This window comes from Schistocerca gregaria, chromosome 7 (assembly GCF_023897955.1).
Source record: "Schistocerca gregaria isolate iqSchGreg1 chromosome 7, iqSchGreg1.2, whole genome shotgun sequence".
NCBI lineage: Eukaryota > Metazoa > Arthropoda > Insecta > Orthoptera > Acrididae > Schistocerca > Schistocerca gregaria.
In genome coordinates, this window is record NC_064926.1 from 170405208 (window position 1) to 170477296 (window position 72089).

The window sequence follows — 72089 nt, forward strand, 5'->3', positions numbered from 1 at the left end:
TGAGGTGATGGAGGAGAGTACTTTGTTAATTATTGTTTGAGTACTCTGTAGAAATTTCGGGAATTCCTTTCCTTGAAATAATTTTCAATGTCTTGCTATTTTTTTGTCTTCGTGTGGTTTAAGGACTTTTCGTATTGCTTTTGTCACTTTTTTGCTGGTATCTTTGATTTTTGTTGCACAGCCAATTTTGTCATGCCTATGAAGATTCCATTATTATCACAACAGATTATTTTGCTGTGTCAATGTTTGAATTCTCAACGTCTTTTCTGTTTCTATACCACCGTAGCCGCCATCAAAATCATCCCATTTTTTTTTTCATTCCGATTTTCCTCACGCTCGAAATAGATACTAAAAATGAAAACTAAATTATTTCATTTCTTCTTGGAAAAATGTCTTAGAATTAGTTTGCGTTCTACCTGTAAAGTTCGTCTGCTAATATTTGACAGTGTATCCGAAAATGAATTCGCTTTTTGACCTACAAATGCACTCTGGAGGTACTTTTGAGTTTAAAAATAATGGTTATCTAGATCGTGAATGTTTGGTCTTAATAGTCGTTATGAGTCCACGGAACGTGCAATCTGATTTTTAAAATGTGTCTTGATGTTCTCTCCAAAATCAAAATTTTCCGAATCAGTACGCTTTCCTGATCTCGTGGCAGGGGATGCCAGGTGGCAGGTGACTATGAGGAAAACACTGAACAATCAACGATTGGAAAAAATTCTACCAGTGTGTGCGTGTGTGTCAGAAGGCTGAAAGTTGCAAGAAAAGTAGATAATTTGAAAATCAAAACGCAAAGAAGCAGTTTATAGTCTACGTATGTTGGATGGGGAGCTACTCAAGTGAAATAGAAAAAAGAAAAGGGTTTCCAGACACACGAATATAAAGAATATCAATAGCAGCAGAAAACAATGTAATGTGAGTTGGATTCTTCATGAATAGAAAGGGAGAACTGACGGCAAACCAACACAAACAAAAAAAAATTTGGTGTGTATGCCTACATGACAAGCAGAAGATGAAGAACATGTAATTCACTGTATACAGGAAGATCATGGAAGACTGGAACGCTATAGTAGGGAAAGGAATATGAAACGGAGTTGCAGAAGAATATGGACTCGGTAGGAGGAATGAGAAACGAGAAAACCTAATCGGGATCTGCGATTAATTTCTGCCTGTGATAGCGAATATGCTGTTCCAAAATCACGAGAAGAGGAGATCTACTTAGAAATGGCATGAATACATGGAACGCTTCCAGTTACATTACAACATGGTCGAACAGAAAATCTAAAATCAGGTATTTAATTATATGACGTACCCAGGTGCGAAGGGCACAGACTCAGATCACAATTTAGTAACCATAAGGATTATTCGGCAATTTAAGAGAATCGTACAGAAAATCAACATGAAAAAAAAAATCGTATACTGACGTAATGAGAAAAGATGAGTTGCGCTTAAAGGCCTCTAAAGCTATACATGCTGCGATAATGAATACCGCAATACACACTTCAGCTATCGATCTCTCCATAAAATGCAGTCACGTAAGTCGAACAGATAAACGTTAGTACAAGAAAAATGATTGCGAAGAAACCTTGGATATCTGAAGAAACACTTAACATGTTCGATGAAACAATAAAGTAAAAAATACGTTCAGGAGAAAAAAAGGAATATATAGCAATAAAATTAACTTATGAGTGAAATAAATAGAAAGGGCGTGGAAATCAAGGTGCAAGGACTGTAGGAAAAATTTGAAGAAAATTATATGTAACTGGTAGTCGGAGAGACTTGAAATGTAGAAACAGTCCTCTATGAAATTAAAACCAAAGACATTAACGCGAAGAGAAATTTCGCTGTAAAACCCGGAGAATAGAGCTGTTAAAAAGTGTACACTGCTAGTCTGTGTGAGGGGGTGGAAATACATGAAGACATGAAAGACCATTTTGATACAGTAATGGACATTAACAGAGATTTCCAAATCAAAAGGTGGAAGGCATAGACCACAAATTTTCTGTATTCCTAAAATTACTGGGGGACATGACAACGAAACAACTACTCAAATTGGTAGTACATTCTATGAGTCTGGAGACATGTTATAGCCTTCCGGAAAAATTTCCCACACTCTTCCCAAGATATCAAGGGCTGATACGTGCGAGAACTTTCACACAATCAGAATAGCTTATGCACCCATGTTACTGGCAAGACTAATATTCAAGTGAATGGTTCAGAAAGTTGAGGATCTGCTGGATCTCAATCAGTCCGTTTTCAGGAAAGATTCAACAACCTAGGAACCAGGTGTGACGTTGCGCTTAATAATGGAAGCAAAAGTGGAGTACAATAAAGAAATGTTCGTAGGAAGAAAACATTGGACAGTGGAAAATGATTCAAGATGTTTCAAATTCTGCGAAAAACAGCAGTTGGATATAGGGAAAGACGGGAAATATACAATATCCGTAACAATTAAGCTTAAAAAATAAGAATGGAAGGTGAAGGAAGAAGTGCTCGGGTAAGAAAAGGTATGTTACAGGAATGTAGACTTTCACACTTACTGTTCGATCAGTATCCAGTAAGCAGTTATGCAAATGAAAGGAAGATTAAGCAGTAGAGCTAAAACTGAGGGGGAACGATATCGTGATAAAATTCACTGCTGATATTGTTATCCATAGTGAAAATGAGCACACACTTTGAATTGAGAGTCTACCGAAATAGTCAAAAGGAATAAGGAATACCGAAAATGGGATTAGTGAGAAATTTAACATCAAATCTGGGGAACATGAAACAGACGAGGTGAAGGAATTCTGCTACCTTTGATGTGATGTATCACATGAGGGAAAAAGCAAGAACGTCCTAAAAAAGCGGACTAGCACACGTAAAGAGACCATTATTTGCCAAAAGAAGTCTGCTAGTAACGTACAGCGGTCTCGATTTGAGGGTGAAATTTCTGAGGCTGTACGTTTGGAACACAGTGGGAGCGAATCATTCACAGTACGCAAACCGGAAAAGAAGAGGACTGATACGTTTGAGAGGCGGTGCTATGGAAGGGCATTCGTAATATGTTACACGTATAAGGTAGTAACTGAGGAGATTCCCTGGAGTGTCGAAGTGACTAGAAACATTAGGAAAAAACCTACGAAAAGAAGGGACATGATGATAGTGTGTGTCTTAAGACATCAAAGAATAACCGGAACATGAAACAGGTGAAACAGTAGGGGAAAGCAGTGATTGAAATGTGGCCACCAAACAACTAAGGACTTTGTATTTGTTGTAAGACAGATTTCCTAAAAGTATTGTGGAGTATATGTCATATACCTTTCTATGGCGATAAGCTTTAAGTAAACTGTTTGCTCAACATTTATAAGCGCTTGACAAAGAGCAGCGCTGATTTAATTGATACGAAAGGTAATGGTGACATTGATGTTTCTTCTTGCGTGGTACGTTTTCCATAGACTGTAAATGATTGATAATCTACATCGCGACATCTGATCTATATAAAATATTCATCATAATCAAAGAAATGTGTGGATTGTAAGACTTCAATTAAAAATTTTAAATTGAAACATAGATATGTTTCTGGTTCTTACTGAACGATCTTCCTGTTATAATGACATGACAATGAAATTTATCGAGTTGCTGTAGTAATACTGGTTTTATAAGCTACAACTTCAAATGCATCTACATTTATTACGCTTAGTAAATCAAGTTTAGATAACAGTCGTTTATAATTTTGTGCCATGGTCAAATAAACCAAAAGTAATTGCTGAAGGATGTGATTAAGTCTTTCCTTTGCGACGAATTTCTTCGAATCTGATTTTCCATGTTACTTCGGTACTATACTTTGAATTCCTGGTATACTGGAGAACTGGCTTGCTACTTAACTTGAACAGTGCTGTTCCGAAGACAATTGCCATTGAGTAATCGCAGGACGGTTATTTCTTTTGTTGCAGGTTTAGAAAAATTGAGATTATTGTGCAGAAAACTTAATACACCCGCAAACCATGTGAAATGTCACAGGTCAGGGAAAGGAAAACGAACAGAACGCAAGCAACGAAAAATATTTTGATTAATTAAGAGGCAGAGATATGTTTCGACGTCAGTCTCAAATTCCATCTGATGTCTGTCAGTTATAAACTTCCAATACACTCCAACCTTCAAAGCTACTACAGAATAACAGTAAAAAATATATTAATCCTACTGACGCGAAAAGCCTCTCCTGATACTGACACAAAATTATTAAATAAATTAATTTTACTGAATATACAGAAGATAATCATAATCTAGGATTCAAAACATAGTGCCAGGGCAGGGTACATCAAGAGTATCACAATGACATACACCAGCAAGGAAAGAATATATTAATTAAAAATATGTTAACAAACGAATGTTAAAATAATCCACATATTCCTTTCCACTATCATAACTCAGACAACTTCTAAAATTTCCAACTATAGCATGTCACGTTTCATGCATTGTGTTTCTTATAACTAGGAGCCATAAAAACACAGGCACATTATATTTCACAAAGACTAAGTAATGATCTACACTGCTGTCCCAAATTAGAGCAACAAACGGAAATGTTGCAAGGTTCCTTTTATTGCGACACAAAACAGCCGATAGTAAATGAGAATCAGTGTACAGAATACAGAACGTAAAGAGTTGCAATATGCATAACGGTAGACAAAAATGTTCTTTGTTTTTCTCAAGTTTGCGGATTTGCACACACATTCTGATAACTGGTTAGTGTGCTCAAAAGGGCTGTGACTACCTCTGACAGCAATACAGGGGCTGACAAGGTGTCCTATGAACAGTTTCATCAATCTCCTGTTTATGGTATATCGCTCAATCTTCCTGCAGAACTGCTTGCCCGTCTTGAAGGGTGATTGGTGGATGCTGATGTGATGCAGCCCGTCTCCCTCGTGCTTCCCAGACATGCTATGTAAGATTTAAATCGAGAGAGGGAGCAGGCCACGCCATACGTGCAGTACATTCCGTTTCGAAGAAGACGCAAACCACCCGTGCTTTTTGAGGTCGAGCAATATAGACCATCAATATAGTCCTCGCAACGACAGCACTTGTGGTCCCAAGATCCCGTCGTCTCCGCGCGGGATCAGACAAGAGGTCTGAGGCGCTGCAGTCATGGACTTTGCGGCTGTTCCCTGCGGAGGTTTGAGTCCTTCTTCGGGCATGGGTGTGAGTGTTTGTCCCTAGGAAAATTAAGGTTAAGTAATGCGTAAGCTTAGGGACTGATGACCTTAGCAATTAAGTCCCATAAGATTTCGCCCACATTTTAACATTTTTTTGATCTCGTCGCTACACCTGACAGCAGTTAAACCTTGCCACTTCACCTGTCCAATTTCATGAAGAAGTGTACGAGTTGTCAACATTATACCTTCCCACATCACTAGGGATCCTCCTCGGTATCGGTCACATTCCACAATGTATGCTTCTCAAAATCGTGCTCGAATGTCCCTCCAGATGCGAATCCATCGATAATCACTCTCGAGACCAAATTGAGACTACTCTGTGAAAAGAACAGTGGAGCACTGTTCGACTGTCCAGGTAGCATTTTGACAACTCCATTGTAGACATTCCCTCCTGCAAAGACGCATCCGAGATACATACACAGCAAGGCTCCGACAATAATTGCCCGTCTTCCGAAGCCTTCTTTATACCGTTTGCCTCCATACACCAAATCCATTGGATACTGCGAGTTCAGATGCCAGTTGCCCTGCAGTACTGAGGTGGTACCGTCGTGCCCTTTTAGTCAAATAACGTTCCTCTCTGTCGCTGATGTCACACGTGGTCGGACCAGCACTGGTCTTCGGGATCCAATTTCGGTCTTTATAAGCTATCGCCATACCCGAGAGACAACCAAATGATTCACAATAAGCCATAGGGTCACATTAATTTGCGAGTGTCCTCCTTCCATCCTTCCTATGGCCCTCCACCGCACAGAGTCTGGTAGGCGACTTCTCTGGGCCATACTGCACCGCCTGTGACTCTGTACAGAGCGACCGTGGATGTGGGGCCACCCGGCAAACACAAAACCATTCGATAGGTGCCCAGAAGTCATTGTTGGCGTGAGTGTACTTTGGCTGGAATGCTGTCTTCCCTTCATAACATGGTCGTACGGATATCTGTTGTCAGTTTGTATGATTACCTCGTAAATTACGTTCAGGACGGAAAAACAACGGTTTGTTGCTTTAATTTTGGGCACCAGTGTAATGGGTTCCTGAAACGTGTCTTCGAATATAATTAAAAGACCTGTGCTTCTGATGCGATCCTTAGTGCTGCTTAGCTACTGAATAAAAAGCAGCAGCAATGTCGACCGACGAATTTTGTTATGAGAAGTCACCCTCTATTTGGCAATGGCATTATCCAAGGAGGGCGAATAAGCGGGAAAAGATTTCATAAAACCTTATTGACCGAAAAAGTGGAAGATCTGCAACGATCATTAGCTGGAAGGTGAATAAAGCGTGGATACAAGCGCATCAAAGGCACATAACGTGTATCAACAAGAAATGTGGCAAGGGACGCTGGATTAATCCGCACTCGGAAAACCGGACGGGGTCTACATCCGAATAAATGTTTGCAAGCCGTTATCTAGTGTGTGACGAACAGTACTTGGTATCAGTATTATCAACTTCCTTTCCTATTCGTGTACGTATTAAGTGAGAAAGAAACAGTTAATTAAACACCGTTGTACGCGAACTAATCTCTCATCTTTTCCTCGTGATCTCTACGCAAGCTATACATTGGTGGCTTAATGACAGTCGCACAGACGGTAAGCCAAGAAGCAAGCGACCAAGGCAAACATATTGAGCAACCAAAGAAAGGAGGAAGGTCTAGGGGGCGAAGCGGGGAATGTTAGAAGTCGGAGTATCATGAAATAAAAATACAGTCGCCGAAACTATGTCTAGTGCCGTGAGTGACGTGAAATTGAACGTCACTGAAAGTGCCTTGTCAGACGAGTACTGTATTTTGTTAAAAGCATCCTAAAATGCTATAATGGGCGGTGATTAGTTTTGGATAGGAAGCAGGTCAAAGAAACAGTTACTATGAATGGTTCATCCATAGGATGACTTTCACCACAGGCGACATCAGACCTTCACCTCACATGTGGCAGGCGATTACACGACGATTTCACTTGCATAAGATGGACAGACATTTCGGTTTGTGAAAATGATTGGAACGCTGTAGATTTGTTAGAAGAGGAGGTTATGAAAATACGGGGGTTCTGGAATTGGAATGAGAGAAGGGAAAGCCCTACTGAATTCTGCAACAGGTTTCAGCTGATAATATTTAAATCAAACAAGGAAAAATGAATTACGCAGCATCGTCAATGAGATTAACAACACAAACGTAATATCAAGGTCAGAGAACCTGATGTAGAAAATTAGAAGCATTTACATTGTCTTGTAAGCGAAATAACGTAAGGTAGAGGAAGCAAGAAGGGCACAAGACGCAGACTGCTATAGGATGGGAGAGCTTCCTCGTTAAAATAAGGTTGCGCATATTATGCTTTTGTGTGACATTTCAAGCTTTAGCGACGGATATGTCCAATATACGGCTCTCGAGTCTGCCGTTGGATGGCTTCTAGTGTATTCCACAACGCCATCTCGAGGCAACTGCTCGACATCGCCTTGTAGTGGCTCCTTGTTACCGCTGGAAAATAGCATGTGCGGTTGCCAGCAGTAGCAAACAACCCCCACCTACCGATGTCAAGCAGTTGCCTCGAGGAAACGTGATCTGGCCGTAGACTCGAGAGCCGTATATTGATCGTACTTTCGCCTTTTGAGGATGTACATCTGTAAGACTACAGTGTTTGCTACTTAATCGCGGCCTTACGACAATCGTAAAAGTGAACCAAAGCCACAAATAGTTGGTATTACAAAATTATGGCTAAAAATTAAGTAGCCTGATAAGACAATCAATAAGGAGGATCACCATAAAAAAACGAGTAAGGGAAAACAGCGGCTACATAAAAATAAAGACGTTTGTCCCGACATTAGGAAACAACATTCAGGATACTGGGGAGACAAATTGCTTGAAAAGACGACGACTCGAGTGTATACAACATATACGAGGGCTATTCGGAAGGTAAGGTCCGATTGGGTGCGAAATGGTAACCATAGTGAAATTCCGATTAACCTTCCCACAGATATGTTGGGCACTGCCTCTAGTGTGCATGCAGATCTGTTGCTTCGCTCTTTTCAGTTCAGAGCTCACAGTGAACACGTAAAGATGCTTCCCACCAAGTACGAGGGCCTAGTGTGAGATTTCGCCTGATGTCATGCAGCCCACATAACATTATTGTCATACGTTTCCTTCTGCATGAAAATTCTCGGCCGCACTCTAAAGGGCAAAGAAGATGCTCCGGTAGCGTTTTCGACGGGAAGTGTTTGAACACCCACTATAGAGACCGTAATTGACTCTACCTCAGTTTCATCTCTGCTGACATCATCTTCTTGCTATGACGATAACGTTGTGGCACAGACAACGAGCTGTAGGCCAGCGTAGAGAGTTGGTAGGAATCACAGGGGGCTTGTTTCTATGACAAGGTTATTGGAAAGTTGGAACATTGGCTATGTAGAGAAGTAGCTGGAAGGTACAGCTAGCTGATGTAAATAAAACTTTTTCATTTTTGCAGAGATTTAGATTTTGTGACCGATCGGATCTTACTTTCTGAATAGACCTCGTAGTTGAGGACACTGTGTGTAAGCGATGTTTCCAGATGAAGTCGAGGAAATAGTCGTCGATCGCATGAAACCTAGGCAAATGACTGATGACCCTTATCTCCCTAGTGTTAAATGATGGACGTAACTCACCTTCTACTGTTGTGTGCAAAGTTTGACAGAGCAAAAATTTATTCCGAGAAATCGACAGAAAACTTTGAGAATAACTGTAGCGAGTCTATGCGGTGCCACCGGTTGAGAGACCGACTAAATGGTTTTAAATGTTATATGTCTACAGCAGTTCCTGTAATAGCAATAGCGCTACAGGGAACTAACTATCTTGTCGACGAAACTTTAGAAAAGATCGGGTCTGTATGTAGTCAGAATGTTTAAAATGTTTCTTTCGCATATTGGTTACCTGAAGAGTTGTACGAAGCAGATATCAGACAGTCGTCCATTTTTAGTTCGCAAGACTATTTACCTTGACAACCGATAATGTATGCATAGTATTTATTGTCGACACTGGACAGGTTAAAGACTCGTAACCTTTATCGTATCATAGATGCATTTTTGTGATTTCGACTGTAAGATAACTCAGAATGACTCCATGATGAACAATATTACAACAGTACGAAGCTTGCAACATGTAGCTAATTGACAGACAAATGATATTTCTGAAATGAAGTAAATTTTGACAGGTAATTAGTCAGTTAAGGATTTCAACAAGACCTTTTCCAATGGAAAAATATAAATCCTGAACAAAATTGTCGTTAACGTCATTCCTCAGTAAGAAATTCAAAACGTGTTTGACTAAACGATACGATGGATAGATTCCCATTGCAATTCGTCAGGGTTTCGCGAAGACACTAAACCTGAATATTTTATAAACTTAGCTACTTCAAACATCTCCTTGTTTGTGTAACTCATTTTCTCAGTTTCCTTCCGGCGCTTCTAACGTAAAATTTTTCATAAATGACCGGGTCGTTTCATTTTCTTTTCGGCGGTCAAGTTAAGAACAAGTAGAGGAGGCTGTCAGTGAACCCAGCACCAAATCATGTAAGCTTCACCGATTTTGAAATTTATGTACACATTTTTTCTTCTGAACACAGTTACATAAATGTTCCAAGAATAAATTATTATATAAAATAATAGCAGAGAAAATTTTCTTTGATGAAACGTGGTTTCCCATGCACTGCTGACTCTTCAGCTACCTTTTGTAATTCCAATTTTCGTAACATCAAATCTCTTAAAGACAGCGTTAGAGAGTACAAGCTCAGCATAAGGAGCAGGGGTACGAAATCTTTTAAAAACAACCATGTGGATATTCCGCTGACAAAAATTCTCAATTAGTGTGACGAAACCAGTGTTCAAATACGCACCTCGAGGACACGAGTCCACTGCTTCGTCAGTTCGGCACCTGACTCTTCGTTAGATAAGCTCTCTGTCTAATTCCTCATGAATGATTCATCTCTTACCGCAGTGGAAAGGAGTGAAACAGCGGAAGTACTGAGATTTCCCAAAATAATGAAACTTATTGGCAGTCATTAGAACTCCTAGATGTCCTTGATACTATGACAGGTGAGGTGAAACATTTGTTTTTAATTAAGTTTATCTGCACGTCTTTTCCAAGGAAGACAACGATTATGCAATTTTTCTTCCTTTACGAGTACAACTCGGAAATTGTTCTGTGTGGGAAGACATACAGGCACACATCGGTTGGGAAAAAACATATTGCAGTGAGGTATTACGAACGCGAGGCGATCCAAAAGAGACTGCTACTGCTGGAAAGATGTAGTTTCTATCACAGGGCAACTGATTGTAGCATTTTAGTTATTGTAGATTATAAGTAAATCGAGAAACAAATTACTATAGTGGGGCAAATGTTCAGCTTGAAGACGGATACACACTCTATGATGGCAAACTGTAATCAATGATACATACCACCACCCCAGCCTCATCAATGCTTTAACATTCGTCTACTGACCGTGCTCCGGTACGCACAATTTTAGTTAATCATCGGGCGAAATTTTGCCGATAGAACTAGATTCAAGGAGTGACAGGAGGTCTTACATAAGGCTATTAGTAAAGCTTCTGTAACACATCACATCAGTGCCCAGTCTAAAACTTTTGCCTTCGTCTGTCATAGCAGCACGAAGCGCAGCGCCAATTGGTCTTGTAAAACGCCGAAAGGGAAGCCCTCTATTGGTTAAAGAAAGGTGATGGAACGAGGGTATTATGGATTCTTGGCAGTAGAGCTAATAGAAAAAGTTAGAAAAAAATTCGCATCGTACGAGCATGCCACAATGGAACACTTCAAGCACTAGCAGAAGGAACATGAGTTCCTCCGTGACATCAAGATGAGTCTAAGACATTTCACCTGTCGAGCTAAATGACACAGTGCCTTATCAGTCATGGACCATACGCGCTTTATCTGTACAAATGATAGTTGCTCCAGGGGCAGTGCCCGCTGTTGGGAGCACACGATCTGGGGTTAGGCACTTTACAAAGATGAAGCGAGTAGTTGTCGTCAGGAACTGAAGGCTCTGAATCTTAACGTCATGCTGAGGAACAAGTCGACCCAGCGCGTTTTCGGACCACATTACAGCCGTGCCAGCCAGGAAAGCAAGGAAGGACTTCACGAGAACATGAAACACACACCAGCATGCTGTTATCGGTGCTAATCAACGTTCCTAGGGATGGACAAGAGGGAAGTGAGGTCGGCGACTACTGAGGAAAACGGCCTGCAAGAATGTCCATCGCGTTAGTGCAAGTTACTGCGGGAACTTAGGTTCTAAGAAGTTATATACAATCGTGAAATAGTCTAGCAGTGAGGAAATACTGCCGATATGCTGCCGTAAGCCCTATGAATCCAAGGGGCAGTGACTGTCGGCCGGCCAGGTGACGGTGGGTATAGCACAGCAAAAAAATCTTCTAAATATTAGGTTACTAATTCCACTGCGAAACAGGGAAGTAACTAATGAACAGACAAATGTTTAGAAGTTTCAGTCATTGTTGTTGTTGTTGTTGTTGTTGTTGTTGTTGTTGTTGTTGTGGTCTTCAGTCCTGAGACTGGTTTCATGCAGGTCTCCATGCAACCCTATCTTGTGCAAGCTTCTTCATCTCCCAGTGCCTACTGCAACCTACATCCTTCTGAATCTGTTTAGTGTATTCATCTCTCAGTCCTGAGACTGGTTTGATGCAGCCCTCCATGCTACCCTACCTGTGCATGCTTCTTCATCTCCCAGTACCTACTGCAACCTACATCCTTCTGAATCTGCTTGGTGTATTCATCTCTTGGTCGCCCTCTATGATTTTTAGCCTCCACGCTGCCCTCCAATACTAAATTGATGATCCCTTGATGCCTCAGAACATGTCCTACCAACCGATCCCTTCTTCAAGTCAAGTTGTGCCACACACTTCTCTTCTCCCGAGTCCTATTCAATACCTCCTCATTAGTTATGTGATCTATCCATCTAATCTTCAGCATTCTTCTCTAGCACCACATTTCGAAAGCTTCTATTCTCTTCTTGTCCCAACTGTTTATCGTCCATGTTTCACTTCCATACATGGCTAGACTCCATACAAGTACTTTCAGAAACGACTTCCTGACACTTAAATCTATACTCGATGTTAACGAACTTCTCTTCTCCAGAAACGCTTTCCTTGCCATTGGCAGTCTACATTTTATATCCTCCCTACTTCGACCATCATCAGTTATTTTGCTCCCCAAATAGCAAAACTCCTTTACTACTTCAAGCGTCTTAGTTCGTAATCTAATTCCCTCAGCATCACCCGAATGAAATCGATTATATTCTATTAATCTCGTTTTGCTATTGTTGATGTTCATGTTATATCCTAGTAGTAGTAGTAGTAAGTAGTAGTAGTAGCAGTAGTAGTGTATTAGAAGGAACAATAGGAACGATATTTGGATAAATCATTAAGGGATCAGTAATAGGGTTATACGTAGAAAAAAAAATTGTTGTTCTTCGTTTTCTTTTTTTGTTCTAGTGTGTGATTCTATTTTTGCAGTATTGTTATTGTATTAGAATGTTGTGGACCATTTTCAATTTTCAAGCAGTAACTTCGATGTCCATACTTTTTGATGCATACAAACATATGAGTTGAGTGATCTATATTAACTTTAAGGTTATAGGGTGCAATTGTAATTTCACACGTGTTAGATTCTGGCCGACAGTTACTCGTATGGTATGGAAGACCTGCTGTCAAAGACATATTGTGATGGCCTTTCCTGAGTAAATGGTCGTCGTCAGGAGCAGTGGGACCCCTGCCAGACGAGCAAAGGAGATCCTTTCAGGAGGTATAAGACGGTCAGTAGCCCTGGCTAGACCTCCCTCCCCCCCCCCCCCCCTTCGCCACCTACGCCGTTCTCCTAGTGCAGCGGCCAAGGAAGGGGGTACTCAACTCAGCGTAGTCGATATCCTAGTCACGTGCGTGTGCCACAGACTTCACGTTTTATAGCCGATGCCAGTTCAAGAGAGTCTTGGGCTGGGTGACATCTAGCCCACCAATTCCTCACAGCTATACAATTGGAGGCTGCAACGGAAGACAGACAATGTAGATGTAGATATAGAACATCTCAGGGATACCAGGGACACTATGGATCTCTCAGTACATATTCGAAATCCAAAACAGCAAGAATAATCACGTACGAACGAAACTGAAAGATGAAAAAGGAAACATCACGAAACTGATTTCTTATTTCAGGGGGAAAAAAGGCACTCTTGTGATGTATCAGACACAGAAATCTATACCACCAGAACATTTCGGCCAAATTCTTACAGTACGCTGGTATGGTATTCTGAGAAGACAGCTTTCAACATTCCGCGCGCATTAGTTGTTTGTCGCTTGCTCCGCCCCACCGCAGCCGCCTAATGTCCGCCGTCGGAGTACCATACAGTAAGAACGGGTTAGTGAACTGCTGTTCTGACATTGCTAACACGCATTGTTCATTCCGACAAAGTGCGCGGCTCCTAACCAATTATGGTGTGCTAGCTCTCTCTGCTACGAACAATTTTGTGCTGCGATTCACAAATACATTTTAAACCAATGAAACGAATCAGTGGGTCCCTAAAGAAGTAGTTTATCGCTGTTGAATTATTAATATAGCGATTGTTCATTGTTCTTTGAATTACGGTTGGTACTGTTAAGGTGAAATACATTAACGGGAGATGCGCTGTTCTTCAACAAGTTTGGCATGATTAAATTGTACATAAAAAATCTTTAACTTCATTTCGTAATGATTCTTCAGTTGAATAGGTTCATTCATTTTGATTTTTATGCGAACGTATAGCTGCAGAATACTAAACGAGATTATTGTTAAAATAATGTTGAATGAAATGCGTGTCAGGTTCAAATATTAGTACTCATATTACTAAATTATGCGTAAAATAATGCACTTAAAATACGAGATGAAGTTAGTGATTCTAAATGACAAATACTGTACTACGTAATACTGTTCATAACTGGATGATAAGTCATCCATTTCAATCCGATTTGGCTGCAATGATAGCTACGTGCACCAAACGAAACGTGACAACTCCAGTGAAGTTCAGAGGATGGCAGCTTACGGTGTTGCGAAGTACTTTCCAGATGGGTCTATTCCTGACCTGTGAAGCAGAAATATTGTCTCGCGGCGCCGCCCTACTTACGCTTCAGCGACACTACTCTGAGTAGTGCTGTGACGGCCGTCAGGAGCTCAAGACGACGGACCAGCCTGAGCCGTCCCATTCAGCTGTTGCAGCTTAGAGTCTCTGCTCCGCCCCACCACTGGATTTCGCTGTCATTCCGCAATGCGCGGACACCGGCGCTGAAATAATTGGTTCTCATCTAGCAACGCTCTAGTGCCTACATTTCTACACAAGTACCACTTTTGCGCGCATCAAAAACACTCTGCGAAGCGAATCATGTCAGTATTCATTTCATACTCTAGCGTATTAAACAGTGCTGTGTTTTCCAGATGAATCTATGATGCTTGACAGACGCAGATCCAGACTGAATCGCACGCAGCTTTAATTGTCGTGATCAGACTCGATCCTTGCACATAGGGAGGGCATTGCTATTATAATTGTATGCATTACTTGTATTAAAATTCTCATGTTTCTGATACACAAGGTAAATTCACTTATTTTATTTACGGCTGATGTGAAGAGGGCTCGGGTATTTACAAAACGGCTTTGTAACCAAGTGTGCTTGGAAAACCACTCACTCCTGCATAAACATTACTTGTAAAATGCTTACGTGGCATCTCTCAGCATCAAACGAATTAGTTTAACGTTTTAGTCATGTATTTATTTTCGGGCCTTGAGAAATACATATACAATAATTGTCTTCCTAGGTGTAACACTACATGCCGGCCGAAGTGGCCGAGCGGTTCTAAGCGCTTCAGTCTGGAACTGCGCGACCGCTACGGTCGCAGGTTCGAACCCGCCTCGGGCATGGATGTGTGTGATGTCCTTAAGTTACTTAAGTTTAAGTAGTTCTAAGTTCTAGGGGACTGATGACCTAAGATGGTAAGTCCCATAGTGCTCAAAGCCATTTCAACCTTTTGTAACACTACACCACGTGTACCAACAGCAGGTAGAAACATGTTAATGCACTGTAAAGCAATGTTTTATAAAAAAAAAACCTATTATGTTACCGCTTGCAATCTGTTAATGGATTTTGCATAGCATAAGTAGTTAAATTTGAGTTGCCATTCACTTTTTAGGATACTACTCACGTTTGCTGAAAAAAAAACTAATGAATATAGCAGTAAGTAATTATTTGAATTGCTCGGCTTCAAACATTCATGGTGAAACGTTACATACTCTTTCCATTTTCTTATTTTCAATTTGAAAGAAAACGTTTCTAAGTTGGTGCAACTTAAAATTGTAGTCTAAATTTAACCTTTCCCAAAAATGTTGAGATACCAGTGAAAAACACTGATTACAAAGAATTGGTTCCCATTTCTCTAAAGAGTACAATGTTAGAAACATTTAATAACGTAGTTGGAAATCATTATTGCATATTTTTATTTGTAAATGTGGGCAGTCCTAAGGCATCGACCAGCGCAGAGCCACAAAATGAGATCAAGAAAACGCAGACCCGCGCTCCAAAGCAAAGAGTGGGCAGTGCCACAATTCCAGAAAGGCAGAGTTCAACAACTCCTGCCACCGCTCACTTAACCAGCAGGCTATCGCCTGTCAGTCCGAGTTCACTCGCGGATTTCGAGAGCACCATTACTGAATAATAATAAGACGATATTTTGCCTGAGTTCTGCGGATAGTAATAGCCTGTAAAAGTAATTGCCGGGAGGAGGCACAGGAATCACCTCAAACCACCTTTTCTCTCCTGTCGACGAGCAGAGCATCTCAGTGGCCACAAGCAATACATTTCCTTGAGTCAGAGCCAAATCGACTCTCTCCGAATGCTGAAACAATATGCTTAGTGTATGCTGCGCTCTCATGTACACTGCATGGATGATGAATCCAGTTACATTAATTTCCTCAGATTCCAATGGTACATTTTAAGAACAGTAACTTCAGATGGGCCTACGTTGCCAGATTTGAACTGGCAGTTCAGTAAATATAAAACCGTAATATCTCACAGTAAATAGGATGAAGAAAAAGGGAAGTACATTGAGGTCGGCCTACGATTCTTCATCCATAATCTAGACAAAACTTTTTCTACCAAAATTGAATCAGATGTATTTTGAAAACAAATGTATAGATCGAGGATATGGCAAAAGTGTCACATCGTGCAGCGCATCAGAATGCACAGAGGAACTTGTATCACCTCATACTACCCTACCAGCCGCATTGCTGGAACATCAAATGGACATCCACTATCGAACTATGGTTTGAGTAACTGTAAATTTCCTTTTTTTATTTTTTAGACTGTCCGTTCCCTAGATTTCGTAATTCATGAGCAGGACGAAAATGGTTCAAATGGCTCTAACCACTATGGGACTCAACATCTTAGGTCACCAGTCCCTCAGTCTTGGAACTACTTAAACCTAACTAACTTAAGGACATGACAAACATACTTGCCCGAGGCAGGATTCGAACCTGCGACCGCAGCAGCAGCGTGGTTCCTGACTGAAGTACCTAGAACCGCTTGGCCACAGCAGCCGGCTGGCCTGGACGTCATTTTGTAACAGAGAATAGCATCTCATATGACAGTGAGATCCACTAACCTGCATGCATGAGTGTACTAACCTCGCAGTGTAGGATTAAATCTTTTTGCGCATTTTAAGTAGTTTTAGGACAGGAACAGCTCTCCCGAACTCTACAGCAACTGTTTTCTTCTAATGGCCTGTGATACCACCTGTGAACATCTTCCCCATTGCATAGCGATCCGTTCTACCCTTGCCCCTGCTGTTCAACCACCTTTCTGCTTGTGGTGCGGTAAGGCTCTTCTTCTCTTTTACTGGGTACAATCTTGGTATTGTCTTAATGCATTACTGATTTACAGCTTGGCTTGTCCCGTTTTATCCAGATTTAATATTAATATATTGTGCTACTCCCTTCGTTTTATAAAAGGATTACAGCTTTTAACGCACGTTTTCCTTATTACATGACGTTAATGCTGAGTTGTGTCTCTAAGGCAGTTACCTCTAGCCGATGACCAATTAAGAAGAATCTTTGTTAGGACTCCACAAGCACAGTTATATTACAATACTTTACACCAGAGGTTCCCAAACTGGCGGGGAGGGGGGGGGGGGGGGGACTGATGATGTTGCGAGGAGGGCACTGGTGGAGTTAGTAGTATAAACCTAATATTTCTTTTTAATATCAATATTTTAATCAACCCCCCCCAATGAACCATGCACCTTGCCGTTGGTGGGGAGGCTTGCGTGCCTCAGCGATACAGATGGCCGTACCGTAGGTGCAACCACAACGGAGGGGTATCTGTTGAGAGGCCAGACAAACGTGTGGTTCCTGAAGAGGGGCAGCAGCCTTTTCAGTAGTTGCAGGGGCAACAGTCTGGATGATTGACTGATCTGGCCTTGCAACATCAACCAAAACGGCCTTGCTGTGCTGGTACTGCGAACGGCTGAAAGCAAGGGGAAACTACAGCCGTGATTTTTCCCGAGGACATGCAGCTTTACTGTATGATTAAATGATGATGGCATCCTCTTGGGTAAAATATTCCGGAGGTAAAATAGTCCCCCATTCGGATCTCCGGGCGGGGACTACTCAGGAGGATGTCGTTATCAGGAGAAAGAAAACTGGCGTTCTACGGATCGGAGCGTGGAATGTCAGATCCCTTAATCGGGCAGGTAGGTTAGAAAATTTAAAAAGGGAAATGGATAGGTTAAAGTTAGATATAGTGGGAATTAGTGAAGTTCGGTTTCAGGAGGAACAAGACTTCTGGTCAGGTGACTACAGGGTTATAAACACAAAATCAAATAGGGTTAATGCAGGAGTAGGTTTAATAATGAATAGGAAAATAGGAATGCGGGTAAGCTAATACAAACAGCATAGTGAACGCATTATTGTGGCCAAGATAGATACGAAGCCCACACCTACTACAGTAGTACAAGTTTATATGCCAACTAGCTCTGCAGATGATGAAGAAATTGAAGAAATGTACGATGAAATAAAAGAAATTGTTCAGATAGTGAAGGGAGACGAAAATTTAATAGTAATGGGTGACTGGAATTCGGCAGTAGGAAAAGGGACAGAAGGAAACATAGTAGGTGAATATGGATTGGGGCTAAGAAATGAAAGAGGAAGCCGCCTAGTAGAATTTTGCACAGAGCACAACTTAGTCATAGCTAACACTTGGTTTAAGAATCATGAAAGAAGGTTGTATACGTGGAAGAACCCTGGAGATACTAAAAGGTATCAAATAGATTATATAATGGTAAGACAGAGATTTAGGAACCAGGTTTTAAGTTGTAAGACATTTCCAGGGGCAGATGTGGACTCGGACCACAATCTATTGGTTATGACCTGTAGATTAAAACTGAAGAAACTGCAAAAATGTGGGAAATGAAGGAGATGGGACCTGGATAAACTGAAAGAACCAGAGGGTGTACAGAGTTTCAGGGAGAGCATAAGGGGTCAATTGACAGGAATAGGGGACAGAGATACCGTAGAAGAAGAATGGGTAGCTCTGAGGGATGAAGTAGTGAAGGCAGCAGAGGATAAAGTAGGTAAAAAGACGAGGGCTGCTAGAAATCCTTGGGTAACAGAAAAAAATATTGAATTTAATTGATGAAAGGAGAAAATATAAAAATGCAGTAAATGAAGCAGGCAAAAAGGAATACAGACGTCTCAAAAATGAGATCGACAGGAAGTGCAAAATGGCTAAACAGGGATGGCTAGAGGACAAATGTAAGGATGTAGAAGCTTATCTCACTAGGGGTAAGATAGATACTGCCTACAGGAAAATTAAAGAGACCTTTGGAGAGAAGAGAACCACGTGTATGAATATCAAGAGCTCAGATGGCAACCCAGTTCTAAGCAAAGAAGGGAAGGCAGAAAGGTGGAAGGAGTATATAGAAGGTTTATACAAGGGTGATGTACTTGAGGACAATATTATGGCAATGGAAGAGGATGTAGATGAAGACGAAATGGGAGATACGATACTGCGTGAAGAGTTTGACAGAGCACTGAAAGACCTGAGTCGAAAGAAGGCCCCCGGAGTAGACAACATTCCATTAGAACTACTGACGGCCTTGGGAGAGCCAGTCATGACAAAACTCTACCAGCTGGTAAGCAAGATGTATGAGACAAGCGAAATACCCTCAGACTTCAAGAAGAATATAATAATTCCAATCCCAAAGAAAGCAGGTGCTGACAGATGTGAAAATTACCGAACTATCAGTTTAATAAGTCACAGCTGCAAAATACTAACGCGAATTTCTTTACAGACGAATGGAAAAACTGGTAGATGCGGACCTCGGGGAGGATCAGTTTGGATTCCGTCGAAATGTTGGAACACGTGAGACAATACTGACCTTACGACTTATCTTAGAAGAAAGATTAAGGAAAGGCAAACCTACGTTTCTAGCATTTGTAGACTTAGAGAAAGCTTTTGACAATGTTGACTGGAATACTCTTTTTCAAATTCTAAAGGTGGCAGGGGTAAAATACAGGGAGCGAAAGGCTATTTACAATTTGTACAGAAACCAGATGGCAGTCATAAAAGTCGAGGGGCATGAAAGGGAAGCAATGGTTGGGAAAGGAGTGAGACAGGGTTGTAGCCTCTCCCCGATGTTATTCAATCTGTATATTGAGCAAGCAGTAAAGGAAGGTACTGGGGGATGAAGCAGCTTGCACAGGATAGAGTAGCATGGAGAGCTGCATCAAACCAGTCTCAGGACTGAAGACAACAACAACAACATTTTAATCAAAATGAATGTGCAGGTATTAATGATAGATTATGGTGCTAAATGCAGTCGTTTGGTGTCCCACTTACTGCAATCCTATCTCAATAGCCTATCCTAGAACATACAGCTTTTGAAGATCACGTTTAGAATGTCACACACAGAAACTCTCAAAATTACGAAGGAGATTTGTGTTAATTCTAATATACCCGATTTGTAAACAACTTATTTCTGACAATTGGAAAACAGAAAAGTCAGGTATTAACTATTCCGTACATTTGTACACATGAACTGAACATGTTATAACTTTTAGCCGTAGTAGGCTATTTTCATCATAGTAATAATCACTTCTACTGGGTAACTGGAAAAATGCCATTTTATTACCCTGTCAACCCGCGGATCCCCATTTGATGCGATTACATAGACTTTAACAGACTGTATACGCTTCAAATGAACTGGCGGGATCGTAATTAGGAAGCCAGGGTTATGCCCTTTGTCACCTGAAAAATGTGCACGACGTGATCAGCCTTTTTTGAAATACGGCATAATTTCGTTTGATGTTAGTGTACATTCTTTGCTGCGACAATGGTTTCTTTTGGTACGAGTACAGAGATAACTGCTTGGCACTGTGCACAGTGTCCAGCGATGTGTGAGGTGTATCCATGACCTTACGTAATTACTGTGAAATTTGACAAACAATTCATGTTATCTCAAAAGTTATAACGTTTCGTTTATAAGTAACGAAAGATAGGGGAACGAAAACGATTTTCGCATAAGACCCCAGCTGCACTGCTCAGAACAGCACCGAAAAACAGGTAGCAAATTATTAGGGTGCCTGTGGGCTGTTTCCGCCCTAATCCGGGAAAAGCCGTTTCTCCCAGCAAGAGCCCTGCTCGGCCACCAGGTCGCAGACAGACAGTGAACTGACTACCTGCGCTGCGGCTGGGCTTCCCCGTTCTTCGCCCCACTCCTCACAGGCAGTCATCTGAGGTGCCGACAGATGACAGTAGCTTTCCTTTATTTTAGTTGGTTGCAGTTGTTGACACATCTGATGTATAGGATTGTGCTGAAATCGCAATGAATCTTTCACAGTTGTGCCTCAGTAAAATCAGTGTTAGTGCGACATTATACTGTTAACTTCTTGTTTTCTTCTTACTTCACCATGAGTGTCGTGAAAAACATAAATATAATGATGATTGTATCAAATATGGTTTTGCTTCTATACAAAAACATGGTGTTGACCAGCTGCAAATATGTTATTTGCTATGAGGTATTGAGCAATGACTCCATGAGACCTCGTCTGGAACGTCATTTGTGGGAAAAGCATATTGCATTGAAAGAGAAGCCAAAGGAATTTTTTGATGCAAAATGTGATAATTTGTAGCGGATGAAGTTGTGCACTGCTGGATCCTTCGCTCAGACATCATAAAAGGTACTGGAAGCCTCGTATGAACTATCGCTCCTTATTTCAAAGACCAAGAAAAGTCATATTATTGGAGAGATACCAGTCAAAACCTGTTTGTTGAAGGCTGCTGATATTGTTCTTGGGTCAGAAAGTAAACAAAAACTTTAAGAAATACCGCTTTGTGACAATCCTGTGAAACGTCAGATTGCTGATATGGCCGAAGATATACAAAATCAATTAGTTACGGCCCTCAAACAATCGCCGTTTATCGCAATACAGTTAGACGTGGTTACCGACGTTGCGAGTTGTTGCCAACTGCTAGCTTTCGTTCGCTATATTGAAAATGAAGCAGTTAAAGAATGGTTGATATTTTTACAAAGTTAAAGACAAGCTCAAAAGCAATTCATATAACGGCAACCGTCTCTGAATTCTTTTGTAAAAATGTGTAATCATGGCAGAAACTGATAGGCGTATGCACCGACGGCGCCCCATCAATGCTTGGATGTCGCTCAGGATTCGTGCAGATGGTCAGAGAAAAAAGCCCTAGTGTTACTGCTATCCACTGTGTCATACACCGTCAAGACACTTCCAAAGGAACTCAATGATCTCTTGAAATTGTGCATCTAAATCGTGAATCATATTGAAAAGAGTGCGTTAAATTCCAGGTTATTTATGGCTCTTTATGAAGACTTGGGAGCAGAGTATAAAACGCTTTTATTTCGTACAGAAGTACGCTGGCTCTGAAAAGGAAATGTACTAGGAAGACTATCTGAACTTCGAGATGAAGTGATGGAGTTTTTGGAAAATAATAAACAAACTGAATTGCATGTGGAATTTAGAAAGCCCGGTGTTCATGTTGCGTTGGCTTATCTGTCAGATATTTTCGAATCTTTAAACGCATTGTATTTGAAATTACAATGTGGAGAGTGAAACATAATTTTTCATCAGCGTGCCATCAAAGGGTTTTCCGATAAGTAACAACTATAGAAAAGTAAAATTTTTGCCTGCAATTATTTCTGCTTTCCCAGATTGTTTGGAATCCTGGAAGAAGCCCGATTTCACAACGATTTTAGGGACACTGATACTAAGAGTAAAATATCGAACCATTTGCAGCACCTCATCCCTGAATTTGAACATACTAACCTAACAGTTGTGCTGATAAGATTTATTATAGGTTAGCGACGGATTCATTTCACGTTGACGTGGATGTGTTGCCAGACAGACTACAAGAGGAAGTCTTGGAAATTAATAATGATTCTGCAGCCAAGTATGACTTTGAGAAGATGGATAAGCCTTTATTCTGGGTGAAATAAAACGGTGTATCCCATTACAGCAGAACAAGCACTGAAATTGTACTTACCATTTTCAAGCACTTATTAGTACATTTTCAGCGGTAGTGGCTATAAAAAAAAAGTAAGCTTAGTAGCAAACTTAGTATTGCCAATGTTTTACGTTGCGCAGTTTCTACTATTCAGCCGAGAATTCAAAATCTTGTAAAAAATATGCAAGCTCATCCTTCACATTGATTTATTTGTATCTTTCCTGTGATATGTGTGTGGAAAATATTTTTATAATAAATACGTCACATTATAAGGGAACTTGTTATTTTTCTCCTAACTATCCTCACATGCAGGTAATACTGTAAAATTATAATAAAACTATTTCGAAGAAACAATATGAAATAAACACTGTGAATCTGATTTAAATATAAATACTGCGTGTGACCCTTATGGATTCTGATGTTCCGTGTGTAATGTTATGTCAACTAATAACAGTATTTCTTCTGGATGAAGACACGGCGAAAGTTTATCCTAGATACGGCAAGCGAAGAGTAGTCCTAAAATCATATACTGGTGACTGTCATCTTTGATATAAATGCAAACCTATGCGCAATAACAATGGTGAGCTCTATAGGCGTACAAATCAGTGATGTTCGTTAACGCCGTGACTGACTATTTTTGATAATGAGTGAAAGTAATAAGCTACACTCAACTTAAAATAATGGCCCGCATCCACTAATCTGCAAAGGTCGCAAATATTTTCCCTTGTTTACCAAGGACTTTCTTTACTTTAGGACTGGATTATAATCACTAGACTAGACTGATGACGTAATAACTGCGACTCGATGCATTAACAGTGCACCATGTCACATGATGTCACCATCACAAATTTTTCAGTAGCGTCTTGATAATTAATGAAAATCTCTCTACTTTTTTTAGGGGGGGGAGGCACGGAAGTTTTCTTTTCGGCAGAAAGGGGGCGTGACAAACCAAAGTATGGGAACCTCTGCTTTACACTATCGCCTTGTTCTCTACGTATTTTTTAACGATCTTTTGTATAAGAATTTTTCCTTATTAATTGTACAGATCATCTGATGATGCGTCCTCTATAGTAGCGACGTTGAGTAAAAAGTATCCCACAGCCACTTCGGATTATTTATTTCAATATGTGGACGTTTAGTTGTGGTGATCTGCAGTTTAAAATAACTTTTTGGTTTCGTCGCACAAAATATAATTAAATTATAACTGCCATGCAAAACTACTAAAACATAATCATTTTCGCTGTAGTAACTTCGTTAATAAATCAGTCACTCACTACCTCAAAGCAGTATTCCGTTTTTTGTTCATAGCTAAACTGCCAGATATCTGAATAATTTTCGCTTGATACGTGGTGAGGGCACACTGAGTACTTTACGGTCAAACCTTTAAAGATAAAAGGAAAGCAAGCACTTGCACTGTAAAAATTATCTCACAAAATGGGTTCCACTCTTTCTGCGCAGTGATTTTTATTTTTACACGCAGATTAAAATTTCACGATAAAACTTTAAAATGCTCCCAACTTGCTAAAGATTAATAGAGTAATTGCTCTGAGGGAAAATTCCATAAAAACACATTCCGCATCTGTCTGGCCTTTCTGTTTTCACAGGAGTGAACAAATAACTGTGGTTCACATCGACTCTTATGGAAGAGAGAACAGTCTTTTTGAATTTTAATTAACTATATCGATTCTGAAAAATCAGTGGTGTCTCCACGGAAGTATCTATCGCAAAATTTGCGTGGTGCTCTTCGAATTTGTGTTTCGTTTGCCTCTGCAACAAATACCATCCGGAATTCTGTTCTAACACCTTAAGCAATGCAACTGATAGAGAGTAAGACATCTATCTATTCAGCAACATACGGAATACACACTCGAACAACGTTTGCGGTTAAGATTGATTTACTAATAAAATTCCTTCGGTTACAAGGTCTATTTTTGAATAATACTGTATAATATATACTATTTAACGATACTGTGTACGATGAAATGGATAAAAATAATAAAAAAGTACACAAGAAGATAAGATTCGACCCTGTAACGTCAGCGAGATAGCTGTAAAACTTAGCCTATATGCTGCTCAAGCTTAGTCGAATCATTACCGAGGTTATAGACAACGAAGTTACTTATAAGACTTCAACATAGATTATGTCGGAAATAAGGGGGCCATTGCAAGGAAAACCCCTAGCCAGGAACCCAGAAAAGATCCGTCCACAACATACCTAAAACTTATCAAAATCCGTGATTAGCAGGTACGATGATCCCCTTTTAAGACAGTCCCACATTCGATTCAGCTTAAATGAAATCATGGCACCCGACAGTTCAAAAGTGCAGCGTAAACGGCTGTAGGCGTAAACAACTGTGGTCCATAGAGCTACCAATAGGTGTTCAAGTGGTTCAAATGGATCTGAGCACTATGGGACTTAACTTCTGAGGCCATCAGTCCCCTAGAACTTAGGACTACTTCAACCTAAGTAACCTAATGACATCACACACATCCATGACCGAGGCAGGATTCGAACCTGTGACCGTAACGGTCGCCCGGTTCCAGACTGTAGCGCCTAGAACCGCTCGGCCACCACTGCCGGCTGATTAGATGTTGCCATAGAGACTGTACCTAAACATTTGTATGTTATGGATATTTTTGTACGGCGGTTTAATAATTTCAAAGGTTTTTTTCACAAGTACATCGCAATGAAATTTTTTCGATGTTGTACTACAAACACAGTTCCTTTTTCTTTCAATTTCTAATTGAAAACTGACATAATAAATACCCGGGTTTGTCAACTAGTTTGGCAATAAAATCAATAGCGCAGTTCCCACATTCACTACAACAGGAACGTGGCACGTCCAGGGAAGTGTTGTTATTATTTAGAATTTGTGTTAAATGGCTTCCAGTTAGTGTCCGTGTGGTGTAGTGTAACTACGCGTATGACTCAATGATTTTTGTTTGAAATATGACCATGTGCAGACTTCGTCACCTACGTCATTTACAAAACCCTCTAAAAAATTACTTAAATTCTTTTAAAGTTCTCTATAAAAAGTTCTTGAACGAGACTCTAATTAAAGCACCTTCAGTTGAGTCGTTTGTGCAGAAGTACGTCACTCAGTCCATCTGGTTTGCGCAAACTTTTGAAATTTAGATGTCGTTAGTTTCTTCTTGGAAATTATATTCTTACAAGTTATCTTATTTTTCCCATATCAAAATCAGACTATAAAACCTTTAAGATTTTAAAATTGAAATCAATCTCTTCAGAAAATTAATATCTTGGAAAAATTCAGTAATAATTATCCTCAATGTAACTCTTCATAAATAATTCTCGAACACGTATTTAAGCTTTAGAGCATACATTGTATTATTGTCTTCGTATGTGATACATACAGATATCAACATCAGACTCGACAAAACAGAATTGAATAAGATACAACATGAACTAAACATTCTGTGACGTTATTACAATGGAAAATTACAAATTTTTATTTATTTGAATGTTGGAGGTTCGACGCAACACCCCGGTCACAGGATCTTCTGCTGCTCTTTGGCCGATGACCCGCGACGTCTAGTGGCCAGCCATTTTCTTTCTGTTTCCGCGAGTTGCGCTGCTCTCTCCAAACACGAAACATACAAAACAAAAATACAAAACTTGATATATTTTACAGACATAACAAATACATGAACAAAACACTAAATTAAACTTATATTTACCTGCAAACGAAGCTGATCCTTGTGGATAGGTGAAGCTTTAATTTCGCGTCCCATTACAATGGCCAGCACAGTGTCGAAAAGACGACGCGACTTTGTGTTTGAGGTGACTTCCGTGTCAGTAATGACGATACGAATGTAAGGACCACAAAACACCAAGACCCCGCGCGGAGGCAATCTCCCTCACGGTTGGGAATCGACCCAGAGCCTTTTCGGCTAGCAATCTGCAAGCTAACACTGCAGAACCGAGTCGGTTGTCCAAACATGAACAAAAATATATTTAAAATTCGACTGCGAGAAAAACACAACAAAGGAAATGCTTTTATACCTATAAAGCCATATGATTCTGCATACGTAACAGACTAACGGTTTGGTAATTTTGTGGGAGGGACTAGTCTTTGCCCGACTTCCTGAACATTAGGAACTCGGCCGCCTTCCAAAAGTCAGGGAAGGGATAAATTTAAAACAGTTTTGGAATCTGATATAAGAAATAATTAAAAAATAACTTTTCCTTAAATTTAAAATATGAGATGCCAGAGTAGCTTAGGATATTTTCAAAAGGTGGGCACAAAGTAACTTCCCCTCCCCTTGCAACTGCGAAGATTACTCACAAACGAATATGATTATACTGTAACATGTGATTAATATAACGTGATACTGAAACAGGTAGTTATAGCAAAAGATAATTCCACAGCTACGTGTCACGAACCTTTTTAAAAGATGAGAGGCCTCTGATTCCTCGCAAATGGCTAAAATTTGTGTTCCTTTGTTGAATTGTCGCTTAAAACGAAGGGTATCACGCCCATAAAGGCACTGACTGCTCTCTTAACAGAACGCAAACCATAGTGAGTTAAAATATGGCATACTGATACAATGACGCCACATACGTCGCATTCAGAAGTCCCTTGATGCCGAAGAATGAAAACAACGGGTTAAGGGGCGCAATGCCGTTTACGACTATGAGTTTAAATAGAAGCTCGTTTTGTGTAGGTGAATGTATGGTGCAGTTGATTGGTAAATTAAACTACACAAAAGCTATTTTTATTCGTTTTCTGTTTATCTGTTCCAACATGACACTGACTGTACAGCTCGCTACCTGTATAATTCACCGCAGGTGCATCTCAAATGATGTCACTGATTTCACACCGCTAAGATCCAAAACCTCTTCATCGTGTCTCTGAGGAGAAAATAGTTACAGAAATAACCGGTGTCAAGTTACACATATGTGATTGAATTAATTATTCTCCAGAAATGTAGAGCGGTCATGAATTAGCAGAAATCCCTTTATTTCACCTCAGATACACTGCCTAAAATAAAATAAAGAACATTAAGCACCTAAAATTTATACTAGGATATCGATGTAATTTCGTACATACAGCTGGATGGTTTTTAAATAATTACAGCTGCAATTTTCGGTGAGAAGTAGAACGGCCCCCAGACTGCATTCTAGATGTTGGCATAAGTGTTGTTCCCATGCCTGGATGGAGTATAAGGGCAGTGAACAGCGCCAGATGTTGAGTGATCACTGTGAATGACCCAAAGATGTCGCGCACTCGGTTGAGACAGTGTCATCAGCATCTGATGGTTAGGAAGGGGCCTCATTATGGATCATGTTCGGCCGGCTGGTCGTATCCTTCCAAATTCAGTTTTGTGGGATATTCGGTTATGACAGTCGCTCTAGGTTGGACGGCATGTAAATATGAGATTCCGGATCACTATGACCTACCGCCACGAGTGAGGATCACAGTACAATTCCCCAAGGAGAGTGTAATTCCACAACATGTGCACCGGCCATCCGGGAACAAGTTGCGGGCTCCACGCAACATTGTATGTCAACCGTCACCGCTGGTCGGAGATTAGCAGCGACTGGACTATGGACCTACCGCCCAGGGCAAAGGCTGCCGCTAAAAACACAACAGAAACGACTGTGCGTGGAGAGGTGCCATGACCGGGAATGATAGACTGCTGCTGAACGGCTAACAATGCGTTCGGCCAGGTGGTGTGCAACGTCACGCTTATAAGTGGACTAAGGCTGCCTAGTTCTTAGTAATTTTCACTCGATTTTGCAGTCACTGAAGAAACATCAAATACCTCTCAACCCATGAAGTTTCATTTCGTTTGCACTTCCCCTTCTCGGAGTTTCACTTTTTAACGGGTAGTAATCATTGTAGAGTAACCATTGTCAGAAGAGGATCTACGAGATGCATTTATACGTGTTTTTCACACGTATAACGAAACATGGGTTTGTACAATATCACTTCGGCGCTGACGAACGCCCTTTGATGAGACGAAGTGAAACTGAATTGCAGCCAGCAGTTGGAATCTGTTGCACTTAAAGTAGAAATGGAGCCATCTGTAATGTATACAAATCGTTTACCCAGCCCAAAACGCATGAAACAGAATTCTGAGAAAATATCTAATGGTAACGTATTTTGCAAACTCCTAGTCAAACTCCCAGGGACGGAAAAGTATAAAAAACAACACTAGACATGAAATTGGGGAGAGGGACTAACTAGTATATCCTTTATTTACTTCTATGTCATGATCGTAAAGCAAAGTCACACAATGATCATCACCGTCATATTATGAGAATTTCTGTTTCATAATATTTTGTTACAACAGCTATTTTCATGTTCAGGATCCAACCAAAAGATATATTCATTGTGAAAAAATATTGACGTATCCAAAGGACACCGAAAAACATCTTTGGAAATGCGATTGTCAAAATACGAAACATGACCTCTTCCATTATGTGTGCTAGTTCAAATCCACCGAATCCTTCACGTCACGTTGAAAAAAAAAAAACCACTGGTAAACGCATGTCCCTTGGAGTTGGCAATTTTTGGAAGCTACTGTAAGATTCCAAATTACGTAAATATATATTTCCTAATTTTCTTGCCGTAAATAGCTCAGTTCTATGTTATGCACGACCACAAGTTTATGAGATTAATGCAAGACAGCATCCTCCGCTGTGGTAATTGTAAGACATAAATTTGTCAGTCGAAACAGTTGTGTCTCTAGAGGATACTCGACCGAATCAGTCTGATATATTTGAAATTGTATATCACACTGATCACAGTGATAAACTGCCTGAAGATGAAGTCGAAGTGCTTCGAAATAGAAAGGGAATAAATGAAAAACCAATAAACATAGTTTAGAGTGAAGGAATAGTGATAGAATAGCAGCGTGGGTTGGCTCCGCGGTTTAAGGCCCTATGTCACGGATTGCGCGGCCACACCCACCGGTGGCCGGAGTCCTCACTCTGGCATGGATGTGTGTGTTGTCTTTAGCGTAAGTTAATTTAAGTTAGTTTAAGTAGTTTGAAGGTCTAGGGACCGATGACCTCAGCAGTTTGATCCCTTAGGAAATCACACACAACTGAGCATCTGAGAGAATAGACTTCGTTCTCCAAAACATAGGTGAGTAATGGTTCTGCCATAGTTCGGACCGACCCACAGTAAGCAGATCCAGGGCTCTAGATTTCCTTCGAGAAAACTGAATTTATCACAAACGTTAAGTCATCAGCGAGAATGCTACACAGGGAAGAAGGGAAAATGAAACTGACTGAGACTTTTAAGTAACTAAGAGAATGGATAGAACAAAAAACTTCTCAGAAAGTAGCCTTGGCTCACCAATCAGAGAAATATAAACAAAATATCAACTAATCAGAAGCTTATACAGGAAGAAATCAGTGTCATTTAATGCCAAGACAGGAAATGAGAGAAAGAGGCATCTGGAGGATATTCCCAGGTTCAGTTGAGGAAATTGATAAATTCAGGAAATGACATGACTATTCACTTCATACACATGTAAGAAAACAAATACAGCTGAAGTTAGAAAAATCTTTTCAGTGTTTAAATCTGTTGAAAAGTTTACAGACACAGTTCATAGGATAAGCCTTACGAGCCTTACGAGATGGGACAACTATGTCCTCTACTTTCTCAACTTTAAATGGGAGTAGGTGTAATTCATTGAGAAACAAAAAGATCTGTAATAAGTGAGAGTAACACAGGAGTATTTTCATAAACGAATTACCGCTCAAGATGTAATTCCAAGACCGCGTTTTTTTCTAAGAAAAGCCGCAACTACATACTGGCAAAAAGTTCGCTTAAGCGAAAGAGGGACAGAATTGGAAACGAAAGCAGATGAAAGGTTTATGGGTGAAAAAGCATTGTAGCCCACGACGCACAAATCCCCTTCTTTCTTCATACAATATTTTGAATTACAGCACTTAATCCCTTGCAAAAGACTTTACACATAATTTCAAATGTGTAGTAGTAGTAGTAGTTAGTAGCTTTATTGATCTGTAGATCTCTTTTTACAAGGATATAGGACATGTCAAAGTATTTACAAGTTCAGACCAATTTAAAATAAGCTAATTCGTATACACATTGATTTATAGACTTCTAGTTGGACATAATGATTAGATTATACAATACGCTTTTAAAAAAAATTATTAAATAATTTAATGCCACAATGGTCACTCATATCTCACTATCAGTCTCTGCACACCCTATACACACAGCGTTTCGTAACACTTCAATCACTAAACACAAACTAACACACACACACACACACACACGCACACGCACGCACACACACACACACACTGATGATCTCTGGGCTATTTTCTGTACTGCAACTTCCCATTTGCTATCCTGAAAAACTGAGGCAGCATCCCTCTATAATGAGTGATATGTTGAGCCCAGAAAGAGGAAGATGTGTTAGCATTTTGGTAGCCATAGCTTGAGGGTAAGTACTTCTTGAAAGGGAAAAAAGGAGGAGAACATAGTGTGAAGCTGTTATGTGGAATGTTGGATGTTTTAAAATCATTACTAATATTCATTAATACAAATTTTTTTTACCAAACTCCTCATCTGTTTTATCTAAGTAATCCTTCAATGTATAAACAATGTATAAAATGTGTGGCATATCATGTATATTTTAGCTGCCTTTTTAAATAAGTGTAGTTTCGTAATTTCTTAATGTCTTTGGTAATTTTTTACACAGATTTATTCTTTGATAGAAAATGCGGTTTTGAGTTTTATGTTTCTTTTCTCTTGGTTAATGTAATTTGGTATAGCTCTTGTTCCATGGTCATGGACAGAGCTGTTTGTGCAGTAATTACCAATGATATTTTTGATGTGTACAACTGTTAAATGTATTCACATGGAGAAGTTAATATACCCAGTGTTTTGAACAGATATTTACAGTGTGCTCGACAGCTGTTTTTGTTTTTTATCCTCATGGCTGTTTTCTGGAGTTTGAAAATTGTGTTAATATTTTTTTGAATTTGTTCCCCAAAACTTTATACCTTATTGACCAATCATAAACTTCCTTCAGAGTTTTATTTGCTTTATCTGCAAGGATTTCTGTTGTTTTCTAAGTGACTATAATATCGCTGTCATCAACAAAGATAATTTTTTCACCATGAGTAACACTACTGGGAATGTCATTCATTTATATAAGGAATAGTATTGGTCCTAATATGATATCTTGCAGAATCCCTATATTAATGTCTTTTGGTTCTGGTAAGTGTTTTACTAAAAGTTTAGATCTATTTCAAGTATGTGCTATCTCTAATCTTTGTACGCTATCTGCTAGATATGATCGAAACCAGTCATTATCTAACCCTCTTATTCCTATTACTTCTAATTTATTTAATAGAATCTTGTGGTCGACGGTATTAAAGGCCTTAGAAAGATCCAAAAATATGCTTGAGACACACTCATCTTTATCACAGCATCAAGTACATCTTTTGAGACTCCATATTTTTGCCACTCCAGGAACAGAACTGTAATTCGATTAAAGGATAGTATTTATTCAGGTAATACATTAAACTGTGTTTCATAATTGCTTCTATTATTTTTAGGATGGTGACAGCTGGGACATGGCCAGTAATTTTCTATGTCCTCTGCAGTATCTTTCGAAAGAAATGGTACAACTATTGCCAGTTTTAACTGCTCTGGAAATGTCCGTGATGTGAAGGTTTTATTGATTATATTTGTTAAGGGGCCTTGTATAATCCTATGCATTGTTTCAGTACATACCTTGGAATGTCATCTAAGCCTACGGATGTTTTATTTTTCAGTTTTTTAACAGTTTTATTTACTTCATTCTCTGTCATTGGAAGTAGCTCCATTGTATTTAGTGCAACATCGTTTACAGGTGTTCTATTTGTTTTGGGTAATTTTTGTTTGGAACTTCTCTGCAATACTTGAAAAATGCTCATTTACATTGTTTGCTAAGAGTTGTGGATCATGTATTACATTATCCCCCTCCCTTAGCAGTAAGTTATTCTGCATTTGTTTCCGTCTCCCCGTTTCCTTTTTTATAACATCCCAGACTGCTTTGCTTTTATTCCCTGCATTACACATTATTTTGTCATTAAATGACTTTTTGCAGCATTCAGCACTTTGCTATAGGTCTTTTGTATCTGTGATAGAAATTTAAGCATTATGGATCATTGTGACTCTTTTTCATGGAACTGAGGTATTTAAGTGTTTGGAAGGACATCTTAATACCTGCTGCTATCCATCCGTTTTTGTGAGATGTTGATACAGACATGTATTCTTTTGGAAATGCGTTTTCAAAGTTCTATTTAAATAATGTGGAGAATTTAGAGAGTTTAGGGGTCGATTCGATGCCTGATTTTAGTGTTGCTATTTGACATAGATTGTCCGATAGTCCAAATCTTTTACAGCTACATCATATTTTTCCCTGTTCATATTTGTTGTCACATGGTCAATTACTGATGCAGTCATTTTTGTAACCCTTGTTGCACTATTGAAACTTTGAAGGATATATATGAGGGTGTTGCTCGATTCATAATGATGCTGGTGTTAATGTCCCCACACAGAATTATGTTGACTTTTGTACTTGAGACTTTATGAAGGACTTTTGTTAATTTATTGAAAAAAGTGTCCACACTACCACTGGGAGATCTATACATGCACAAAATGATTAATATCAAGCCCTGTGAATCCAATAGCTGATATTTCAAAGTGTTTTTCTTCGCTTACCGTACTGAGGTAATGTCTTGATTTGAACTGTGTTCCTGATATAAGTGCATGATCCTCAACCCCTTGAAGCAGTTGTGCTGTAAGAGTTTGCCCTTTCATACAATGATAATACTACGTGTTGGATTTCTGTGTCTCTACATCAATGCTCAAAAACATAAACTACTGTGCATTCAGAGATTGGAGCTCAACTTCTAATAATTGTATTTTAATTTTTATTGATTGCATGTTTTGATGGAGGATTGTTAAGACCGTGAAATGTCCCATGTTACTCTTTCCAATGGTTTGTTTTTCTTTGTGACATCTGGTATGTGTGATATTTGAGTGACTGTCTTGTGAGTGACTGTTTCAGTATTTTTTAAACTGCTGGAGATACTCTTTAGGCAAGGGAACCTGTTGTCTGGATTTATTCTAAGAAGACCTACTTTTCCTACCAATGGCAACAAGTATTTGACTATGTGTGGCCCGAGATCCCCCCCCCTCCCCCCCCTATTCTTTCATGAATCACCTGGACCAATCTTCCCTTCCCAGTACTGTTTTGGTGTAGGACATCCATAGTGAAACAGCCTATGTACGTAACTTCTCGCTGACGACCACAATAGAATGATAAAAAGAAAAAAAATTATCACTTACTACATTTCCGCGGCTCGTACAGCAAAACTGACAGTGGAACTGTCATGTGAAGTATTTCGTTTTAATTTAATAATTTTTACTACACATTTTACCGAAGTATTCACATGGACTACTGGAAGTACCAACAAAATAATGAAACTACAATACATTAACTGCTGTTTGGGCAGTTACAATAATTTCTCCATTCCCCAACCATAGGTTCTGGAAATGTCTAGCCGTAATTACGACAGTAGGGTGTCTTCTTCGTCTTTCTTGGGAACCTTTATTGTTAAGTAAGTTCTGATATTTGTTCAAGGTGATTGTTTTCTAAATTTTAAAGGGATGCCTCACAGCTCTTCTCTTAACTCTAGCAATAGTAAGACATTTTCCATATTAGGCATTACCAGTAGAGTAAGAGGAGGAAACGCTGTGACCACAAAAAAATGTAAAATAAAATAGAAAATAAAGAAGTCATTAATTGTTGTTGAATTACATTAACTACATCATTTTAAAGAGAGGTTGATGTGCCATTGTGGGTCATAACCTGGAAATGCCATTTAGCACGCCCATAGCAATAGTGATGCATTTTCAATAACGTGTTCTACTGACTACATGACTACTACAAAAAATTATGCCCACCCCCAGTAGCTGAATGGTCAGCGCGACGGAGTGTCCATTCTGAGGGCCTGGGGTCATTTCTAGGCTGGGTCGCAGATCTTCTCTGCTCAGGGACTGGGTGTTGTTTTGTCCCAACCATTATCATTTCATCCCCATGGACGCGCAAGTCTCCCAAGTGGCGTCAAATCGGAAAACTTGCACCCGGCGAACGGTCTATCCGACGGGAGGCCCTAGCGGACGTTCTACCCGATGGGAGGCCCTAGTAACACGACATTTACAATATGTTATGTTATGTTACGTTATGTTAACGGGGACCCAGAAAAGGCGGAGAGGCTCCGTCCCCGCCGCAGCCGCAGTGGTCCACAACCCCACGACGACTACCGCAGTCCACTTCACCCCTCCGCCACCCCACACCGAACCCAGGCTTATTGTGCGGTTCGGCCCCAGTGGACCCCCCAGGGAACTCTCACACCAGACGAGTGAAATCCCTATGTTTGCGTGGTAGAGTAATGGTGGTGTACCCGTACGTGGAGAAATTGTTTGCGCAGCAATCGCCAATATAGTGTAGCTTAGGCGGAATAAGGGGAACCACCCCGCATTTGGCAAGGCAGATGGAAAACCGCCTAAAAACCACCCACAGACTTGCCGGCTCACCGAACCGCGACACAAGTCCGCCGGGAGGATCCGTGCCGGGGACCGGCCCTCCTTCTCGCCCGGAAAGCTGTGCGTTAAACCACACGGCCAGCCGGATCGGCTGACATTTACAAAACAAAAAATTATAAAAATTCAGTTTTCGGTCATTGTTAGTGATCTTCTCTCTGAAGTATACGTTTTAAAGAGATATTGATGTGTAAGTAATGCCCTAAACTTCGAAATACAGAACATGATATTGGTTGAGGTAAGTGAAATCTGGTGAACTTTAACTTAAAAATTTAAAGTACATATTGCATCTGTTAGAAGAAGTAATTACAGACGATATATGTTCTATTTTATTGAAAATTTTAAAATATAAAGTAACTGACTACATTTCAGTTTCAGCTGAAAGTGGGTATGTGGGCATAAAGCACCCTCCCCCCCCCCCCTCCGCGACCATCCCCACCACCCCCGCCTCGCCACCAACACCACCACCACTGGATTGCCAGCGTTAAAGGTAGTTTCTGGATAAGCCGAGAAAGCTAACAGTAGAGGTTGAAACCACCTTCACAGCGTTTGAAATTCAGTTAAAAGTACTTTAGGTTGTTTGATTACGTTTCGCGGCTTGTAAACGCCCGGGTGAAACCACTAACGCTGGCAAACAGGAGGGAGCGCCCAGCAGCCCCGCTAAAACGAAAGTTCTCTCCCGGCGCGGCCAGCGCGAGTGGCCGCACGCGGTTAGTTCTGGTCCGCGCATGCGCGGCCGACGCAAGGTCTGTCCCCTCCGGCGCTCCCACCAGCAGCGCGTGAACGTCTCTGCCGCCACCGACGCGGCCGCTGGCGACGCCGACCGCGCCAGTAGCGTCCGCGGCGCCGCGCGGTGCACACGTGGCGTGTCTGGGGATCCGACGCCGCCACCGCCGGCTGCGACCGAGGCTGCGGTGCCGCTGGGACGCCTACCCACTGAACTACGTCGGTGACGCAGGGCATATGCTTTTCTGTGATAACATCGCGTTTTCATTTAATGTATTGATTTCTTTCTAGAAAAGGGGAAACAGTTTCAGATTTAACACGATACACCAATCGGAGGTTCATCTTTCGACAGGAAACAGGCGAATATTTTTCTTCTTTGATTACATTTACATGTGATGTACGAGGTATATTCGAATCCATGGCAGATAAAGTCCTGCCTGTAAAGTAAGGAAATTCACTGTAGTCTTATTGTTATGGTTCATGCGAGCAGTTGTCGAAGAAGAGTGTAGAATCCGAGTGATCGGTCGGCGAATGTGTGCAGGACACTCCTAGTATTATCGACACTGGTCAACTTTCACACAGGGTTAACCTTCCAGTCCAAGAGTTCATGCACGTTTACACTGTATCAGGAAGTTATTTGTTGACATTGACTAGGATTCCTGCATGGTGACAGTCGAGTCGAAAAAGAACTGCAGGATAATTTCGTGTAGTTTCTGCCAGCCTACAAAAATGTTGTCCGTTATGCACAGTGGCTACACTAACTACGTTACGATTTACTGGGATCAGCAATAACACACTTCCTTTACCACAACTCTATACACAGCTTTGCTAGTTTTGCTACAGATTCGTTACTGTCTGGTCTTAACGAGCTGTTATACTAGCTACTTTCCGATAAATCTAGTTCGGCGCGTAGCCGAAATGAGTTTTCGGGTGTGTGTTTCTAGGAATATGGTTTTTCGCTGAAAAGATTCTAGGCTCAATGTGAGCGATGATTTCGTCACCGACAGTAAACGCCACCACGGAGGCCACGAATTCGACGGTGGCGGAAGAAGTGGCCCAGTTCTGTGGTGCGGGACTGGAGCATTTCCACGCGGGCTACAAGCAAGTCCACGGTTACTTCAGCCTCTTGGTGTGCGTCTTCGGGTCGGTCGCCAACTCCCTCAATATCGCCGTGCTGACGAGGCGCGAGATGGTGTCTCCGACCAACAGCATACTGACGGGACTGGCCGTGGCCGACCTGCTGGTGATGGTGGAATACGTGCCGTACGCGCTGCACATGTACCTGCTGAAGAGGCCCAAGGCGCTCACGTACACGTACGCGTGGGCCGTGTTCGTGCTGTTCCACTCCAACTTCGCGCAGGTGTGCCACACGGTGTCGATCCTGTTGACGGTGATGCTGGCCGTTTGGAGGTACAGGGCGGTGGCGCAGCCCCAGGCGAAGCACCGCCAGTGCGGGATGCCTTCGACGTTGGCGGCCGTGGCGTCGGCGTACGTCCTGGGGCCGCTACTGTGCACGCCGCACTACCTCGCCTTCGAGGTGAAGGAGCACCCCGAGGACAACTCGACGACGCTGTACTACGTGCGGATGAGCAGGCTGAGTCAGGCGGCCGGCGGCCTGCTGAGCGACGTCAACTTCTGGGTGTACGGCGTCGTCGTGAAGCTGACGCCGTGCGCCGCCCTCACGGTGCTCAGCCTGCGGATCATCGCGGCGCTGGTGGAGACGAAGCGCCGGCGGCGCCAGCTGACGCTGGCCGGCTCGTCGGCTGCGTCGTCGGCGGCGGCCACGCGCCAGCAGGAGAAGGAGCGCCAGACGGACCGCACGACGCGCATGCTGCTGGCCGTGCTGCTGCTCTTCCTGGTCACCGAGCTGCCCCAGGGCGTGCTGGGCCTCCTCAGCGGCCTGCTCGGCCAGCGCTTCTTCGCCGAGTGCTACGTGCCGCTGGGTGAGCTCATGGATGCTCTCGCGCTGCTGAACTCGGCCGTCAACTTCATCCTGTACTGCACCATGAGCCGCCAGTTCCGGCAGACGTTCAGCCAGCTGTTCCGGCCGCGAGCGTTCGACAGGTGGATGCCCATCGACTTCACTGGGAACGGCCACACTAACATAATAACGCAGGTCAGTATCAAGCCAGTATCACTGTCTGTTTCCAACTATGCAACACCGTGCGGATACTCAAGTAGGAGTTTACATTCGAACCTGGGACCATTCTGTTTTGTGGTCAAGTTCTCTACCGACAATTCTTGGGTGTCCCAAAATAACACCGACGACGGGTCATACAGAAAAAAGAAGAAACTCTCGTAAACACGGCCTCTAAAATGCATGCCTTATAAGCTGTGAGCACATTGTTCATATTCTCTAGTGCGAAACACATCTCTTTGCGGAACTATTGCACGTACCTCTTAAGATTTGCGTTTTAGAGGCCATGTTTACTGGACAAGTGTTTCGTACCATATTATCTCCTCCCAAAATATGGAAAGGAAACAACTTGCAGTAAAAAACATGTTTCATAGCATGGAAGAGGAACAAGTGTTTATATCTCTTAAGGTATACGTTGTAGAGCCTTTACTAGACGTTAGTTTCTTGTTTTGGTATAAGTAACCTTTCTGTAACGTTTTTCGGTGTTTTGTGGATCGTCCTGTATGTATAAAATGCCCCCCCCCCCCAAAAAAAAATCCCTTCATCTTCTTCTTTTAGCTTGTCTTCACGGCCTTTGTTAATTGCCATTCTCTCTGTTTTTTCTCTCTATGGTTCCAGGGTACTAACATTTCCTTTTTAAACCAATAAAGTGACGACTAAAGATAAACACAGTTTTTATATAGCAAAGAGTAATACATGAAATTTAAGGTCCTCTACTAGTGCGATAATTACATGCTTCTTGATCTAAAACACATCTTTTTGCTGAGCTACAATTTAATTCCTTGTTTTTTAGTAAAAGTATCACATTCTTTGAGTATATCTTCTCTATATGCTGGTTAATATAGACTTTATTCACATCAGGCGTATATAATTCGTAAATAATAGAATTTTCCCATCGTCTTACAGCTCAGAAAATCATATAAACAAACCACACGTACGTCATTACGAAAGTGGCTTATGTATTCTTAATCGGAAATTTTTGGTGTAATTATTTGCATTTAAGGGTCTCCTGAAAATGTACTTAGGGCGAAAGAAAGGGCCTCCGTCTTTCCCTTTTAGCTCCTAATTTCACAGATCTAACGTTGCCTATTTGGCCTGGCTTCCTTGCCGTCTTCATAGTTCCAAAATAATGACATTCTCTTCTCACAACAGTATGTAATGTACTTTTTGTCGTCCTCCTGGATAAAAAATTTCAAGAATTTAAATAAAATTAGTTTATTTGAAGTGAAATGCATAATAGTATATATGAAGGCCGCCTCGTCTGCGATATTTATATTGTCCTTGATCTAAAACGTATTGTTATACTAAGATGAACTAAAATGTCTTTTTCGGCAGTAAAAGTACCACCTACTTCTAATACATATTTTCTGTGTGCTAACTAACGCAGTTTACTTCTTTTAGATCACATATTTATTTATCGTAAATAAAAAATATTTTCTTTTGTCATATAGCTTCAAAAAATCATATAAATAAATGGCACAATATTTAGCACATTAACGTTTCTGTTCTGAGCCTGAGCTTCTTGATGAAATTATTTGGGGTTATTGGTCTCCTGAAAATGCACTTCGCGTGAAACGGGTTTTTGCCGTTCGTTAGATTTCGAGGTGAAAAGGGGACTTCTAAGTAGTAATAACTCCAACTGAGCTATCAAAGCTGGACTCAGGATCCTCCCCCACAGCTCTGCTTCTACCGGTACATCTTCTACGACCTCCAAGATACCTGTCTGCGAAAAGCAAAGGTCTCAAGTTGTAGAACCCAATTTAAAGTGGCAGGAATTTCAGTACATTCATCGTTCAGTTTGTTATGCGTGGCCGGCCGCTATGGCCTAGCGGTTCTAGGCGCTTCAGTCTGGAAAAGCGCGACCGCTACGATCGCAAGTTCGAATCCTGCTTCGGGCATGGATGTGTGTGATGTCCTTGGGTTAGTTAGTTTTAAGTAGTTCTAAGTTCTAGGGGACTGATGACCTCAGAGCCATAATGCTCAGAGCCATTTGAACTTTTTTTTTTGTTATCCGTGAGGAAGCCGACATCTGAGGTCAAAACTTAGGTTATTCAGTGATGTATGCCAAATATTTTAATAAGCTGACTAGTGGCACCCGGTGCTCCTTACAGATTAAATTGTAATTTATTCAGGTTTTTTACCCCAGTTACCTATAATTCTGTTGAAATTCCTTCACAGCAGTGAACGAATCTGCAATATGCAGTTACATAAACATTTGTCTACATCTCCATACATACTCAACCGGCCATTAAGCGGTGTTTGGCGGAAGGTACCTTGTACTAATACTGTTCAATAGCTTTCCGGTTCCCCGTGCAAACTGAGCGAGGAGAAAACGACTGTCAGTATGCTTCAACACGCGCCCTTTTTTCCTTTATCTTCGCGGTCCTTATGTGAGATACATATCTGTTGTTGGCGGTAGGCTCGTTCCACACTGTGTCACAAATGATGCCCACATAAACTTTCTCAATAGTGGTTCGCGGAAAGTACGTCTTCTTCCCTCCAGGGATTCTCATTTGAGTTCACTGAGCACGTCCGTAATACTCGAGAGCTGATCGAACCTAATGGTAATAAATCTAGCAGCAATCATCTGAGTTGCTTCGATATTTACTTTTAATCCGGGGAGGAGAGGACAAACATTCGAGCAGAAATCTAGAATGGACAGTGCAAATACTTTGTGCGCTATCTCCTTTAATTGTGAGTTATACTCTCTCTCTCTCTCTCTCTCTCTCTCTCTCTCTCTCTCTCTATCTTGACACGTAACTTTGTAACGTTACGCCGAGATATTAATCGACGTGAACGTCATCACTAACATGATTTCGAAAATAACAGGATTGTTTTTCCTACTGATTAGCGTCAACATACGAGTACATGTATCCACATTTAGAGTGAACCACCGTTCACCGCACAAGGAAAATCTATCCACGTATTCCTAAATCCTTCCACGGTCACCCAACGACGACACTGTCCCGTACGCTGCATCACCATCAGCAGAGAGACGCTAAATGCTGGTAACCTCATAGGTCAGATGATTTATGAACGTAGAGAACAACAACTATCCCATCTCACCTTCATGAGCCACACCTGACGAAACCATTGCCGCCGATAATGACAACACACAGCACAACCATCAGATGAGACTCTGATGTGGTCGCTATCGCTGCAGGGTCACCTCAGCGTAACAACCTAATGTCCCATTTCCATTGTATTCAGTGAAACAATACACGACGCCCATGTCGGCTAATTCTTCATCGGTAAATCTAACTATGCTGCTGTGTATCACTGCCAACACTGCCGGAAAACTAACCCGAGACAGTACTGAAACAAAGTTGGGGGGGGGGGGGGGAGTAATGTGGACACTATTGCCGTCAACAGAAAGTATCTTGAGTGAATGCAAAGTGTTTCTTTCCAAGTTAGACACAGCCTTCGTAGGGTCAATCTTTGGACTGTATAGCAGATAATTTCAGCGCATTACCGGTGGAAAGATATATGGCGTTAAAGTTCAAGCGAAATACAAATACTCTGTAACGAGCTACCGAATGCCAGTAATCTCTGATACAAAAATACTCAGAAAGAGTTCGTGAACCAACTCAGAAATTTGGCCCTCGCAGTTCAGATTCACCCTGCATAGTTAGATGCCGGTATAATATACGCCAACAGCCTTGTCCCAAGGTAACAACGGTTCCCGTCGGATCATCGAAGTTAAAAGTTGTCGGTCTTGGCTATTACTTGGATGGGTGACCATCCGGGTCTGCCATTCGCTGTTAGCGAACGAGGAGCAGTCAGCCCTTGTGGGGGCAGCTGAACTACTTGACTGAGAATTAGGGGCTCCGGTTACGTAAACTGACAACGGCTGGGGGAGAGGTGTCTTGACCAGATGCCCCCCTGTATGCAATAGCGCTTATGAGCAGAAGATGTCACGGCGGTCGGTCGGTACCGTGGGGGCCTTCAGAGGCCTGTTCGGGTGGAGTTTACTTTAACTTTAGTAAACTGTACGTCACCCAACACGTACGATTGTCACAACACTTACAACATGAGGCGATTTGCAACGTTCAGCTGTTGCCTCCAAATTTATATCGTTTGATGATTTTCTCTTATCCACACCTAACAAAAGCTGACGGGGACAAATGTCAGTGGCATCAGTTATACCTGGTCTTCAGTCATCGATATTTAAAATGCATAAGGGAAACTTCAACAAAAAGGAGAATGAATAAGCTGTTACTTAACAAGGCTGAAGACTGGTGTGTAACAGCCACGTCGTGAGAAAAGGAACGTAAGCTCATGTTGGAGGAGGATGTGAAAGGAAATTCGACCGCGTCGTTTCCAAAGAAACCATAACCACATTTGCCATCAGATATTTAGAGAGACAAGGGATAACATCAGAAATTCAAACTTGGCACTCAGCCAGGTTTGTAAGCGTCGTCCTCCCAAAAATGAGCTGCGTCACGCAGTACGGCTGTTACAATAGGAGTGGTTTACTGGTTATCGATATATTTGTTATTTTTATGATTTTTAGGTGGCGTCTCCCTAGGGTAAATGAACAAATGTAGTTTACGTTCTCTCTTTCTGTCTCTCTATCTCTCTCTCTCTCTCTCTCTCTCTCTCTCTCCCTCTCTCTCTCTCTCCCTCTTTCTATAAAAAGAAAAGGTTTGGCCAATGTACTTATAAACAATAACAAAGAGCTCTGCTCCTTTTACCCCCACGTTCAGAATATGTTTTGTTAGTTAGACAGTCAGTAGATATTATTTTACGCAATATTTCTTGTTGGCTTTCTGGAACTATGCGTCCGCTCACTCTGATAAGACATTTTGTTTGCCCTGAGTACAAACGGCAGACACCCTCTCCGCAACATTCTTTTGTGTATGTTGTGTTGTGGTATCCACTGTAGAATGTGTTTATCGTAAATCTGTTGACAGAGGCTTCATTCGTGTAGAAGTTTGTGTATTCGGTAATTCATTATTTGCTTGCTCTCCGCTGTAGTTCTTTGGGCATGATAGGTCTTTCTGGACTGGGACGAGATATTTGTCACGAATATTTATATTAAAGCGGGAATCGTGGGTGGATCACAGAGCGGAAGATACACTGGTACTTGCACTGCAGACTACAAGGATGATAAACCTGGAGTAATAACGTTAGTACTCTACGTGACAGATGACGCAAAACTGCACACTAACATGGAATTTGGGAAACTAACTCACTGCCACACACGCAGTCAAGAGAGGTTTTGTTTCTAATTTTCGTGTTTGTCACTCCTTTTTTCCACAAAAATGTAACGAATACTGATATTCGAAAATGTGAAGCCCAACACGTAATCCTTAAATAGAGCAAACACCCGGGGAGTCTACCATAGTATTATCTCCTTATCTGTTGTTTCTACAGCCTCTGCGTTTTATCCTTTTTGTGTAATGGTTAATGAGTAACATAGTCCTATTATGCAGAAAGAAAGTTGGTTGCTTGGTTTGTGGGGTGTTGAAGGGACAAGACTACAAAGGCCATCGGTCTCGAAAGGAAGTATTTTTTATCTGACCATAACTACATAGAATATTTCTGTATGATACTGAAGCAACTTACGACTGCGCGTTTACTTTAATTCTTTAAGTAGGTTGCCCACCTCAAAGCGCAGCTAGATTGAATTGTAATTTGTAAAAATGTACAAATTAGTACTTTATGCAAAATTTGGGGCCACTATCCTACACAGTGGTAACTGAAAGAACCTGCTACTGCAGCATGCTATGATTACATCTTGGTCGATGTGTTTTTATTTAATTGTCATATATTCAGAATTTCGCATTTATACTATTGACACTATTAATTACAACATAATGTATCGTTGTATCTCCACAAAGTCCTACTGTTATTAAGTGTCAGTAGTTTTAGATACAGAAATGTAAACATTCTTTGATTTTATTTCATATGTTGCTGTGTTAGACGAAAGTCGTAAAGAGACGTTCCAGTTACACAAATGGTTCGAATGTCTCTGAGTACAACGGCACTTAACATCTGAGGTCATCAGTCCCCTAGAACTTAGAACTACTTAAACCTAACTAACCTAAAGACATCACACACATCCATGCCCGAGGCAGGATTCGAGCCAGCGACCGTAGCAGTCATGTTGTTCCAGGGTGATGCACCTAGAACCTCTCGGCCACACCGGCCGGTTCCAGTTACACACATGCCTTTGTGCATCTGTAGCATTTGTGGCGTAGAGGAGCCGGCCGCGGTGGTCTCGCGGTTCTAGGCGCGCAGTCCGGAACCGTGGGACTGCTACGGTCGCAGGTTCGAATCCTGCCTCGGGCATGGATGTGTGTGATGTCCTTAGGTTAGTTAGGTTTCATTAGTTCTAAGTTCTAGGGGACTAATGACCACAGCAGTTGAGTCCCATAGTGCTCAGAGCCATTTTTTTGTGGCGTAGAGTATCTGGCGCAATAACATTTACCGTTCCCGTCACTCTACTGTTGTACTTTTAATTGATGTACAGGATTAACGTTTATGTATATGCCAGAACATCTCGTTATTACAGTGTCGAAGCATATAATTGCAGATATTTACCAAAGAGAAGATATTATTCGGAAAAACACATTCAATATTTCATTTGGTATTTGTTTCCCATATGTGCTGCTTGTGTGTGTGTGAGTGTGTGTGTGTGTGTGTGTGTGTGAGAGAGAGAGAGAGAGAGAGAGAGAGAGAGAGAGAGAGATAGGGGCAGAGAGAGGGCGAGGGGCAAGAGAAGGATCTTGTTCCTAGGCGCGCATGTGTGCGCCGGCGCGCTTGGGGGGGGGGGGGGGGGGAGGCATGGGGAGGGACGCAATTGAGCATGAGATGTCACGGCAACATAGGATGGGTTGGCGACCGAGATGACAGTCTTCTGACTCCTTTGGTAGCAAACAATGTGTAGGTAATACGTGTAACGGACTGCTTGTATAACACGTTTGTTACGTTTCGTTGTCTTCGACGGCTGACAGATGAATGCCGAGCTGTACTATTACAAGGCTTTGCCAGTGTACAGATATGGGCTCCTAGGAGCCTTCGAAAAACAGAGGAACTTTGAATACTTTTAGAAGTGGTAAGAAGATGTACAGAAATTTCTTAGCCTGGTGATGCAGTATGTTTTCTGGATGAAATTTTGGCGTACTATAACTAACAAACTTCTACATGTAGGTTCCATCTCTAAAGAGTGTAGCGTCTCTTGGTCGGAAAATGGCATGAAGTAAAAGGATGCCAAATACAGAGAGTTTGGTTACTTACTAAAATGGTTTCAAGTTTTCCTTTCACGAAATGTCTTCGTGGACGGCATGGTTCGTTTCTTTTGCAATCTAAACCTTTCCTAGAGCTGTTTCTCACCCACTTGAACTCGATGATATACGTCATAATCAACAGGCTGTGTGTTGCACTATGAAAGGACACGAACACGCAAATCAGTTTTTGTACCCCAGAAAACATTGGTCACAGTTCCTCTGACAGAATAAAGTGGCATGATCCCTTCGCCGTATTTGGTGACTGTTAATATTTAAAACTCTTCAGACCGTTCTTTACTAAAATGGAGTCATACTAGTTGATGGAATTCACAGTAAACGAAAACATGCCCCATTGTTTTCGTTCGCTTCTCTTATTGGGAGGACTACCAATTTCGCATGGTTACAGATGCATCCGCAGGGGATGCACTGTTAATTAAAATTCAGTTTTTTGGAATTGAATAGTGTGAAAAAGAGAAAAAGTTTTTACAAATATTCCCAAAAATGTTTGTCAATCGTGTATAAACTGTAAAACAGTGAAAAAGTAAAAAATCATGACACACTTAATTAGCCTTCAAACAGTCCAGAAGCTACGATGTTTCATTGTTCATTCGCGAATCGAAAATGTTGTTGCATTATAGGTTGTTGTCAATAGTAAAACGCATTAAGCACATTAGGTGAATGTCAGACTGGAAAAATGGGGACGCAAGACATAGCACAAAAAGTAATTACACCCTTTTGAAATTTTTGGCAGAAGTGTGTCAAAAATTTTTAAGAAGTTTTCGGAAAGTAACCTCTACGAATTATACGAAAGTAAGTAATAACAATCTACCAAAAGTGCTGTTCCATTTTAGAATCAGTCTGTATTAAGAAAACGTGAAAAGTGGACGCTTTGTTGCACCAGTACTATGGACTGTTAATTACTGGTGAGCAACTACAAGCTCATATTGACAAAGACAGATCCCAATTTTGATACCATGAAGCATTCACTTTCATAAAAAATGTAAAAAGTGAATCGACATGTGACAGGGAGCCACTTGCAATATATCAAGGCGTCCGTTATGGTAAACCAACGGTAAATGCAATAAAAGTGGCATTAACGTTACCTGACAAGGTGTCTTGCAGAAACACCTTAATAAAAAGCACAAAATGGGTAAAAGAATTCCTATAATACATGTTTTCTGCGGCCGACGTAGAACCGGTACGTCTTATATCCACGAAGCAGTTGTTGTGTTTTGATATTTACAAATTGAGGAGGAGCAGAGATATGACATTGGCCAGCGATCAGAAACATGCCGGAGCAAATTCCTGTAAGACAATAAAGATGTAGGTTTTCCGTGATTTCCCTAAACCGCTTAAGGTAAGTAATGGGATGGTTCTTTTGGAAATGGAACGGCCGATTTCCTTCCCCATCCTTCCACTGCCCGACCTTTTGTGCCGTCTCCATAGCATATGACGTCACTTATTTCACAATCCTTTAACTGCAGATCCTCCTATCACCAAATTTTCAACTTATCGACGGAAACTGAATTGCAAAATTGTAAACTTTGGCTTCCTATGGATGATTGTGCGACGCTGCGGCATTATTTAACAGTGCACCTTGCAAGGGTAGTGAACAGGAGATTTGTCGAAACCAGGGCATACAGTCTTTTAGTATTTCATTCCGTGTACTCAGTTAGACAGTGAGTATAGCTCGAAGTCAGGCGCGTGAATAATATACACAGATAGTTTTGAGAAAGTACATGTAATTGCGCTCGAAAAGCCGGCTTGATTAATAGGGAAACAAAGAAACATTCCCACGATTTGATGGCACTGACAGAAACGGATGCACCATAGCCGAACACCACATGAGAAAGGAAGAGGTCGACCTAGCTAAGATCTGTCAGCCGTTAGACACACATTCAGTCGTGACTTCATCATTATGATCGATCCGACGAGCATATGGTGCTTCAGTGACCATAAGAACTATTATCAGGCTGCTCCCTAAAAGGCGACTGAGTTCTTCGCGCCCATTGCGCCAACTACCATTGAGTTCAGTAAGCCAACAAGACCGTTTTGTTGTGTAGTCGGGCACATACGGTCTCGAATCTCATTTATGATAGTGGAATTGTTTTCAGTGTCGAGTTTGCTTAGAACTGAGCCCTGACGACCAGCGAAGTCGTGTCTGGAGCGTCCCGCACCACGGTGGGGTGCCAAACTGACTGCCGTCCCAACATACGGACCGACAACCAGGATCAATGATCTGGGGCGCCACCTCATTTCATAGGAGGACCCCTTCGGTAGCAATCCGCAGTACCCCTATAGGGCAGCAGTAAGTCGACGATATTCGACGACCCGTTTTGTTGCCCTGTACGGCTAGCTGTCTGGGGTTTAAATAGCAGTAAAATCCCGCCCAAACACGGCCTGATCCCTCCCCAATCACAAGCTGGTTGGAGTGCCGCATCCATAATGTACCAAGCGTTCTCATAATGGGGAGAGATCCGTCAACCTTGGTCGCCAACGTACGGTTTGAGAAGCACTAAGACAAGCAGTAGAAATTCTCGCTGTTTGCAGGCGGGCATTATCTTGATGAAACGTAACCCCTGAACGGCTTACTACAAAGGGCCACAAAACAGGACACTGACGATGAAGCGGTGTTTGTAAGGGTGCCGCCGATGACAACCAAAGGGGTCCTGCTACTAAGAGAAGTGGTACCCTACACCATCACTACTGACTGTCAGGCATATGGTGGCCGTTAGTCACGTTTGTATCATACTGCTGCCAATAGCGTCTCCAGACTCGTCATCGGGGCTCATTTCGAAGGGGTATTTTTCACTGAAGACAATCCTATTCCAGTCAATGAGATATTACAGGCCGAAATTCTCGCTGTTTGCGGGCGGGCATTATTGTGATGAAATATAACCCTAGGACGGCTTACCATGACGGGCAACAAAACAAGACATTGGACATTGTCGATGTACCGCTGTGCTGTAAGGAAGCCGCCGATGACAACCAATGGGATCCTGCTATTAAGAGAAATGGTACCCTACCTGTCTGGCCATATGGTGGTCAGTAGTCACATTTCTATCCTACTGCTGCGCAGAGCGTCTCCAGACTGGTCATTGGGGCTCAGTTCGAAGTTGTATTTAAGACAATTCCGATCCAGTGAATGAGATGACAGGCCAAAGACGTGCTTGGAGATGGCCGATACCAAGGTGACTGTTCCCCGTCACACGGCCCGACAAACAGTAGTGATTGTTTGGGGTGCCATGTCTTATCGCACCAAGACCCCTTTGGTGGTCATCCAGGGCACCATTACAGCACAGTGGCAAGACGACGATATTCGACGCCCCGTATTGTTGCCCTTCATGGATTACTATCCCGGGCTTACACTTCTTCAAAATAAAGTCCGCCTTAATAAAACCAGAGTTTCTGCTGCTTATATTCATGCTTGCCAAACCATAAATTGGTAGCTAGGTCAACAGATCTCTCTGCTGAGAAGGTTCGAAGCATTGTGGGTAGGGGCCTCCAATCAGCTCGAGATTTTGGAGACGTAACGCGCCAGTTGGACATAATTTGACCAGATGTCCCTCTGTCTGTCAATGCCAATCCGAATAACTTCTTGCATAAGGACCAAAGGTGTACCAACACCTCATTTACTTGCGCAATTTGTGAAGCTCTTTCTCCTGAATAGCTCGTACAATTTTACTGTAACTGTGATCATTTCTTTGTCTGTACAGGTACGTCACATCTACCTGTTTCCGTCCCATTCAGATATATTCTTCGCCGTGTGTCTTTTCTTTTTCTTAGAGAGTATTTATTGTAGCTAGAGTATACCTCAGGTTATGGTACACCAAGGACCAAACTATCAAAACACAGTTCAGTTTTTGTAAAAAGTAGATTAGCGATAAATTTTTTACTGTATCAAGAAATAATACCCTATACAAAACATCAAGACAAATGGAAGTTAACCACACTTAAGACTGAGGCTATACTCTTCCCACACTCACAAATGAAGTGAGAAAAATGTTTAATATGGTACAGAGAGAGTCAATGGCGCATGGCGCCCGGATGGTCACCCATCCAAGTGCCGGCCAAGCCCGATAGCGCTTATCATCGGTGATCTTATTTTGTTTTTTATCTCATTTTGTTCGTTTTCGTTCGTTGGATCTGCTCCGGGCGAACGTCGTAAGACATCCGTTTAAGTTCGTTATTGATCGATTAGCTCAGTTTTTTATTACAGAGGGCACCTAACCCTCTGACCGAACACGCTGAGCTACCGTGCCCGCTAAAATGATGATGGACACACAACACTCAGTCGTCTGCCGGGAATCGAACCCGGGCTCCACTGCGAGAAGGCCGTTGCGTAACTGACAATAGCATCATAGTAATTTTGCGGAGCTTATCTATACACGTGAACATTCGGTGCTGGAGACCATTTCATCTGTGCACTGTTTTCGGCCATATATTAACCACACTGTGGTACACATCAGTTTCTACGTTAACTGATTCATTTCTCGCTGTACCTTTGTGCTATTCTCTGCAAGAAAAGTCGTGAGCCGCTTCCCTAGAAAAAATATGTGCTCCATCTGTTGGAGTGTTCTTTCTTAGCTTGTGTGTTGCGGAGATATATTTTGTGTAGATCTTTGTGAACAGAAATTATAGTTCCCATAGAAGGATTATTTCACTGTGCTGTCGCGTGTGATTAAGTTTGAATCTCCCTGAAAGATTATAGCTATTTTTCATGCCATACTCAAACCTAGAGCCCTGTCTTTCACGATTTACACTCTCATGGGTGAGCTATCCACTCCAGAGTGCCTTCGCAGCAACTTTGTTTTTTGATCGACGGGTGTGTCTTTCCTATGTCTCAAAACCTTAATTGTACGCACTACTCTGCAGCGTGTTGTGTAATGGATTTGAAAAGAACCAATTCATGAGCCACATATTCGTCCCCAGAGTCGAGTATTCTATATTCACTAACCATATATCTTGCACTTTCTTTCCTGTTACTATTCTAAAGTAAAAATATTTTTCTGCCAGTCTTAACATTCCTTAGTACATTTGTAGACATCGATGTTTCAAGTGACGTATGATCTATACATACATGCGTATATCCGAAACTTCTTTAATTATTACACATCTGCCGACTTCACAGTAATAACTTCTATATTACAATAACAGATGATCCTAAAAGATTAGCTAATTATTTTCCAGTATTCATGACCAAACTCACATTCAAAACGTTAGTAGGGAACTGTGGCGTGCCATTTAATTACGAAGATAGGTAAGGTTTTGACGTGGGGCTTCGGTACCTCTGCAGTACCTAATGGGACTCTATTTCGACCGTGAGAAGCGATCTCATTTCTGTCACAGTCTAAATTCAAATCAGAAATTCACTCAGGACATGACGCTACATACTTAGTGAAATGTACAGTGGCGATTCTGCACTTTGTTTCCTGTTACTATTCTAAAGCAAAAACATTTTTCTGCCAGACTTAACATTCCTTGGCACATCTGTAGACATCGTCGTTTTAAGTGACGTATGATCTATACTTACATCAGTCATATAAAATTTGGGTAATCTACCTTCATCTGATTTCAAGCCGTCGAATGCAACAGTTAGACCGAAAAATAAAAAAAATAGTTCAAATGACTCTTAGCACTATGGGACTTAACATCTTAGGTCATCAGTCCCCTAGAACTTAGAAATACTTAAACCTAACTGACCTAAAGACATCACACACATCCATACCCGAGGCAGGATTGGAACCTGCGACCGTAGCAGTCCCGCGGTTCCGGACTGCAGAGCCAGAACCGCACGGCCACCGCGGCCGGCACACAAAAATAAAAAAAAGGGTTCAAATGGCTCTGAGCACTATGGGACTTAACATCTTAGGTCATCAGTCCCCTAGAACTTAGAAGTGCTTAAACCTAACTAACCTAAGGACATCACACACATCCATGCCCGAGGCAGGATTCGAACCTGCGACTGTAGCAGTCCCGCGGTTCCGGGCTGCAGTGCTAGAACCGCATGACCACCGCGGCCGGCGACACAAAAATATAGCAATCTAATGATACAATGAAGGAAATGGCAGTATGCTTGCGCTTGCTAGTGTTTTGCGTCGCTTTTTATAGTCACTTCACGTTTTTCTACGTAGAACATGTGTGGACGGTAATTCAGCCTCAGGAGGTGCTTTGTTAATTAACGGATGAAATACGGCACATACCACCGCTGAAGCGTTATATCGAATGAATGAGGACAGTGAACAAGCATATGATACAAACAAACGCAGGTCGGAAACCAATGATTTCCCCAATAGGGCCACATTTCCTGCTAGACCGACTTACTGGTCGTGTGTGCCTCCATTTCCTGCAACAAATGCTAAATCAAAGGATGATGTTTCTTTCAGTGAATGGAGGCGTTTATGATACATGCATGATGGTTATCGGTGCCTAAGCTCACTTTCACGTGTCTCTTCGGAAATTGTAGCACGAATCTTGAAAAGGGAATGGATCGTAGATCGTGAACACAGGGGCCTTCCAGCTTCCCCGACGTGAACACGTTGGATTTTTGTGTGTAGAAACACTTAAATGATATGGTGTACTATAGCCCTGTTGGCAGCATCAGTGAAATCTGGGCACGCACTGTGGATACATGGGATTTTTGCACGTGAACATGTATCGAAGAACAGACGTGCTGAAGCCTGCTCTCAAACGAACTGTGGCCATTAAGAACACTTTTAATGTGCTCATCAAGTGGATATTTGCTGCTCAGGACATCTTTGACTTATCGGGAAACAATATCTTTCTCCAACTTAACGTTTGTTAGGATTATTAGCATGTTTTATTGTCCTCTACACGTCCTTTCATTTGTCCTATAGAGGTCAAACACCGTGTATACACAACGGAGCGTGAACACTGCCGTCTTTAGAAATTTGGTATTATTACTAATTATTATTACTGTTATTAATGGGAACATATGCATATTTGTTGTAATCGGTGACCAAAATTTACGAGGAATCAATAATATGTGTACATTTCTGCTACATAAAATCTTATAATCAGTATTTTATATGGTGATTATATATATGAATAAATGAACTTATCCCTTCGGCTCAAAGGACTTCACTTTCCGTATTCTGGGAGTACTATGATGTATGGGCAAAATCATGGACAAATGTCTAGTAATCATGGGGTCGAAAATGCATGCCTCAAGGGGTATGAGCACTTGTTCGTCTTCGCTAGTGTGAAACACATCTCTTCTCCTGAGCAAAAGCTCATAGCTGTAAAGGAATTCGTTTTAGAGCCCACGTTTAGTAGACATTGTTTTCTTGTTTTGGTTAAATGAACATGCCCCCAGATCATGTAGGTATTTTTAGGGGTACCCTGTATCTGCATTCAATAAGTAGACACCTTATCAGATTAAGGCAGGAACTGTAGTACATGAGGTACAGGAATCACTTACGCTGGAAAACGTACTGTAAGACAGCAGAATGAGGCTACAATGTTTAATGTTCAGAACAGAACCAACTACCCTGTGCCTACCTATTACACAAATAGCATTCAATTAATAATGCAGCACATTTATCCTGAAAGCAGATTGGTTTTAGTCAGGGTTCCAATACACCACAATATTCCTCACAATTTTAGCTACACAACCCTAATTTTCACAACAGCCAGCGTTTAGTGCGACGGCCTTACGCCGCCTTATTGGAAGGACCAGTATTCCCGCGTCGTACCACTCTGTTCGAAACTTCAGAGTCAATGCCTTGGTGTATCAATAACCTACCCACAACCACGTACCGCTTCGCGCGAATCACGTCTTTCATTGGGCCCAACAGAAGGAAGGTGCGAGATCCTGACTGTAGGGTAGATAAGGCAGAACAGTCTAATGAAATTTTATGACCACCTCTCGGATACGTAGACTTCCGTGAGGCCCTATGTTGTTATGGGGAAGGAGAAGTTAGTTTCATTTTGTGGCGAGTTATACCAACGCATTTCAGAGTTTATCTTTATACCATGAGGGAGGTCATCAAACAGTACAGCACTTTCAGTGTCCTAGAAGACCGCTGCCATGACTGTACCAGCTGAGGGTGTAGCTATAAATTTTTCTTTGGAGGTAAAAAATTTATTGCCGTTTTGTATGCTGTTCGAAGAAAGGAACCCATGTTTCATCCCCCGTGACGAAGCTCCGCAAAATATCTTCACGGAGCCTCGTGAGGCCCAAGTAGTTCCGAACACATGACCTTCTGTGGACTGCGGCGGGCACGCACCTTCGAGTACTCCACCTAGTGGACTAGTGTCCAACAGAGACGTCCAGTTATCAGAGATGTGTGTGACTATGGTGGGTCGATCACCTCCAATGAGAGTGTCCGCACGTTGGAGAAGTCACAGCGCTGCTGAGTCGTGCGGCACGAGGAGATCGGGCAGGTTTGCACTACTTTGTTCCACTTATGACATACGCCTCGTCCAACGGCTCACCGTGCTTTTATTCACCGCCAATTCTCCGTAGACATTCTGAAAAAATCAATGCATTGATATGGTTTTCCTCGAAAAGAAACTCAGTGACAGCTCTCTTCTTGATAAGACCCTCCGTTACAGACGCCATTTTGAAGGCGACTGAACTTCAAGAAACTATAGGGTTAGGAGCGGGAATATTCCACGAGGTCCTTCAACTAACTTCGCATTTTTTATACCGAAATTGGCCGAGAAAAACATGTGCTGCTTTACTTATTTAGTGCTCCTCGTATTGTAATTTCCGAAGTAATATGAAATTGTTCCTTACTTAGACCGGACAGAGGTTTCCGTTATCAAAACCGTTGACATCACTCGTATGACATTTCGTGCAAATGTTGATACAATGTTTTTATTGTTCGCAGGTATAACAGCGACTGGTCGCCGGATGAATCGTCCACGTCGCTTGCAGACAACGGTGCAATCCTATCGCTTTTCCTGCCGACACAATGCCGTATTGTTCAACGTGAGACTGCATGGACGGTGCAAGTTAAACAATCGGCGTTCATTTACATCGAAGCAAAAAGTACTGGCATACGAGAAAGTGTCACTTGCTTGCTGAGCCCGAGAGCAAATGACACTTTTTTGTGGCACAGTGTGTTCGTATACTGGCACCAATAGGGTACTTTTGATGTTGCCTCGTCGTATAGCGCTGCCCTGCCTCTCGTCTTGTTATCCGCTGGTGATGTTTACACACGGCTAACGCAATAGTAGAAACAACAGTAAGACAGCAGACACAGTTTCTCTCTTGGGATAATACTGATAAAACTGAAAACTCTTCTCAGCGTATGTGGCAATCAGCTATATACTGACGATTCTGGACAGTTACGTACCAAAACTACCTTATTTAAAAGAGTGGGAAACCATACGAACAAATTCCTCCGACTGCAGTTCTTAGAAAGAAATCGGTTCTTGTTTAACAGTTTCATGCAAAGCTGAGGGACACCTGTTCTTGTAAGACTGTACGAGAGTATTGACATAAATGTGACTTCCGTGAAATCAGTTTTGTATGGGGTCTGTTTTCGTTATCATCATACATCGACGCTACATTGAGGCGTTGTGCAACATTTTGCTCAAACAGCCCACTTGTATTAAGTTGGAATACCCAAGCTGACTGTTAGTTAAAATGCCATTCATGTTATTTAATAATGTTACTTTTAAGAAATAATTTAATAAATGTTTCGCATATGCTGATGAATAAAATTCAGTTACGCATCATTTTATAACCGCTGAATCCTGTTATCAACTCCTTTTTTCACTAATTTCTTAATAAGAAAGTGATGAAGACACATATTTAAATAGTTCTGTAGCATCATAACAACTAATTAAGGCGACTGTGTTACAGTATACTTAAAATGGCAATTAATAGCGCTGCCCGTCAACATGCATATCCTCTATATTCATTTGAAACAAATACACAGTAAACACGACAACGATTCTGAAAACTTATTAAAATTGTAGTGTCAGATAAAATTATCTTTCCACATTAATCATTACATCTTCATTATAAATCATAGGAAAACTTTAGCATTACATATACTGATATGCCTTATATTAAAGTCGTGTGTGCTGTTAAGATATGGAAAGTACCAAGTTTCTTTTAAGACGTCTTTGGAATTATGTGATAATATAAAATCCTTTGTCATAAAGCTTGCTTTTATGCTTCTCAAGTGTCCGTTATGTTCTTACAATGGGTTCTGAAATGATCACCGTGAATATAAACTTCGAAAGCGATTTCTGTCGTCTACATACGTTACACCGTAGACAACGTAATAAATAAAGGTAGTGTTATGACTAAATTAAGAAGGAAACGTTTTCTATAAAGTAAAGATTGCATCTTTGTCTTGTCAGTAAATAAGAGGATGAAAATTACTGGTGAACAACTGCTTACTCAGTTCAACAACTCACAATACACAATACAACCAACTTTATCTCATTCAACATACAAAAATTAAGATTGTACAGAACTATATTCAGTGACCACCCTGTCAACCAGAGACACGTCCAAGTATGCAGCACCAGCGCTGTACATTCAATATCCATCCAAAGTTCAAAATGACATAAATATGTTTTAATCACAATTAATACTCTGCGAACGTGGCCAGACTCCTCCTTATTAGCCAAAGGCTGCAGACAACATAGTACACAACATACTCCTTCTTGCTCTGAAGCATTATTAACCATGTGTTATTCAGAGAACATGTTGGAAACGTGCTGACTTTTGTCAGACGATGTATTCAGGAATAGTTGCTGTCAAAATGCCAAGCAGTTATGGATCATTGTCAAAGAAATAAAAACCACAATTTCTTCGGTTCTGGCTTATAGTTTTCAAAACATTTAACGTTTTATTGTCACATTCCTGGAAGAGAAATACACGGAATGTTATCAGAGAAGAGTTAACATAAACAATCCAAACTGAAAAGCCACAAGCTAGAGGTTGCTTTTATGAAGTACATAGAAATCACACTCCATGAACCTCACATTTTCAGTAGAATCACCTCTTTGTAATACACTGGACAGAAGACTTCCTCTACAACAGTATTTTACTGTGTTTTCGTTTTTATAATTATTAATTCAAGTTCCTCCTTTCAATGATTTAAACAATCAATTAAACAAGCACTAATGTCATCTTGATGAGTCTTGACGCCACAGAACATTTTCCACTTATACAAAGAGCACAAAAAGCAAGATCTAAGCACTGTGGATAATTTTGACATTGTGTCGCTCTTACACTGTCGTCCTCCCACAAAGATTTCCCGTCATCGAGATATTCCTAATATTGGAGTCATATGTTGTCACCTGTTTTATGTAAGAACTAGCACAATTTTCATCATACGATGGAAATTAACAGAAAGGACAGTTTCTATTACCTAAAAAAAATTTTCATATCCGTTTTATACTCAATGCTTCACTTAAAGTACACTCCTGGAAATTGAAATAAGAACACCGTGAATTCATTGTCCCAGGAAGGGGAAACTTTATTGACACATTCCTGGGGTCAGATACATCACATGATCACACTGACAGAACCACAGGCACATAGACACAGGCAACAGAGCATGCACAATGTCGGCACTAGTACAGTGTATATCCACCTTTCGCAGCAATGCAGGCTGCTATTCTCCCATGGATACGATCGTACAGATGCTGGATGTAGTCCTGTGGAACGGCTTGCCATGCCATTTCCACCTGGCGCCTCAGTTGGACCAGCGTTCGTGCTGGACGTGCAGACCGCGAGAGACGACCCTTCATCCAGTCCCAAACATGCTCAATGGGGGACAGATCCGGAGATCTTGCTGGCCAGGGTAGTTGACTTACACCTTCTAGAGCACGTTGGGTGGCACGGGATACATGCGGACGTGCATTGTCCTGTTGGAACAGCAAGTTCCCTTGCCGGTCTAGGAATGGTAGAACGATGGGTTCGATGACGGTTTGGATGTACCGTGCACTATTCAGTGTCCCCTCGACGATCACCAGAGGTGTACGGCCAGTGTAGGAGATCGGTCCCCACACCATGATGCCGGGTGTTGGCCCTGTGTGCCTCGGTCGTATGCAGTCCTGATTGTGGCGCTCACCTGCACGGCGCCAAACACGCATACGACCATCATTGGCACCAAGGCAGAAGTGACTCTCATAGCTGAAGGCGACACGTCTCCATTCGTCCCTCCATTCACGCCTGTCGCGACACCACTGGAGGCGGGCTGCACGATGTTGGGGCGTGAGCGGAAGACGGCCTAACGGTGTGCGGGACCGTAGCCCGGCTTCATGGAGACGGTTGCGAATGGTCCTCGCCGATACCCCTGGAGCAACAGTGTCCCTAATTTGCTGGGAAGTGGCGGTGCGGTCCCCTACGGTACTGCGTAAGATCCTACGGTCTTGGCGTGCATCCGTGCGTCGCTGCGGTCCGGTCCCAGGTCGACGGGCACGTGCACCTTCCGCCGACCACTGGCGACAACATCGATGTACTGTGGAGACATCACGCCCCACGTGTTGAGCAATTCGGCGGTACGTCCACTCTTCGTCCCGCATGCCCACTATACGCCCTCGCTCAAAGTCCGTCAACTGCACATACGGTTCACGTCCACGCTGTCGCGGCATGCTACCAGTGTTAAAGACTGCGATGGAGCTCCGTATGCCACGGCAAACTGGCTGACTTTGATGGCGGCGGTGCACAAATGCTGCGCAGCTAGCGCCATTCGACGGCCAACACCGCGGTTCCTGGTGTGTCTGCTGTGCCGTACGTGCGATCATTGCTTGTACATACCTTTCGCAGTGTCCGGAGCAAGTATGGTGGGTCTGACACACCAGTGTCAATGTGTTCTTTTTTCCATTTCCAGGAATGTATTAATATAGAACTGACACTATGAACTAGTTTATTATCTTCTGTGTATTTCATCGCTAAGTATTCTAGCGCCTAGTGGGCTCACTGGCACTTTACATAATCAACAAAGGCGTTTCTTTCAACTGTATCAGGAGAAAAATATGTTATTTCCAAATACTTTTTGCAATGTTACACATCTTTCACTGTTGAACAGCCATATACTCACGAACATCGCACCCAAGTACTGCCAAGCAGAGAATAAAAAGTATATAATTAAGCTTTGTGAAGTGTCTACTTTCGTATGAACTGTACAGTTCCTGACTCAAATTGCAGCCTATTTTTTTCAGAAAGGCCTCAGTTGGAAGGGACTTGTGCTGCAAGTATTAAGTGAGGGAGTTAATAAAGAAGAGAAAAATCATCTTACGGAAAGGACATGTGCGTGCTGCATGACGAATGGCAGTATTTGTCATCTGTTCCGTTACACCGATTTATTTAGCTTTGTGAGGCCTTCATATATTTTCCTCTGTGAACATCTACCAGAGGACTGGAAATAAATCACGGAATTCATTTATCTTTACCAAAGTCTCACATGGCTAAGGACGCTGTACTTTGAAAAGTTTAACACAATGAACATGAGAAATAGGAATAGCAGCTGAATGATGGCACTAAATCATTAAAAGCAATTTTAGAAATTACGAGGGGCGTTCAATAAGTAATGCAAGACATTTTTTTCTGAATGCAGGTTATTTTTATTCGAGATTTCAATGTGCCAGATCCTTCCCCACTTTTCTGGCTACAAAACACTACATTCCAAGATAATTTCCGTTCAATGCGACGGCATGACGCCACGTTACCTGCAGGGCCCGTAGCCCACATGGAAAGGCTCTACTGGTCGTCGTCTGAGCCAGCGTCTTGCTGCATCGGTGACCTCCCAGTCTTCCACGTACAGATTCCCGCGGAGTGCAGTCTTCATTGGGAGAAACAGATCGAAGTCAGAATGAGCGATATCCGGGCCGTAAGGTGGATAAAGCGGTACAGTCCAATGAAACTTTGTGAGCTCCTCTCGGGTGCACAGATTAGTGTGAGGTCTTGCGTTGTCACGGAGAAGTTCGTTTTCATTTTTGTGGCAACGATCACGCTGAAGTCGTTTCTTCAATTTCTTGAGGTGTATGCGGCCCGCCGTCAAGCAGGCGGTTGAACTGGTTTGTGCGACCTTGTTGCTGCTATGGCACAACCATCGACAACGACTCACTGTACTTTTATTCACTGTCAGGTCCATAGGCACTCTCCACATGCTTATGAATATCCCATGATGCAGGGTTTTCCACAGGAACAGATTTAGTGACAGCCCTATGCCTGGAATGCACTTCCGTCACAGACGTCATTTAGAGGGATACGTACAGCAACACAACTTATCGGATCTTTACGAACCAATAGGGGCTGAATATTCCACGATGCCTCACAACATGTTCCGCTTGTCTTTTTTTTTCCAACCGAAATTGATGGAGAAAAATGTGCTCCATTACTTATAGAACGCACCTCGTATAATATTTGCCTTTTGTAAGCCAGGTTTTTACATTTGAAAGAGTTGTTGTCAAGAGAGTCTCGCAGGAGATAATCAAAACATTTTCAGTGCTCAAAGATAGAATTATGTGATGTATCGAGTAACATGTATGCCCCCAGTCAACGAGAAATCGACATCGAACCACAGTAATTTAAACTTGCCATATCAGGACACAGTAGACTGTTTAGCAATTATTCATTAAACATCGCCAGGCGTGTCACAGTGAAACTACAAACAAATATAATTCTTCTAGTGATTACTAGTATTAAGCCAGGTTAATCACATCCATTAAATATGTGGTTGTATACGTACGGAGCGATGAAGACAGAAACGATCAAACAAAACATATTGTAAAGAAGTCAAATGTGAGACTGACAGTGAAACAATCAGAAGGTAGCGCAGTCCAAACAGGAAGGAGGTAGCGTATAGACAAGGTCATCGTCTGCCAGCCCCATACTGAAAGGGATTGATAGACGAAACAGATGAGATCCAAGGAAGAGCGGAATAGGAAACTCGAAAGCATCATTAACAAGCTCACCCTACATCAGAGCCAGACTTACAGGGGGAGTGCTATGCATATCAGTGGTTTACTTTTAAAATTCAGATAGGGTAATTTCTAGAAGAGTCAACCGTTATATAGCTTCCTCCAAGATGAATCTCTCTAAAAGATTAAGTAGGTAAAATTTAGGAGTTTCGAGGTAACACGAATGTTTACCGACAACTGATCCATTGTCGACTGGAAAGGAATGAGAAAGGGGAGTGGGGAGGAGGGAGCAGGAGAAACACTTGTACACAAAATTCCCTCCAGCACAAACCGCCATAAGGTGGTTTACGGAGTATGGCTGTAGCTGTAGATGCAAGTGCAGTTGTACATATAGGTGCTATTAAGATAGTTATAGCTGTGTTATATCTCATTTAGTTAATTGTCTCCGTGGTATCAGATGCCACTTTCACTTTTCAGAAGATGTATCTATAAATCTCGCTTGCGACGTATTAAACTCCAAAACACGAAGAATTTCGTTTAATGTTACAATTACTTTCTTCGCGTTACCCCCGGAGTCCTTCATGAACAGGAATAACGATACTTTACCTACAGTAAACATCTGACGGGTAAGAACACAAAGCTAAATATTTTTATAATAGTGAAAACACCGTTTAACCGGAGAACCGAAAGAAAGGGTTTCTTTCTTCACGCAATTGTCATGTTCTGCCAGCAGCGATGGAGAACTCAACGAAATGTCAAAACGTAAGTACTGCCACAGACGTTACAACAGAATGAAGAACCATTTCATCATGACGTGAATGCAGGCTTCCCCTTTCAGAATTTCTATGTAAATATGCCTGTTTGCGTCCCCATCCACGAGTACATTTAATAAAGGTAACTTTTTTTTAATCTGTGGCAAAAGTTCAGTCATAAAATAGCGGTTAACTTCGTTATCTTTACAGTATAATGGCACAAATTAAATGTTTCGTTCCAGGAAATGTATCGAATGTGCGCTCCATCAAAATACTGTTTTCGCATACGTATGACACACTCAGAATAAAAAGACCCGCTTTAACTCATAGTGAAGTGAAGTAAAATTTCTGTCAGCGACTGACAGTATGAAGTATTCCTTTTTTGTCAGAACGGGTGAACACGTCTTTCCACATACTAATACTGTCATCTCATAAGTCTCACTCATTTGTCCTTATATTTTAAAGTGGGTTTGCGGTAGGAATGGCAATTGTCACTCAAACAACCAGTTTTCTGTTTCACCAGTTTCTTTCGTCTCTAATTTAACCTAACTTGTAACGCGTCCGGGAGTACGATTGGTTGGGGTACCTTAAACTGGCTTCTCGTTTCGTGACCGTGGACCCTGTCCACACCACGTACCTGGCAATCCCGCGGCGGTCGTACTGTTCTGCTCCACAGCTGGCGGTTGGCTTGCCTGAAATTATCTATCGAAATATGCAAGCGGGTTTAGGCGAGCCACTCAACGTTAAAAAACAACATTGTCATATGTCTGGTATGAACATCTATATTTTGAGACGATATGGAAACCACAGGTTGCACTGTTTACACTCCAAATCGTAAATGTTTATCCCAATTAACAGTCTTGATGGTTATGTGTTCACAACATCATTCTGACGAGCGTACGCGTAACCGACACGACAAGTATGACTGTTGATGATGCGGAAGCCGAATGATCAACCGGAAGTTCTCACGCTCGTCACACGTACAGATATCTGGTAATAGTACTGCTTGTTACAAGTAATGATATAACACTGTAAAGTTAATTTTTCAGTTCTCAGTTCCCACTTGTTCGAGCGTGCGCTAACCGTCGCGGTGCGGCTGATTGTTGATGATGAGGAAACGCGATGATCGAACGCATGTCCTCACCCTCGCTACAAGACACTGGCCTTGACTGTACTCTTTTATGGTAACTAATTTTTACTGGTTCATATCGGCTCATTCTGGGAGAGCGAACAAGGCGCGGATGAGCGATGCTGTGCGACACGCAACGAGAGGATACATAAATACGTTATCGACGGCACTACTCACTTTTTCATTACTTATTGACACACTTTCCTCTGAGTCACTTCCATATTTCATCACTTTACTGCAACAGCACTAGTAGCAAAACTTCAACCTGAATACTAAAAAAGCCTCCCACATGCAGAGCTACGCACTACACAACATAACAGTACCGTGCCCCCCGCTCGACTCTCTACAGACGCGGCTGCTCTCAAAGATACTCCATAAGTAAGCCAGCGGTGTGACAATACGCTTACACACTGTTAATTCCGTTCAAAATAAACTGTTACCGAATTACCGATTTTTCGTTTCTTATTGCTACTACTGCAAAACGAAGACAAAGAACCACCACTGGAAATCTCTAATGAAGATGAAGTAGTAGGAGGTGGTGACCGATATGAGGGTGCAGGCTACGGCATAAATCGGTCTCATCGACTCCAGCCAAGATTTCGAAGGTGTAGTAGATGGGCGTCACGACAGCTAGGGCGAAAAGTCACAAACTGGTGACTTCTCTATACCACAACGTTTGGCAGGTATGAAATTTTCACCCAGAAGCAACTGCAGAGTTAGGTGTTCATTTTTATATCTAGTTTATATCGCGTGTCAGGTAATTATAGGTATATCACTAAAATTTACTTTTTCTTCCAAGGAACACTGAGGTTTGGTGCTCGTAGTGTTCTGCGGTGGCACTACTTAAATAAAATCTTCCCGATTTCCAAGCAGCGTAAATTCCAATAAAATTCTGGAGCTTGAGATGGTTAGATCCATCAACGCTGTCACAAGTAAAACTACAGACTGCTAGGTTTGCTTTCTTTTTCCTTTATTATAATTTCATTCCCTTAAACCATATGGGCAAGGAAGGGCTGGCAGTGGCACAATCCGCAGCTGAGTGACGTGACAATGAATAAAATGGGAAAACTATACATATAAAGGCCATAAAAAGGGGAACATAAAAACCGTAGAAGTGGAGAAAAAGGGGGTTAAAATATACACTGACAAGGAGTGGTTCATTGTGGGACAGTTCAAAAGGTCGACATATAGTTAAAAGTCGTCGATGGCGATTGGTGGAGCACCTAAAATACAATGAAGTCACATGCACAAATTAAAAGTAGCCCACAGTATCGAAACACTCCAGAACAAAGACACTTTAAAACAACTGTAAGATACGAAGCACACATGATGAAGAATAAAAACTGCTGTGAGTGTCCTACCTCGGGAGAGGCTTGAGATGAGGGAAAAAGAGAGGAGAGAAAGGTGCAGTGGGGTAAGAGGCAGTATGAGACGAAAAGGGGGCCAGGAGGTGCAACAAAGGGCAGGAGTTGTGTGGAGTGGGAAATGGAGAGGAATAGCAAGGTAGGAGGGAGTGCAGAGACACAGAAGTGGTGTACTGGAAATTTAAGGGAGTGGGAAGGGAGGAAGACCGCTCAGGGAAGTGGGGGAGGAGAGGGAGATCTGAGGAGTGGGAGGGGGAGGTAGGGTTAGAATTGATACGAGGGGTAGACGTCAGTGCTAAGTCCATTGTCCAGGAGGGGTAGATGCCGGAAGTTGCTTTGGGAAATGAGGTAGAGAGTACGGATATGGAAAGAGGGTGGGACAACGATAAAGGCGCAGCAATGGGCTGGAGATGGAGAGGAAAGGGGATACCAGAGGCTGAGGGGGATCGAGTCAGTGGACGATGTATGGGGTGTGGATGTGTTTTAGGAAAAGAAGAAAATGGGGGAAGGGTGTGAAGTCGTAGAGGACACATGTGGGGAGATGGAAGTTGGATATGGATGGCGAGGTGAAGTGCATGACGTTCTAGGGTTTCGAGGACCTTATAGAATCTGGGAAAGGAGCAAATCCGAGCGATGCTGGAACAATAAAGAAGGGGGAAGATGAAGGATTGGTATCTGTGAAGCATGGTGGAAGGATGCAGTATCTATGTCCAAGCTGACAGGAGCTTGTTAGACTGTTCATTCCATTCAGCAACTCATGTAATTCTTCTTCAGTTCCTCTGAGGAAAGCAATGTCATCAACGAGTCGTTTTGTTGATATCCTTTCATCTGGAACTCTACATCCATTCCAGACCCATTCTCTCATTTCCATCATCGCTTCTTCGACGTACAGATTGAACAGTAGGGGTGAAAGTCTATATCCCTGTGCTACACCCTTCTTAATCCGAGAATTTCGTTCTTGGTCATCAACTTTTATTATCCCCTCTTGGCTCTTATGTACATATTGTCTCCTCTTCGCTTTACCCTATGCCTGTTGCCAGGTCTGTACAGTTGTATCCCACCTTCTCTCCATCTACACACCCTCCACCTCCTTTACCAAGCACCTTCCACCGCCTATCCCCCAGATGATGTTCTTCACCAGGTATGTACCCTTCCTACCAGCTCTAATCCCACTTCCTACCTCTCCTCCTTTTCCCTTTCTCTGAACATTTGTTCTTTCCTACACCCCCCACCATTGCAGCAGACCCATTTCTCAACTCTGCACTCCCTCCTGTCTCGCTTTCCTTCTCACACCACGCCCATCTACTGCCACTTGGTGCACCACCCAATCCCATTTTTCCATCCTACATTCTACAGCTCCCCCTCTACACTCTCGTCCCTCCTCTAAGGCCTCCCCTCCCTCAGCAGACCCCTCCCAGCAGTTTTTATTCTTTGTGGTGTTTCTCCACCTTGTGTAGTGGTTTTAAAATGCCGTCGTTCTGGTGCCGATTTTTAATACTGGGGCCAACTTTTATCTTGTGCGTGTGACCTTGTTGCATTTTACGAACAACTCACTTAGCCATAGCATTTTTAACTGCCATACAATAAACGTCCCACATAAGAGTATATTTTAGCTCCCACTGTCTCCCCCTTTTTATGTTCTTATGTTCCCTTTTGTACTGCCTTTTTAAATGTTTCATTTCATCTTTTTAATGAATGTATGTCTCTCTGCCGAAAAGCAGCGGATTGTGCCGCTGACAGCCCTCCCCTGCCCATATGGGGCTGGGGAATGTAATTACAGTGAAGCATAAAAAATGCCAACGGTGGCAGTCAGTAGTTTTATTCTTGAAGATGTTGGCGAATATAGCCATCGAAAGCTCGGGAACTTTGTCGGAATTGATGGGACTTAAAATAAGAGACAGAAGATTTTATTTAACACTGAGGTTGTTTCGTCATTACATGACGTATCAGGTTTGTTTTGAATCGTTCTTTTTTACTTTTTAAGAGCATTTTACTTCATTGCTATCGTACTTGGTAAGGCACTTCTGCCAACTTTAATTGGTACCATTTTGCAGTACAACTGATGTCCGAGGATGACAGGGAGATATTGCAACTCTAACGGAGAATAAGTAGGACACAACTTTGTGATAGATTTAGAGTTTCCTTGGTGGTATAAGTCACATATGTGTGTAACATTGAATCAATAGAGCAAGAAATAGCCATGGAGTTTATGATCCTACCATCTTCCGTATTTACAAAGGCCGATAGTTATTTAGTTTTCCTGGGAAACTTTTAACTGGTTCCAAATTTTCGTTATTGCTTATAGCAAACTATTTTCTCGTGTGGATCACAATGATGTATCGATTTGGCGCGGCGTTGCTGCAACACACGTCTCCATCCTTACTGAGTTGATGTGAACATGGCTCCATCATCTGGTGGGAGTATGTCAGAAGCAACACTAGCTTACTGATTCACATTTTTGTATCCCGCAGGGACGGCGGCACTTGGGCCTGCTCCTGTAAAATGAAGGGTAGGCCGAATGTAGGAAGTGAGTAGGAGAAGGAGAAGGTGAAAATCTTCGGTACTGCTGGTAGATTTTATAAGTTTACTATAGTCATAGTTAGGATTACATAAGGCTTACTTAACTTTCGCTGAGAAGTGCACGTAGAAGTGAAGCCGTACAGGTATCAACGCTAACATCGGCTAGAAGTTACAAAGACAAAATCTGTAGTGTCTCGCCCGCTATGAAACAGAAACACTGTTGGTGGTCGTCTGCTCGGAATCAAAGTGGGCTGAATCTGTAACGACGCTCGTAGAGCTGCACAGTGCCGGCTAGAGGGCGCTGTCGTCCGTGTCGGTGTCGCAGTGCCAATCTAAGAACTCGTAACCACGCCGTGGCATCGTAGCTATCGATACCACACACATAGCGGCGAGCGCGCCAGACGAGGCTGCCTCGCCCTCCAGACTCGTCCTATCACAGGCTGCACGCTGCGAGCATTCGTATCGGAGCAAGCCGTGCCCGAGTTCAGTACGCTCTCGCGAGTTGTTGTTGTTGTTGTGGTCTTCAGTCCTGAGACTGGTTTGATGCAGCTCTCCATGCTACTCTATCCTGTGCACGCTTCTTCATCTCCCAGTACCTACTGCAACCTTCATCCTTCTGAATCTGCTTAGTGTATTCATCTCTTGGTCTCCCTCTACGAATTTTACCCTCCACACTGCCCTCCAATACTAAATTGGTGATCCCTCTCAAGCGAGTATGAGCGGCAAAATGCCCACTCCCAGTCTTCTATTTACCTATGTGGAACACTTAGAATATTACGAGATGCTACAATAACTGCGTGAATGAGGTTAACAAAGTGATGCCGCAAACCGTTGTAGCTGTCCTTCTGCAAGCCAAATTTATTCTTTCTGAAAGCACAGAGTTCTTACAAAAATTGATACCATACTACACAGGGGAGAGGTAGCAATAGAAGCGGTCAAGCTTTAGCGTTTAATGTAGCTAACTAATCAGTATTTTCTTCATATGATTCGTAGCAATACCTTTACAATTTTTTAACGCGTTCCTGCATATGAAACAAAGACCTATCACCAATCTTCAATACGATGAAATTAGAATGTGTGACGTTCCTGATTCCCAACGATGTTAGAATTTCTCTTTTTCAAAAGGTTCTTTGTACGGAAACAGCACGTATCGTGTTCTGTTACACTTACTCAAAGATCTGTTTATTGTGAATCACAAGTTGATGAAAATGGACTATAGCATTTAGTAAGCGGCTTAAAGTGCATACGGTGTCCTTCATAATGGCATAAGTGCCATCTGTACACAGTAAACTATTTGAAACTTCTGTTGACTTTGATGACCGATCGGTGATTCACAACAAGGAAATCAGTGCTTCCACAGTGTGGGGCAAATGAAAGTGGCCCGCACGAGTGGATAGACTAGAGGAGGAAGAGGCCTATTATTACCTCCAATACGATGAAGCAACTGCCCATACAGCCGGCCGAACATTGTACCACTTTTACACAGTCTTCAAGCATAACAGAGTTATTATCACAGGTCAGTCTGGTTCCGGTCTTAGCTGGCTATTCACGTCACCTGTTCTGTGAGTGTGCGATTACTTTGTGTGGGGAGCCTTCATGTCGCAGCAGCTTTCATCCTCTTCAAGAACTGCAGAAGAACATTTCGGGCCAGACTGCAGCAATTCCAACAATCCAGCTTCGATCCGCCTTCAACAGATTACTGACCTGGGCCCAAAAGTGCCTAGAAATGAATCGTGGTCACTTCCAAGATCTGCTATAGTCAGGTTATTACTTTATTTCCTTTCAGCTGCTGTCTTTGTTTCCTGGGACTGTGTTCTACGGCCTCCTTTTAGTTTCCACACCCTGTATAACCGAACTTTGCTTTGTTCACTACTTGACAGCGCATAGGACAGTTTTTGAAGTATACCTTAGCAATCTACCCTAGTGGACAACTCACGATTCATGTTTTCTACATAATTAAGTGACCATCTGTGAAACTCCGTAGTGCTCAACCTATGCAAATGTATACCCTGATCCACAGAATCAGCCACATTACTTTGATCGAACACAGTACGTGCTATCCTAAACTTAACGCTTAGCTCTGTAGCAATCACCATAAAAAGTATGCTAATGTTTCCCAGCGTCCGCTTGCCAAACAGTAACTTTAATTGCACATTATTGCTACTCTATGTATGGTGCATTGATATTCGTAGATTGAACTTTATTTCGTTATATTCAGGACCGCCGACACTCTTCACCGATCTAATAAACGACTTTATATCCACTTTACCAATTTCTTACACTTCGGTGGTAAATAATCTTAGACCTATCATTTAGTAAAATGTTTTATACACGGATTGGTAATAATAACTTTTGATAAGGTTGGCAGATGTTAACACCAAGTCGAAAATAAAAATTCAGCAAATGTGTGGTTGATCATAAACAGGTTGACTATTCCACATTAGTGTTATTAGTATCTTCAGAAAATGTTCACTGAATTCAGAACGAATTCTATCTTTTTAGTGAAGAGTATTTTAATTAGGTGTAGCAGATTTCTGCTATAGGTTCAGTTATGACATGCAGTATCGGCCATTGGGAGGTCTATCGCACAGAGTGAAAATAAAACACTCAAACTGAAAAGGGTAAATCATGTAAAATACTGGCAAACCACTGTCGGAAACGACCACATTAAAGTTATGACTATTGCTTGCTGAATTATATTGTTATTTATATATCTCGTGCTGTATTCATCACGCAGAAAAAAATATATTGATGTTTCTCTATTTCGATAATGTACAACCATATCCTGAAAGTCATAGAAGAATTTGATGAGATTTCGCATTTACGGCATTTGAAGACCAAGACTATACAGGGCGAGGACAGAAATAAGCACACATAAACGTGGCCTGCTTTTGTCTTGGTGAACTACATAGAGTTTTCAAAACGAAGACTACCACGTGTCTCAAAATCAGTCGTGAGAGGTAAGACGTGTTTGGATCCATGTCAGTAAGTCAAAGAGCGGCAACACGAAAACCTCTCAAATATTTTTGATATTGGCAGGAGAGACAGGAGAATGATGAAAGAGGGAGTGTATTTTTGTGTGACCCGTAACAAGGCGTATGAGTGGTCGCTCCATCAAATACCTTAGTCAGCATTAAAGATATGATAGAGGATAGAGATGACAACCAAAAAGAAGAAACTCTGACGAAATTAGAAAATACACAGTAATGCCATGATTGTGAATAGAAGGGGTACATTTCCTAACGACGATCATCAGATCACCTATTTCGTCATGAATAGCTACACCGTTAATCTGCAGAACGATGCTGCTTTGTCTTTGACGATGTTCAGTTTAGAAGTTTCAAACTTTGTCGCCATGTTGCTTATTCTGCCACAATCTGCAATAATTTTCTGATCCGTAAGTATGTGGCTGGCTCTGAGCACTATGGGACTTAACATCTGTGGTCATCAGTCCCGTAGAACTTAGAACTAATTAAACCTAACTAACCTAAGGACATCACACACAGGATTCGAACCTGCGACCGTAGCGGTCACGCGGTGCCAGACTGAAGCGCCTAGAACCGCACGTCCACACCGGCCGGCCGTAAGTATGTCAACATTTATAATGCTACCTCGGATAAACCAGAGTTTTCGATATTGATATATATATGTAATCGTACAAAACGTAAAATTTGACACAAACACAATTTCAGAATGGAGACCAACGACTTTATCAGTTCCCATCGGCCAAAACGTGAAGAAATACAGAATACTACTAGTTCTTAATAACAAATATTCAAGCTAACGGCGCAACAGCGGCAACGATCTAAAATAACAGCAAAATCATAGTAACAGCCAACTGATCTAAATTAACATAAAAAGAGGAACTCGCAACTATGCTTACCTTGAAAGAGGCAAAAAACACATAAGCAACGCAAACCAGCTTTAACGGGTATCGAAAACATCTCTTGACATATATAGCTCTACTAAAAGCCTGATAGCAATGCTAAAAGCCAAAAACCGCTAGTAATATAAAAAGCGAAAACTCGATACCAATACAGACATACAAAAACCACATCAATTAACCAAATGCGATAACGAAATAATTACTTCATCTATTAACTAAAATGAAAACAGGTGACAGCAAAGCAGAAGGTACAAACTGATACCAATATAAAAACCCACAAGGCGACAACAGTACAAATAATGACGCTTAGTGTCGAGAACGTCACTTGGTTACATTAGTTAACTTAAACCACCGTTACCAATAAAAGAAGCCTAACAGTAAAAAAGTTCCACAATGTTAATCAGTTGACGTACAAAAAACGGTATAGAAATAAAGAGAAGTATTGATAGGTTTAACATCACTGTAACACAGCAATTTAGCTTTGATCTCTAAAGCAAGCAGCACGCTAGGTAAGAATTTTTTATTCAAGGGAAAAGTATTAATAAATAATTCCAAGTTTAAGTAAATTGTAATCACTGTTTCGCTCATTACTACTCTGACCGATGAATTATGTCCCCCACCACAACTTCTAACGGACACTAACGAACGCTCAAGAGAACCTGTGCCTTGCCAACATCCGAGCTGAAATGATAGTCTTGTTTCGATATCATTTCACCAATCAACAAACCCTCTAAAATTTGAACATTGATTTCAATCCTAAAATACTTCAACATGGACGTTTATAGTTAACTAAATGTTCATCTGCTTAGAGCAGTGTCGTCCCAGTAGTAGTACAAGTGTTAGCATTTTTCGAAAATCTAAGTTAGAGGTGGACAGGCTCAGATGTAGGAATGTGATTTTGCCTTTTAAATTAATCGGTTTGTTAACCATCTTACATAACTTAGAACACCATTAAAGGTACTTATCTCGCAGTCGACAGCAGGGTGCGTTATATGGCCGATTTTTGAGCGTGGTACTTCTACGTTACCGTTACCAGTAATAAGGCAATGTTTGTAGCTAGCTAAGATACTAATCTTCAAGGGCAAACTCAACCAAAGATCTACATACGCAATATAAATGGCAAAATACTTACAATTAACGATGGAGCCACTACTTCTTCACAGAGATAAATACAGAAAGTTTTTAAAGATCTTGTAACGTAGATAAAAGTTCTTCGGAATCAATGTGCAGTCATAAAGCGCAAATGGGAGGTTACATAATCACTCACAAGTTGGTCATGGACAACCGCAACTGGAATATAAGCGGGCACTCGTGAGCGCCCGAGTCAAATAAACGAATACAGCATGTCACCTAGCAACGGACGCTAATCGCCTTACATCTGTGTACTACAAAGAATATCTTTGCAGTCTAAAGCCAACCATAGTATAAAGTGCCAGCCATGGCGCCAGTATTTTTTCGCTATCTATCTTTTCCCCGCGACTTCGTGTTTTGTCACGTACAATAGTATGTTTACTATATCTGTGGTATTCGGACACGTGACATGATAAAACACTGACATAATCATTGACTCGTTGGAGCGCTCATTCTCGCCACAACACAAATAAGAGATGGATTGCGTTTCACAGTATTCCAAGTCATCTAAAATCTGGGAAGAAATTTCGATTGGTCGTTTTCACCATGTGTTAATCCCTATAATCCGCATCCAAACCTGTATATCTATTAGAAATATGTTACTCTCACAGCATTTTTATTCAACCAATGAATCATATAAAAACAAACTCGGCAGTAACTCCTCCAGGCGTTTTTCAGTTATGCTTCTAAGGCCCCCCTCCCCCAATTCTGTCACACCCACACAGAGTGTTCTGCTATTCTCAGTAATATATTCCAGACAGCGAGCGATCAGTGTACCAAGTTTCATAGCGTAAAAGATACGCTGATATGTAACTGCCTTTGCATCCATTCTCCTCAGACCACGCCTGTGGGTGAAGTCTCGTCTTTAATGTCAGCAATAAGACTTGAGACCCATAAAAGTAGTTATTCGGTACAAATATCGAGAGTTACCGACTATTTTTACATGTCGTCGTTTCTCACACCTACTCGTGGGTGTGGTATGAGTACATATTTATACCAACAAATATTTATGTTATATAAGGAA

The 72089-nt window shown here is 41.7% G+C and overlaps 1 protein-coding gene across 1 annotated transcript; it reads left to right on the plus strand.

Moving 5' to 3' along the window:
* Positions 1–36159: 36159 nt before the first annotated feature.
* On the plus strand, positions 36160–55137 carry LOC126281461 (G-protein coupled receptor dmsr-1-like). The gene is made up of 2 exons (XM_049980451.1): positions 36160–38171; positions 54280–55137. The coding sequence occupies exons 1-2, from the start codon at positions 37044–37046 to the stop codon at positions 54283–54285; spliced, it is 1134 nt and encodes a 377-aa protein (XP_049836408.1). The 5' UTR covers positions 36160–37043; the 3' UTR covers positions 54286–55137.
* The last annotated feature ends 16952 nt before the right edge of the window (positions 55138–72089 follow it).

Excerpts from the sequence above, each read along its gene's own strand:
- LOC126281461 (XM_049980451.1), top strand. The coding sequence starts at position 37,044 with ATGATTTCGTCACCGACAGTAAACGCCACCACGGAGGCCACGAATTCG.